General features: G+C 37.3%; 2 protein-coding genes across 4 annotated transcripts; one reads left to right on the top strand and one right to left on the bottom strand.

Moving 5' to 3' along the window:
- The first annotated feature begins 49,708 nt into the window (after positions 1–49,708).
- On the top strand, positions 49,709–55,492 carry LOC132644487 (sister chromatid cohesion 1 protein 3). Of its 3 annotated transcripts, none has more exons than XM_060361079.1 (14): positions 49,709–50,015; positions 51,571–51,832; positions 51,905–51,951; positions 52,044–52,093; positions 52,186–52,253; positions 52,335–52,684; positions 52,776–52,887; positions 52,972–53,108; positions 53,183–53,637; positions 53,776–53,815; positions 53,908–53,983; positions 54,058–54,190; positions 54,476–54,604; positions 55,155–55,492. In XM_060361079.1, the coding sequence occupies exons 1-13, from the start codon at positions 49,892–49,894 to the stop codon at positions 54,575–54,577; spliced, it is 1,956 nt and encodes a 651-aa protein (XP_060217062.1). In that variant the 5' UTR covers positions 49,709–49,891; the 3' UTR covers positions 54,578–54,604; positions 55,155–55,492. The 3 variants fall into 3 exon arrangements, with proteins under 3 accessions (XP_060217062.1, XP_060217063.1, XP_060217064.1); XM_060361080.1 differs by having other exon boundaries at positions 49,712–50,015; positions 53,911–53,983; XM_060361081.1 differs by having other exon boundaries at positions 49,872–50,011.
- Positions 55,493–55,533: 41 nt separating this feature from the next.
- On the bottom strand, positions 55,534–57,731 carry LOC132644488 (probable glutathione S-transferase). The gene is made up of 2 exons (XM_060361083.1): positions 57,326–57,731; positions 55,534–56,024 (listed from the first exon to the last, which is right to left on the bottom strand). The coding sequence occupies exons 1-2, from the start codon at positions 57,698–57,700 to the stop codon at positions 55,656–55,658; spliced, it is 744 nt and encodes a 247-aa protein (XP_060217066.1). The 5' UTR covers positions 57,701–57,731; the 3' UTR covers positions 55,534–55,655.
- Positions 57,732–72,089: the final 14,358 nt, after the last annotated feature.

Raw genomic sequence — 72,089 nt, 5'->3', positions numbered from 1 at the left:
TTAGTCACCCCCCAACGAAAATAAGTCAAGTTTATAAATAAATGCACAAATGCAATTAAAGGCCTTTATTTTAGAATTCTAGCTCCTTAAGTTATCACTAGACTCGCTCCTAGTCTCGAAAAGGAACTAGCAAGGCTAAAATGGTCAAAATGCCCATAACGACGAAACGGGTTGTTACAAGCTGTTTGTTATTAGTATCCCCCATCTCCTACCTTCATCGTTGTGTGATGTCCATTTCTCTTTTTCGAATTTATTCAACCACTGGTAGGGCTTCCTCATCCACTTGCCTAATCAACTCCATCCGCATATGAAACTTCATTTCCTAATGCTCTGTTGTAGCTGCCCACATCTAATTGTTTAATTCTGGGCTTCGATATTTCTGCGGAATATTTTCCTTCAAATGCCTTAAATAATAACGATGGTAGGCAAAGGGCGGCAGCCACCCATGCAAATCAAACATACTGCTCAATATGCTAGCATGTCTTTCTGATAAAACACAGATACCTATTCGATCCATGATAACGTGTTGCCTCAAGTAGGTAAAAAACAGACCTCATGTCTCTATGCTCTCATTAGCTGTAATTGCAAAAGCCAGAGGGAATATAGATCCATTTGTATCCATTCTAACTGCAATTAGTAGCTTGATATCATATTTGCCGTTGACATGTGTACCATTTATTAATATTACTGGCCGACAATGAGCAAAAACTTCAATGCATGGTTTGAATGCCCAAATAACAAACTGAAAAATATTACTGGCCACACCAGGTTTCGACTTGAGTTGCCATTCAACAACAGTACCAACATTGAACCGTTGAAGAGCTACCAAATATTTTGGCAACGTCTTGAAAGAGTTATCCCAATTGCCATAAATAATCTCATGTGCACGCCTACATCCAAGATATGCCTTTCGCCTACTTATGGTTTTGCGATATATTTCTTAACGGCTATAATGCATTCTTTAATTTTGAACTCGAAAAAGTTGAAATACCAGCATATAGAAACGAGGAACCTCGTATTAACATCAAAATTAAAATAATATTAGGCGAAGGGAATACCGTGGGCTTTGTGCAATGTCTCAAACTAACACAGCAACAATCATACATATCACAAGTGTGCTTTGCGTAAAACTTTAAAATAGTCCACATCTTATCAACAGTCTCCTTGCCACGGAGCATCCATTGACAACCTTAATTTTTTTTCCTGCAAACCAATCACCAATATGTTCGAGCGGAATCATTAACTTTGAACTCCCTCATCCCCTAGATACAATAAATCTTTAGCCCTTTGCAATAACTTTTCGAGTTGAAAAACATGTCTTTTTCAATATGAGCATCTTGTTTCAAAAGATTGACTGGCTCTTTCCACAATCTTTGATTATTATGATCGTGATCCCTAGTAATGACAAAGGCATCAGGGCGATCTTGAAGATGATCAAGATAGGGAATCTCATTAGAATGCCACTGGACCGGGGTCGGTTCTTGCCGCTGAAATTCGCTTTGCGGCATCGAAATGCTGGTGAAATTTGCTTTGCGGCATCGACTCTTGCTGGTAAAATTTGCTCTATGGCATCGACTTTTGCTGGTGAAATGGGTGTTGTGAATTCAGTTCCTCATGGTGTGACAGACTATTCATCATCGCTTCTAACATTTCTACTTGATTTTCAGGATTAATATTCCTCAACCTCCCTTTCATCCTCATCCTCATCCTCACTTTCCTCCACATTAGGTATTTCATCACTATCACTCGATGATGTCTCTATATGATTCGGATAATCAACACCATCCATACCAAGTCTTTTCCTATAGAAAATAAATAAAATATATTAACTACTAAACTTCAAATATAATATTATTGTTGTTAAAAAAGTGGATGTACCGATAGTAACCAACTGCACTGAAACTAGAGGAAGAAGCATCATTTTCAATAGCTGGATAGACTGAGGATGTTCCATCCTGATTGAGAGGACTGGCCGATATGATTCATATCAGGTGTATAACCTCTAAATATTATAATCAACATCATTGTTATCGTCTACGATATGCCACTGTCCATAACTAACTAAACCTTGCAGTGTAAAAGAAAATAGATATATCCTAATTATAGTTAAATGAAATTCTCGCCTACTAACATTTAGTCTACTATACAAGGCTTGGAGTAGTTTTGAGTATTTTAAGTTAAGTGGAAACTGAACATGGTATTTTAGGGGAGAGTCATAACGCAAACTATTAGACTCGAATATCATTTCTCCGTCCCAACACAAAGCAACCCTAACAGTTGGAACATCCCCCATTTTTGACTAATTTAGAAGTACAAAATGCAGAAGTTGGATGAAACTTAGAAATTGAATAAAATGTAGATGTTGGATAAAATTTTGTGTTTTCCTTTCATCCAAAATCGTTATTATATAGGGTTTGAATGCGTTTGTATCAGATGACACACGAAATTAGTGTGTCATGCAACTTTACGTCAAATCAAGTACGGTTGAGCAGTAGAATCTACTGATTTTAGCTCAAATGAAACTTTACTTCAAATCAACTATACTTGCATATGCTTGCATAACGCATGAAATTGCTACGTTATACTTGCATAACGCAGTAATTTACTGCGTTAAGGGTGCACTAAAGTGGTCAAACACATGCATTGTGTTGTCAGTTAGTGCATTGTGTTGTTAATCAGAGTTGTCATTTAGAAACGTGTTAGGGAGTGTTATATTGACAACACAATGCACTGATTGACAACACAATGCTAGCGAGTGTTATATAATGTAATTGATACAAACTACCAACCACACAAAATCGAGCTATTATGTCATTTTTTTAACCAATTTGAAATTATTAATCATCTTACATCGTTCTCTCCAAGAGACATATTCGAAGCAATGGGTAGCACATGGGAATTGCGGAACAATTTGAATACTCGAATAACTCGAACGAGAGATACGATCAACTTTACAATAATACAATGAGAGATGAGTGGAATTGGCGTGTTAGGGAGGCTGCAACACTGGAACAAAACTTGAGGGAATTTGGGCTTAAACGGCCAAAAAGTGCTATGTCAATGCTTCGTGGCACTCCACAAAAGTTTAATTTTGCTCTTTATCGTTTTCGTGAAGAGAATAACCGAATGCAAATACGTTTCATTAGGGCTGGATATAGTCGAAATGGTTACATCACATCCACGTGGGACTCGAACTGTGAGTTGTCCGATGACAATGATTCCTCATGATATTATCAGTATTTGTCTTAAATAAAGTAGGTAGGTGGGGTCATAGTAATGATCCCACAACCTATTGAGTTTGATACCTATATAAGTAGCCTTTTGCTACTTAGAAAACTACTAAAAATTCAATGTCGTATAGCAGAAATGTAGATTGGTCGGTATTCTTTCCAAAGTAGCCGAATAGCAGCAGTGATGACAGCTCAAATCATAACAACTATTCCGGTGATTCCTCAACTGATAACAGTGAATTCGTGCTAGACGATTTGAAGCCCCACCTTTTAATAGAGCGTAATGACGATTTTCGCGAGCTGAAACATTCAGATCCATGTAAATATTGTATTGGTTTACATCATGAATGGGCATACCGGTACGCCGAATCACAACGTCTTGTTCCCCCACCCCCACAAGGTCAATGTTCATCATATTGGCACCAAGCATGCTTCCACATAGTACATAAATGAGATGCGGTGTTCTTCGGGTCATAGGTCGTCAGGACACAGGGTAGTCTTCCTTAATAAGCTTTGGGTAGGTCTGAGATATCCAAAGCTCGTCTAAGTATGAATTTCCTAGTTCAGCGGGGATTTGGCTTTGATTTATCCTAGTTTTGCTAGAGTGGGTTTTTACAAAGACCGGGAACCCGAGCGGACAACTGGGGCTGAACCGTTAAGGCTGTTGGATGACCACGAACCAACCCCGCCTCATAACGGTTTCAAAAGAAGTGTTTTGATTTTTTAGTGAAGGTGCGACCACGTGCTCCGCGAAGTCTCCTTTGGAACAAAGTGTAAAATAAATGTCAGGAGTGGCAGAGTTATGATATGCATGTAATGACAAATCATTATTTTTCATTCCTTCAAACCGTAGAACGACCTCCTACCCTCTTCCATCATCAAGAACACCAAGGTAAGCATACTCTAATTATTCCAAGTCAATTCTAATACATATCATTATAATCTAAAAAATAAATCATCATTCCAAAACTAGGGTTTTCAAGAAAACCCACCTCAAGGTTCAAGAATCAAGATTTAGGAAATCTTCTCCAAAACTCAAGTCTCTAATTCAAGTTTTGGAGCATTACCAGGTATGTAGAGTTATGTGATTAAGTATTTATCCCCGATATGTATAGTGTAATATAATTTTTAACTTGTATAGGGAGTTTGGTATTAGTTGTTCCAATTTCTCATTTGAGAATTTGAGACAGATAAAATTTCCTTAGGTGTGATCCGTGTCTATAGTTTTGAAAAATAGTATACAACCCTAGAATAGAGTCAGATAAGGAGGAAAAGTTAGAAATAACCTTATGCTTCACTTTAGTACTCAGAGAAGAATTAGATAATGTGATGCTAGCAAGTGGTTAACAGAAGCATAGTAAGTAAGTTTGAATAGATACAGTGAATTAGAAATTTTCAGCAGAGTTAGTAGAAGTACGATTTGAGTACTTAGTCAAGTCAGCACTACTAAGTGGGTAACTGTCTGAATACACCGAAGGCGTGTTAGAACCCAAAGATTTTAAGTTAAATTTGAGCTGTAGAAATTGGTGAAAGAAGAAAACCATCTAAGCAGTAAGAGAGCAAGCTACAGAAGAAGAGCCTTTAAGAGTTATCAGAAAAGAGTTTTCCTCAGGACTAACAAAGCTAGTATGCCAGTTATGTACATTAGAAACCCGTTCATTTAAGTAATCTAGTTTTCCCAGTAAGTAAGACTTGCTTGAAGTAATTCGAAGAAATGAGTCGTCGCTATTTTAGAGGAAATTAGTGAAATCACTAGATGACCACTTATCTCTAACTCAAGGGATCCACAGGCTTTAAACGTCAGATTTTGAACTAACGGGGAGATCGTGCGATAAGGTGTCGATATAGACTATGTGTTTCGTAAGTTGATAGGTGTTAATGAGATTATGTCAGAGGATTACAGTTTCATGTAGCCAAGATAAGGTGCATAGAATGTGATTTTTGTCATGCTGTTGAGATCAAGTACTAGGTAATTATGTTATGAGATAAAGTTCTAGATCGAATAGCGGGTTTTAAGGGTAGAACGGTTCCAATTCCAGAGTAATTCATGTACTATGTGGTACTAATGCCCAGAGGTACTCTACTCGTGCCTTTCGTACCCATATCATGCCCATGTTAGAGATTGATACTCCGCGTTTAAGATACAAGAATTAAGACTTCATACGATAGTAAGTTATGCAAGGGAATGTCCTTTCATGTCTGGCACTTCTGGTGTGCTCATGTCTAAAGTTAAAAACCGCATTCAGGTCTCACGTATCTATCATGCTTTTATACTCATGTCCATGTTCTAGCATCTAAGTGCTTTTCAAATCTGATGATCATCTTAACCCCTATGATTATGTTATGCATGTTACCACATACTTGTGCCCCAGTTCATTTCGCTATGCATTCCACTTATAGTGGTATCGTAACAATGATTTTGTGAGATAATAATGAAGGTGAACCAAGATGGATGTCCTACCCATGATTCTATGTAATTCGTGCTTATGTTCCTTTAGCTAATGTTTTACGATCATGATGACATGATTCCTTTTTCCTTTCGCTAAGTATCTAGGCCTCGTTATGTTCAAGGTGACTTTCTACCCATGTCTTAGATGCTCGAGGAACGAGTTATACATGCCTATAATCCATTCTTTCATGTGCCTTATTTATAACAAGGGCGTTTACTCACGGTGATAAGAGTAAGCTATGTTGAACCATGTCCTATTCTTTCGGTATATCTAAATCCTAAAGGTAATGTTTTATCCATGCCTTACGTCTCTGAGTACTCAAGAGTTAGCCTACAATTGTACTCCACGCAAGTCACACTTATGCCTTAGTCTTACTTCAATGCTCATGAACTCAAGTCTATACGCCATGGTATGCATATACTTATGTGAATGCCATGTTTTTCATGTACCCATGTCCCATGTCATGCTATTCATGCTATTCACATTTCATTCCATATGAATCACGTTCCCATGTACGCATGTTCCACGTTACGTCATCCATGGACAATGCACCATGTCATGTCTGTTCTCTAAAGCAAAGTATCTCATATGAATAGTACTAATAATTTCTTTTCTCTCAGTTCTTTATAATTCGCTCATGAGAATGAGCAAGATGAGCTAAGGTATTCATAATCATGATTAACAGCTAACAAGATAATCAGAAGTCAGGTGCATTCTTATATTCAAATAGATATATTTTCATGTGCCCTATGGTACTTATCTCGGGAGTATTCTACTCAGATTCGACGTATTCATGTTATGCCTATGCTAGAGATTTATGAACACCTATGTTAGGATCATATTCTTGTTATACGACTCAAGTCTGTCGCATTCACATCGAGTTGCGCTTACGTTCAAAGCCTAAGTCATACTCCTATCTCATATTACCATGGTGACATATGAACGTCTGTGATTAAGTCTCTAAGTATCCAAATCCTACACGCGCTTAGTATTCAACCCACATGTTGTAACAATCATGTTTCGACATTCAGATCCCATGTTACGATATCCATTTTCACACGTATTCGTATCTCATGACAGTTTAGCACTCATGTATTCATGTCATCCAGTCTTCGTGTATTTATGTCCCACGTCATGCATCTCATGCCCGGGTAATCATGTCATGTTCGTTCCTACGCATTTCTTCCAAACCCCATGTATAGTAATCATGTAATCATTCAGCCAATATCCGTGTGTTCAAGCCAGCTCAGTATTTATGTTAGATACATTCAAGATTCAGTAATCACGTTATGTCACATCATGCGTATTAAGATGCTATGTGAGTTGTGTGTTGGTACTTTAGTTAGTTGGCAGACGTTTGAGAAATGTCGTGAGGGTTCGAATTATGAAGGAAGTCCTGCCATAAATTTTGTAGATTCCAGAGTTAGTAGCGATTCTTAACCACTAGTCATAAATCGAGGAAAAATGTTTCATGATTCTCATTCATGTAGGTGCTACTCAGTTTCATGTTGCCCATGTACATGTTTCCATGTAATCACGTATTCAGTTCTCATGATCCATGACCATGTTCCCATGTAACCATGTCAAGCTCTTATGTTTTACGTCATGTTTCTTTCATGTTCACCTATTCAAGCCATGTCCAGCCCAGCCATATTTTTAACCATGACCCATCATTCGAGGACGAATGATCCCAAGGGGGAGATATTGTAACACCCCGTACCTTTAACCTAAGCTTTGATCATGATCGCAGACTTAGAAAATCAGATAAAAAATGTGGGAATTGGAATTTCCCTGTTCAGTTGTAAGATGGGGGTTTACGCCCATGAACAGTGATCGTATTTCAGTATACGGGCCGTAATTCAAGTCGTAAACTGGTACCAAGGATTTCTGAGCATTCTGGAATTTGACATTTGGATGTCAAATGGTTAAATACGGACTGTATTTCAAAATACGGCCCGTATTTCAAACAATATTTGGAAGTAGGGAAAACTTCCTTGATGAAAGTTGTAGAGCTTTGAAATACCTTTCCAACGGTATATTATGGGGGTCAAACAGACATCTGTGCAAAGAGCTATGACCATTTTATTGAAGAGACGCAGTGCAGTCCGTATTTTAAAATACGGACCGTATTTCAAAATACGGTCAGTATTTCAAAATACGGCCAGTATTTTGCTGGACGTAAAATCCAATTTTCCAGAACAGTATATATTCGTCCATATCAGTTCAAATCATTATTTTTCATTCCTTCAAACCCTAGAACGACCTCCTACTCTCTTCCATCATCAAGAACACCAAGGTAAGCCTACTCTAATTATTCCAAGTAAATTCTAATACATATCCTTGTAATCTAAAAAAGAAATCACCATTCCAAAACTAGGGTTTTCAAGAAAACCCACCTCAAGGTTCAAGAATCAAGATTTAGGAAATCTTTTCCAAAACTCAAGTCTCTAATTCAAGTTTTGGAGCATTACCAGGTATGTAGAGTTACTATCTACGTGTGGGAACATCATTGTTCTTCCCCACGCCTCCTAATCCATAAAGTATGAAACTTTACAAAACTAGGGTTTCTATTCTATACTATGCTCATGATAACCCTAGGTCCATGTCCATGATTATATTATTATATGAATTGCTATGATTCTATCATTGTGTTTTTAATAACTCCATATGATTATTGAGAATCAGTCCGTAATCCATGAAAACCCATATCTCGTATTCCATGGGTTCTTGCATGCATGTTTTTAAATAAAAATGATTATTTCATGAATATCCTACATGTCTACAAGTTTTCATGCAACTATATTATATAATTACATTCATGCTATGATACAAGATACATACATACTAAATACAAGTTATTTCATGAAACCATATTTACAAGTTATTTCATGAAACCATGTTTACAAGTTATTTCATGAGACCATGTTTACAAGTTTTTTCATGAAATCATGATTACAAGACAAGTACAAGTTAGTTCAAGAAAATCATGGGCGTCTTAGCCAACTACATTATGTTCATGTTTTTGGGAGTTGCACGAATTACCGAGAAGGCTCAGATAGCCTGAAACTATGTAGCCACCATAGGACAAGGATCGCTCCGCCCAGTTAGGACGATACCTTAATTTTACACTGAATGGATCCATCAGGCACGTTACCACCTTATACCCTGGCAAGGTATGAGGGCTCTGCTGGTCCGGCGAGGTACCAGACTCCACGTACCCACGTGGTGATATCACATGTCGGTTTATGAAATGCTCTCCCTACTTATCATGTTTTACTTATGTTATATATATATGTACTCATGCTCATGTCCAGGTTTTCAGTTCCACTTCTTATCATGTTATTCCATGTCCCATGTTATTTCTTTCAGTTGCTTTACATACCAGTACATTCAATGTGCTGACGTCCTCTTTTATTGCCCGGGGGCCTGCATTTCACGATGCAGGTATTGATTTACAGGACAACAGATTTGCTCGTTAGGACATTGCTCGTATCAGCTTTTGGTGAGCCCCATCTCATTCGGGGTTGTGCCTTTACTTCTATTTATGTCAGTTATGCATTTAAGGTATGCCGAGGGCCTTGTCCCGGTGAACAGTTTAGCAGACGGATTCGTGTCAGAGGTTTCATAGACTAGTCAGTTGTCATGTTCAGTTGAGTTGGCCTTAATGGCTACATTACCATAATTCCGCATTCATGATATAATAATAATAATAATAATAATAATAATAATAATATTTTCAGACTTATGATTATTGAACTCTATGTTTTCACAATTCATGCATGTTTACTTTATATTCCGCATCAGTTCATGTCCCATGTAGACTCAGCAAGTCATGTGGTTCGCTCGGTCACATGCAGCAAGGCACCGGTGCCGTGTTATGCCCAAGCCATGGTTCGGGGCGTGACAGAAGGATAATAATTTTTTGGTGAAAGTATTAATGGATTCTGGCCCCAAATTTATCTCTGTTAGTCTTACAAACGAGGCCCAAGACCAAACTTTTGAAATTTAAATCTGGTCTCGTAGCAATTTGGTGGGCCGTGGCGCAAAACTTATTTTTTTGTTGGTTTAGATTTTATCAAAATCATGCCAGTTTTAAAAGCAAGACATAATATACATTTTTTTATTTGATTTTCAGTTTGCCATGATACCAAAAAACCTTTTTTTATTATTATCCACAAATTGGTTTTATTAAAAGAATCGTGTCCCCTTTAATGCTAAGTGAAAACATTGATGAATAATTTTGATAAAAATCGATTAGGTGCTAACACTTACTCGAGTTTCTAAATCCAATTTGTTTCTTTGTAGGAAAACATCTGTTTTTCTTTATTTTAGAAATTCTCTTTGAAAGTGAGAAAAATAAAACGGGTTTTGGAAATTCACAAAAGGGGCCTAAAGTCCAACTAAACGGCTTAAGTACCGTTTTCCTAAAGCGTTTAGTTCCAACCATTTGGTTTCCAATAATGTTGTGAGTTTTTACTAATACAAATATGAAGACAAACAAATCATATAACAGGAATAAAAACAAAACTTAGGGTGTACCAAGCCCCTTAACCATTTCTCCCATGGTTGGGCCTTCATGGATATATATTAGCTTCCCCTTTTCTCGTACTTGGCAGAATTTTGAAAGAATTGTCCTATTGGGACTTAGGCCCAATATGGAGGTTGTATCCCTGGCCCAAGTGGCCATGCGAAGAGTGAGATGGCGGGGGGGGGGGGGGGGGGGGGGGGGAGGAAATCGGTAAGACTAAATCATATGGAAATTCACATAATATACATGGAAGATATACACATATGATAATAACATTGAGATAGAAGTAGCCAAGCTACCCTAGCATGATATTTTTTCCATAATGCATTAGTGATGTATGGGCTGAGTATGTTGGAGTGGTATTAGGGTGGTTGCCACCCTCCTTGTTCCTAATGTCGCACAAGATCCAAGGGGTTTCATCGAACCCCAGGCATGGCAGGCACTGGGGGAAGGTTTGGCCCACCCCAAGTGGTCCTCAACCTTACCACAATCAATCACAAGTGCATAGATAAGGTCCAGTATCACTGAACAGCTTTGGCTTTCATCCCAAGATGGAGTACAGATATAACTCTCTTAATAAACAAGACATTACTTCATTCCTACATTCAATCACTATCCTTTAATCATCACGAAAACAGGGGCAGGTTCATCACATCATGCATTGTATTTAGGCTAGGGATGGTTCATACCAAGTAAACTTATCAGCTTCCATACATATAAAATCTACCGCCATAGAAAATATCAATATGGAGTTCAATTACAAACTGCACATATATAATGAACCAAACAGACCCTAGTAGGTAAAGAAATGCATCCCAAGTCACAGTTTACAAAGGTCAAGTATAGACTGAGCAGGCAGGTATCATCATAGAGAGAGGCTAATCTTTAGTTCAAACTTAAAATACAAGAACCATGGCAGATAGGTAGGTGAAGTCCAGGTCCCAGTTGGATCAAACAAGAGGAGGGCACCAAGCAAGAATGTGCAAGCTACACTTATAATACAAAGGGGTGTGCCTAAAATCATTTATGTCTCTTTGGGTGGGATTCCTTTTAGAAAAGAAACTACATGATCTTTAACAATCTTAATGACTCTGTTTCAGTTTCAATCCTTGATTATTCAAGTTTCTTGCCTTCTTTTAAAGTCCTTCTCTTGGTATTCAATGAGATCATCGCAATAGATGCTCTTAGGTTCATTAGTAAGCTTTCACTAAGCCACCTATCAATGCATGTTGATTTTATCCAAGTCCTTTTGGGTCCTAGTAACAAGATCCACATGATTTTGAAAGATTTATGCAATCAGCATACACCACCATGGGCATATGAAAGTGCCATGGTGCCTTTTATACAGAGGGCAAGAGGGGTTAATCCAACAGTGCCATGATTACGCCCTTTTTAGATCCCTTCTCAAGGTACCTTTTGAAAAAAGACTCTTCCGAGCCATGTGGTTTTAGCTTATACTCAATCTTTTATAATCACAAAGAACAGTTGCTACCAGGGATTTATTTACAAAAACAAATGTCTTAACCAGTTCAAATGCATAGACCTATGAATGGACAGGATCATTTAGGCCAGGATTAGGATCATTTTAACTACTAGAAGCCAACAAAATCCATATAGAATCATAACATGAGTCAAGGTGCCATCAACAAGTTCATTAGATTATTTCATAAAATTGACTTAGATCAACCTAGGAATCCAACAGATTGTCATATTACAAACTTCACTTGGCCAAATCATAGAAAATGAGTATGAGGCAGTCAAGAAGACAAGGATAACTAGAACATCTAGGCAGAGTATTAGAGGTCCAGCCCAAACACAAATTATTGAAATAATGGACAGCAGGCCAATTTCCAACTTTTGTCTTAAGCTAGTTACATTTCAACAGAACTCATGTGAGGAATCTCATGACTAAACAGCACAGGCTAGACTGGCAGTTTGATCTTAGGTATGGCATGGTTACTTTCTTTTTGAAACATTCAGAAACTTCAAAATAAAACACAAAAGGGGATTCAAATAAGCAAACTGCCAAATGACCATGAACCAACTCTCATTTTAATAGAAGTACTTTACTACCTAAACAAGACGAAACTTTTAAGTTTTTGGCATAACAAGATTCACAGGAAAGGAAAAAGAAGAGGAAAGAGGAAAGGTAGACATCAACTGGCAAATGAAACAAGTCCCTAAGCTGTTACACCCCGTATCTTAGAACTAAGGTTAGACTCGTATCATTAGAGTTTTAGTGGAAAAACTGAAGGTTTGAACGTTTTGCGAATATTTGATAGGCCTATTTTGGGTAGCCAGAACTTCTAGATTAGTTGGGAATTTGGGAAATTACCCTCAATGAAAGTTGTAGTACGTAAAAATACCTTTCTAACGATATAAGGACCAGGCCAATCAAAGATCGGAGAAAGGATATATGACCGTCTTAATATGGCTAATAGTAAGGCGCTTAAAATTCTATAGAATCAACTAAGTTTTCGATACGTCTGCCTTCCAGTCCAATTTCGTGAAAATACGTTGCGAATTTGAGGAACCTTAAGACATGAAAGTTGTAGCCCTTTGAAATATATTTCCAACGGTATATTATGGATCCTGAACAGAGCTATGTACAAGAAGTTATGCCTATTTAACAGAACACTGTACAGAACCGACACAGGTCGCTTGTGAGGGCGCGTGCGATGGCCTTGCGTCGCAGGCAGATAGAGTATGTCGGTTATGAATACAGTAGCAACACGTTCATGCAAGTAATTTAGTTTTTCCCAGGTATTTCATTCACCAGATTCCACGAAGATGTATCATGATCCTAAGGAGAATTATTGGTCGAACGATATGAAAAAGAATGTGGCGGGGTTTGTGTTTAAGTGCCTCAAATTGACTGCAAGTGAAAGCCAAACACTAGAGGCTTAGTAGCTTAGCTCAGAATATAGATATCCCAGTTTGGAAATGGGAGATGATAAATATAGACTTTATAAGAGGTCTACCTCATTCAGTTAGAAGGCACGACCCGATTTGGGTGATTATGGACAGACTTACGAAGTCGGCACACTTCTTGCCTGTTAAGACGATAGATTCAGCACCAGACTATGCCAAGTTGTTATTCGAGAAATCCTTCGACTTCATGGGACCCAGCGTCTACTTCAGATCATGGTGCCCAGTTCATAGCAAGCTTCTGGAGATCATTTCAGAAATGATTGGGTACCAGGGTTAACCTCAGCACAACGTTTCATCCGCAGCCCGATGATCAGACAAATACGCTATTCAGATCTCATGTTATAATAGTCATGCCAGTCCAGTATTCAGTTAATCCAGTATTCAGTCAGCTTAGTATTCATTTAGTTCAGTAGACATTCAGTTCAGTATCTCAGCAATACAGTAATCATGTATTCATTCAGTTTAGTAAGCATGTGTCCTTGATTTCAATGGTAATTGGGATGACCACCTGCCTCTTATTGAGTCTACTTACAAAACTAATTACCATGCTAGTATTGGGATGGCACTGTACGAAGCTTTGTATGGGCACAGATGTAGGTCACCGATTGGTTAGTTCGAAGTTGGTGAAGCAGAGTTGTTAGGACAACACTTGGTCTATCAGGTTATGGAAAGGAGAAATTAAGTTAATTCAAAAGCGTTTGAAAACAGCTCAGAGTCGCCAGAAGTCTTACACAGATGTGAGGCGGAGGGACTTAGAGTTTCAAGCTGATGATTAGGCGTTTCTTAAAGTTTTGCTTATGAAGGGAGTTATGGGGTTTGGTAAGAAGGGGAAGCATAGTCCCGCTATGTTGGACCATACATAATCCAATGAAAGGTTGGTCAATTGGCTTATGAGCTTGAGTTGCCACAAGACTTGACTATTGTGCATCCAGCGTTTCATATATCCATGTTGAGAGAGTGTGTGGGAGACCCGTCATTGGTTGTCCCGACTGATAGCATAACAATCGATGATAGTTTGACTTATGAAGAAGTCCCAGGGAAAATTCTTGATCGCCAGGTTCGCAAATTGAGGAATGAGGAGGTAGCCTCAGTAAAGGTTTTGTGGCGAAGTCAGAAAGTTGAAGAGGCTACAAGGAAGCCGAGAAAGACATGAAGCCCAGATATCGCTATCTCTTCGTAGAATCAGCAGGAAACGGTAAAGGTATTGTACTTCCCCTCTCAGATCTTTCCTTCTACAGTTTCCACATTATCAGTATTCAGCCAGTTAGATAGTCAGCTTAGTAGTTATTCAGTTCAACAGATAATTAAGTCCAGCCCCTTTTAAGTTCAGTTTTCATGTGCCCATGTCAGTTGGTGTGCACATGTCTCATCAGTCTCTTTTAACCAAGACCGTCATTCGAGGACAAAAGATCCCAACGGGAAGATAATGTTACACCCCGTATCTTAGAGCTAAGGTTAGACTCGTATCATTAGAGTTTTAGTGAAAAAATTGAAGGTTTGAACGTTTTGCGAAAATGGTTAATAGGTCTATTTCGGGCAGCCAGAACTTCTTGATTAGTTGGGAATTTGGGAAATTACCCTCAATGAAAGTTGTAGCACGTAGAAATACCTTTCTAATGATATAAGGAACAGGCCAATCAGAGATCATAGTAAGGATATATGACCATCTCAATATGGCTAATTGTAAGGCGCTTAAAATTCTATAGAATCGGCTACGTTTTCGATACGTCTGCCTTGCAGTCCAATTTCGTGAAACTCCGTTGCGAATTTGAGGCAACGTAAAACATAAAAGTTGTAGCCCTTTGAAATATCTTTCCAATGGTATATTATGGATCCTGAACAGAGCTATGTACAAGAAGTTATACCCAGTTTACTGAACACTGTGCAGAACCGACACATGTCGCGCGTGCGGGCGCGAGCGATGGCCCCGCGTCGCTGGCCGATCGCACAAAAACACCCTCTCTAAATATTGACCTACAGGGGGTCGTGCGCTACATGTGCGTCGCTGCCCCATCGCATAACAGGTCGGGTTTTGGGTCAAAAGTCGGGGTTTCGCGTTTTAAGTTATATTTAAGCTTGGGGTTTATTTCCCTAACACCCCCAGTCACAAAAAATCACCCTAAAGTCAGAGGAAAAAAGTTCCAAGCCTCAAGAACCCTCCAAGTTTATCATGATTCTAGGTTGAATTCAATCCCTAGTCCCTTTCTAACTTGAGTAAACCCTTCTAATCGATAGAGTTGTGAGTGGGACATTATTGTTGGGCGTGGAAACCCTAGAAATCGAATTCAAGAGGATTGAACTTCAAAAAGGTAATACTTCTACTCTATAATCATTTATAGTTATGAATTGATGAGTTCTTGGGAGAATCGTAAATGGGTTTGATAGAGAATATCATATGAACTATGCTAGGGTTTTGGATTATTAACTTAGAATTGTTGTAGTCACATGGGTGATGAAGAATGGTGTTACTTTCATCAAATTGAGATTGTAGAATAACCTAGAAGTAATAGAATGGAAATTAGGTGAAGAAACACCATTAATGGAGATTGTGGAGCTTTATGCCCACCAAGTGTTTGATAAAGTGCATAGATGACCCAAGCATGGATATTATTGCTAATATAGTGTCCCTTTGACTTGTATTGATATAGGGTTGACGAACGTTGTATTACGCTCAAAGGCTGGAATTAAGGTATGTGAGGCTAACTATCTACGTTAGGGAATGTTCATGATTCTCCCTACGCCTCATTCTTCATACTTGTCAGTAATTTGACTCAAAATAAGTTTTGCCCTAGTTTCATAATATGTTGTAGAACTGTTATCTTCTAGGTTGTAGTTACAGAATTCGTTCATGGTTGTCAATTTGAATATCATGAACTCAGCGCGTAATCTTTATAGACTTATGTATTGTTACCACATGAGTCTCAGTCTAGAAATTCAGTATGCTGAGAAACAGGTAGTGTTTTCAATTCAGTCCAGCAAGTCTATTTCAGTTCAGCATTGTTCATTGTTATTACGGTCTCAGTCCTTATTAATTAACCATAATTAACCATATGTTATTTTTCCCAAGGGCACAGCACAGTCTTGTGTATACGTATACATGGCCGAGGCCATTAACTGACACACTACTAGGTCGAGGCCATAGCGTGCATTTATTATTGGGACGAGGCCCCACATATACAAACACAGATAATACAAATGATTCAGATACAGAGAAGGGAGTATTCATATCTCTAATTCGTTGCTATTACAGTTACAGTTATCAGTTTCAGTTTCAATATTTTATTGCTTGAGTTGCTTAACATACCAGTACAATTCAAATGTGCTGATGTCCCTTTTTTTTATTGCTTGGGGGCCTGCATCTCGCGATGCAGGAAATGATATACAGGTTGACGACTCAGCTATTTAGGAGTGCACGTATCAGCTATTGGTGAGCCCCTAATTCCTTCGAGGCATTGTCAGATATCTAGCTATTTCAGTTTATAGACAGCTCTATTATTCAGTATTCTAAGAGGCTTGATAGACACAGTCCAGACAGTCAGATATTTATTATGTTAGCCATATTGGCAGTTGTTCAGTTATTTTGGTTTAGTCATGTTGGCTATGTTAAGATATTTCAGATTGTCTAAGTATTTCCGCATTATGATCTCAGTCAGACTTCTAGTATATCAGCATGTTTCGTTGCTTTTCGCATTCAGTTATGTTTTGATATCACATGTTGATTCAGGCAGCCAGTTAATTCGCTCGGTCACATGAAGTCAGGCACCGAGTGTCGTGTTACGTCCAGGCCTAGGTTCGGGGCGTGACAAAGTTTGGTATCAGAGCCCTAGGTTCAAGTGTCTTAGGGAGTCTATGAAGTCGTGTCCAGCGGGGTCTTTTTTATATGTGTGAGGGCACCACACATATAAATAGTTGACCACCAAGACATTCAGGATTGTCTCATTTCTTTTTACTCTAGATCATGCCATGTCTTAGAGCAATAAGCAACCTTCTCTTCCAATCAAATTACCTGTGTTTCGAATGCGCAGGCGACGAACAGATAATTCAAGGTCCAAGTAAGGATGTTTACCCATAGGGGGTACAATTGTGAAGTACTTACTGGTAACAAATGAGACTTGAGGTGTTATTGAAAGGTGAATAAAGTGTAAGTTGCCCGAAAGCGGGTGTTGTATAATGAATGGGAAGTTGAATAATAATGATGTTCTTGAGAAAGCAGAATGAGAGACAGCAGGAAGAGGATAGCAGAGAAATTAGAAAAGGAGCTAAGTCTACGGGAAACGTAAATCATGGAGAATCTCAGGGAGGTGGAGGTAGATAGTTTTCTACAGTTGCTCATCAAGACCCACTCCATCTGCAGCCAGTGCACTAGTCTCGAGGTCTAGATATGATCAAAAGGGTCAGTTCAACTAGAAACAGATTTTAAGAGAACGCCTCTCAGTGACATACCAGTGTGAGCCACAGAAGTTTTCAGAATCTTATGTGCAACAAGTGTTATAGGAGACACCAAGGGGTGTATCGTTTGGGCCTTGATATGTGTTTTGGTGGCTCCTCTTAATTATCAAGCCCAGTCAGGTTGTAATACAACTAAGCCTGGTATTTCAGTTCTCAGTGAAGACTGCTTGGTTGCTTCAACAGGTCGTCAGGACAAAGGGGCATCCCAGTTATCACCACAGATGAAATTTTGTACTATGCCTGTTAATAAAAGAGATGTGTATGAAATAAGAACCATGAGCAAACGATATTAAATTTTCGGGAATGGTTTTAGTTTGTTTAAGTTTAGTCAGATCAGAATTAGAGAGTAGGATGGTTGTAAGTTGCTATAAGAAGTAATTATTATTATGAGATAGGGATATGTGACAGTTCTCTCTTAAGCTATGTGAGTAAGTGTTTATCCCAGATGTGTATAGTCTGATATGATTTTGAAGTGTATAGAGAGGTTGGGTTTAGTTGTTCTAATCTTTCATATAATATAGATGAAAGTTTCTTAAGTGTGATTCATCGTTCAGAAAAGATAGTATACGATCATAGAATAGTGTCAGATGATGAGGGAGAGGTAGAAATAACTTAGGTTGTTCAGAGCAGAATAAGAAAATATGAAGCTAGCAGGTGATTAACAGAAAAATAGTAAGTAAGTTTTGAGTAGATACAATGCATTAGCAATTTCAGCAGAACTAGTAGAAGTATGATTTGATTTCCTTAGTCAGATGAACAATGATTTAATTTTCTTAGTCAGATGAACACCTTAAGTGGGTGACAGTTCGGATACATCCAAATGTGTGTTAGAAACCAAGGGCTTAAATTAAATTCGGAGTAGAGTGATTAGTGGAAAAAGAAATCAGCTAGGACGTAAGAGAGCAAACTACAGAAGAATAGCCTTTAAGAGTTGTCAAAAAGGGGGTTCCCTAAGATTTATAGTGTGAGCAGAGTTAATTCGTTAAGATAGAGTATGCCGGTTATGAATACAGTAGCAACCCGTTCATGCAAGTAATTTAGTTTTTCCCAGGTATTTCATTCACCAGATTTCACGAAGATGTATCATGATCCTAAGGAGAATTATTGGTCGAACGATATGAAAAAGAATGTGGCAGGGTTTGTGGCTAAGTGCCTCAAATTGTCTGCAAGTGAAAGCCAAACACTAGAGGCTTAGTAGCTTAGCTCAGAATATAGATATCCTAGTTTGGAAATGGGAGATGATAAATATAGACTTTATAAGAGGTCTACCTCATTTAGTTAGAAGGCACGACCCGATTTGGGTGATTATGGACAGACTTACGAAGTCGGCACACTTCTTGCCTGTTAAGACGATAGATTCAGCACCAGACTATGCCAAGTTGTTATTCGAGAAATCCTTCGACTTCATGGGACCCAGCGTCTACTTCAGATCATGGTGCCCAGTTCATAGCAAGCTTCTGGAGATCATTTCAGAAATGATTGGGTACCAGGGTTAACCTCAGCACAACGTTTCATCCGCAGCCCGATGATCAGACAAATACGCTATTCAGATCTCATGTTATTATAGTTATGCCAGTCCAGTATTCAGTCAGCTTAGTATTCATTTAGTTCAGTAGACATTCAGTTCAGTATCTCAGCAATACAGTAATCATGTATTCATTCAGTTTAGTAAGCATGTGTCCTTGATTTCAATGGTAATTGGGATGACCACCTGCCTCTTATTGAGTCTACTTACAAAACTAATTACCATGCTAGTATTGGGATGGCACTGTACGAAGCTTTGTATGGGCACAGATGTAGGTCACCGATTGGTTAGTTCGAAGTTGGTGAAGCAGAGTTGTTAGGACAATACTTGGTCTATCAGGTTATGGAAAAGAGAAATTAAGTTAATTCAAAAGCGTTTGAAAACAGCTCAGAGTCGCCAGAAGTCTTACACAGATGTGAGGCGGAGGGACTTAGAGTTTCAAGCTGATGATTAGGCGTTTCTTAAAGTTTTTCTTATGAAGGGAGTTATGGGGTTTGGTAAGAAGGGGAAGCATAGTCCCGCTATGTTGGACCATACAGAATCTAATGAAAGGTTGGTCAATTGGCTTATGAGCTTGAGTTGCCACAAGACTTGACTATTGTGCATCCAGCGTTTCATATGTTCATGTTGAGAAAGTGTGTGGGAGACCCGTCATTGGTTGTCCCGACTGATAGCATAACAATCGATGATAGTTTGACTTATGAAGAAGTCCCAGGGAAAATTCTTGATCACCAGGTTCGTAAATTGAGGAATGAGGAGGTAGCCTCAGTAAAGGTTTTGTGGCGAAGTCAGAAAGTTGAAGAGGCTACATGGAAGCCGAGAAAGACATGAAGCCCAGATATCGCTATCTCTTCGAAGAATCAGCAGGAAACGGTAAAGGTATTGTACTTCCCCTCTCAGATCTTTCCTTCTACAGTTTCCACATTATCAGTATTCAACCAGTTAGATAGTCAGCTTAGTAGTTATTCAGTTCAACAGATAATTAAGTCCAGCCCCTTTTAAGTTCAGTTTTCATGTGCCCATGTCAGTTGGTGTGCACATGTCTCATCAGTCTCTTTTAACCAAGACCGTCATTCGAGGACGAAAGATCCCAAGGGGAAGATAATGTTACACCCCGTATCTTAGAGCTAAGGTTAGACTCGTATCATTAGAGTTTTAGTGGAAAAATTGAAGGTTTGAACGTTTTGCGAATATGGTTAATAGGTCTATTTCGGGCAGCCAGAACTTCTTGATTAGTTGGGAATTTGGGAAATTACCCTCAATGAAAGTTGTAGCACGTAGAAATACCTTTCTAATGATATAAGGAACAGGCCAATCAGAGATCATAGTAAGGATATATGACCATCTCAATATGGCTAATTGTAAGGCGCTTAAAATTCTATAGAATCGGCTACGTTTTCGATACGTCTGCCTTGCAGTCCAATTTCGTGAAACTCCGTTGCGAATTTGAGGCAACGTAAAACATAAAAGTTGTAGCCCTTTGAAATATCTTTCCAATGGTATATTATGGATCCTGAACAGAGCTATGTACAAGAAGTTATACCCAGTTTACTGAACACTGTGCAGAACCGACACATGTCGCGCGTGCGGGCGCGAGCGATGGCCCCGCGTCGCTGGCCGATCGCACAAAAACACCCTCTCTAAATATTGACCTACAGGGGGTCGTGCGCTACATGTGCGTCGCTGCCCCATCGCATAACAGGTCGGGTTTTGGGTCAAAAGTCGGGGTTTCGCGTTTTAAGTTATATTTAAGCTTGGGGTTTATTTCCCTAACACCCCCAGTCACAAAAAATCACCCTAAAGTCAGAGGAAAAAAGTTCCAAGCCTCAAGAACCCTCCAAGTTTATCATGATTCTAGGTTGAATTCAATCCCTAGTCCCTTTCTAACTTGAGTAAACCCTTCTAATCGATAGAGTTGTGAGTGGGACATTATTGTTGGGCGTGGAAACCCTAGAAATCGAATTCAAGAGGATTGAACTTCAAAAAGGTAATACTTCTACTCTATAATCATTTATAGTTATGAATTGATGAGTTCTTGGGAGAATCGTAAATGGGTTTGATAGAGAATATCATATGAACTATGCTAGGGTTTTGGATTATTAACTTAGAATTGTTGTAGTCACATGGGTGATGAAGAATGGTGTTACTTTCATCAAATTGAGATTGTAGAATAACCTAGAAGTAATAGAATGGAAATTAGGTGAAGAAACACCATTAATGGAGATTGTGGAGCTTTATGCCCACCAAGTGTTTGATAAAGTGCATAGATGACCCAAGCATGGATATTATTGCTAATATAGTGTCCCTTTGACTTGTATTGATATAGGGTTGACGAACGTTGTATTACGCTCAAAGGCTGGAATTAAGGTATGTGAGGCTAACTATCTACGTTAGGGAATGTTCATGATTCTCCCTACGCCTCATTCTTCATACTTGTCAGTAATTTGACTCAAAATAAGTTTTGCCCTAGTTTCATAATATGTTGTAGAACTGTTATCTTCTAGGTTGTAGTTACAGAATTCGTTCATGGTTGTCAATTTGAATATCATGAACTCAGCGCGTAATCTTTATAGACTTATGTATTGTTACCACATGAGTCTCAGTCTAGAAATTCAGTATGCTGAGAAACAGGTAGTGTTTTCAATTCAGTCCAGCAAGTCTATTTCAGTTCAGCATTGTTCATTGTTATTACGGTCTCAGTCCTTATTAATTAACCATAATTAACCATATGTTATTTTTCCCAAGGGCACAGCACAGTCTTGTGTATACGTATACATGGCCGAGGCCATTAACTGACACACTACTAGGTCGAGGCCATAGCGTGCATTTATTATTGGGACGAGGCCCCACATATACAAACACAGATAATACAAATGATTCAGATACAGAGAAGGGAGTATTCATATCTCTAATTCGTTGCTATTACAGTTACAGTTATCAGTTTCAGTTTCAATATTTTATTGCTTGAGTTGCTTAACATACCAGTACAATTCAAATGTGCTGATGTCCCTTTTTTTATTGCTTGGGGGCCTGCATCTCGCGATGCAGGCAATGATATACAGGTTGACGACTCAGCTATTTTAGAGTGCACGTATCAGCTATTGGTGAGCCCCTAATTCCTTCGAGGCATTGTCAGCTATCCAGCTATTTCAGTTTATAGAGAGCTCTATTATTCAGTATTCTAAGAGGCTTGATAGACACAGTCCAGACAGTCAGATATTTATTATGTTAGCCATATTGGCAGTTGTTCAGTTATTTTGGTTTAGTCATGTTGGCTACGTTAAGATATTTCAGATTGTCTAAGTATTTCCGCATTATGATCTCAGTCAGACTTCTAGTATATCAGCATGTTTCGTTGCTTTTCGCATTCAGTTATGTTTTGATATCACATGTTGATTCAGGCAGCCAGTTGGTTCACTCGGTCACATGAAGTCAGGCACCGAGTGTCGTGTTACGTCCAGGCCTAGTTTCGGGGTGTGACATATGCTGTCATGCAGGTGCAAAGAGACAATATGGAATCTTCATAAACAAGTCACACGGCAAGCATTTTGGATTTTTCTATTCCAATTCTGAAAAAAATAATTACTTAGCAAAAGATTTACTCAAATCCCCTACTCCTCTAGTCTCTAGAAAGAGATCTTCTCATGAATATGCATAAAGTTTAAGGTAGTTCAGGCAGTTTCACCCTCCCCCCTTTCCTATTCAAATTCTGATAGACTGAATTAGCAGAGTAATGTCATTTTAACAACTAATGATCCATCATTCTGACTTCTTTACCCTCTAACAATCTTGTTTCAATACCTTCCTAGGCTCATTCTCATTATGGTTCCATCCATGATTTGCCTATTCAAAACCTCTAACAGCCTTAATGATTAGTCATTAAGGCTAAGTCCACTCAGTACCTCTTAACTCTGAACTTACATTATCAACAAACAGCTGGTTATTCTCATTACTCAAGTTTGATCAAGAGGTCATAGTCAAGTAAAACTCCAAGTATATTAATCTCCCAACAAAGAAAACATATCTTAGGCTGTTAATCTTGTTTTAGTCTAACTTGTTTACAGAAGTGAAACAATAAGCCAGCCAAATTCTCAGAAAGAGCAAGATGATTCATTATTTTGTGAAACATTGAATTCTTAATTTGCCTGTGTCTCTAGTCTTTTTCATCATATTTACCAAAGTCAAAAACAGTAACTGTGTCACGACCCAACCCCGTGGGCTGTGACTAGTGCCCGAGCTGGACACCCGTACACACTCACTTACCAGAATCGGCATACAAATGGCTTATCCAGATACGAAGGTCAGACGTCATCTCAAACGGTCGCATATAAACAAATGTATCACACAGAAGCCGGCAAGGCGGTCGTAAAACATATCGCCCCAAAAATATATATGGATATACATACAAGCCGATAAGGCTGTCACAGCAAATGGAACCGCTTAAGACATAAACCATATTAACATAACTGGACATCAACGACCCATGACCCACATACATGTCTACAGGCCTCTAAGAGTAACAAAGTATCATATGGCGGGACAGGGCCTCGCCGTACCCTGGAATATACATACATATATACAACGGAAGAGTCTATACCAGAATGTAGGCTCCAGAACAAGGGGAGCACTCCAAAACACTAGAATAGATGTACTAAGCTGGCGGGTCACCAGAACGAGCGTCTGTACCTGCGGCCATGAAACGCAGCCCCCGAAGAAAGGGGGTCAGTACGAAATAGGTACTGAGTATATAAAGCGTGAAATACAATAATCAGGATCATAACTGAAATAAGAAGTATGGAAAACGAGTTCAAGAATCAATATACCAAAATGCTTGTTTTTGAAACACAAATAATGCATATCAAAATCATGTATAGGGCTCGGGAACGTGGTCGCCACCCCCGTCACCGGCGCCACAGCACATCATACTCCAGAAGATTTCATATCCCCGTAACATCTCCGTAACACATCATAGCAACATAACACATCATAACACCATAACATACATAAACGGTACCCGGCCCGCTAGTGGGGGACTTGGGTAACCGTAACACATCATACTGCCGAATATAACATAGTGCGCACGATGACAAAACCGGCCCGGGACTCGGCGAAGGATATAATACCAGTATGCACGGGCAGAGTAGTGAGAAACTATATGCACATAAATCAATTTTTAAGACTCGATGGACAAGTACACTTACCGACACCTGAAGGATCACACGTTTCGAGTCAATCCGATTTAGTATAAGAAAGTTATGGGAAATTTACTATAGGAACCTTTATGAACAATTCAAAGCAATCCGAGACCGCCTACGAAAGTTACAGACATTATTCGCTTTAAAACTCTCTAAGAACGTATCGGAGCGATCCGAGCTCGTCTAAGAAAGTTAGAGACATTATTCGACATAAGACCTTTAAAAAAAACAAAGTTTTGTATACACGTTCATTATCCAATTATACAAAAGACCTAAGGACCATAGTTCGACTATATTAGGAGTGTAACATCAAGAAGTGAATAAGAATCGTCGACATGCTCAGATCTTATGAAAGGAGTTGGCCCGAGGTTTGTATCACATCTTAGTTACATCTAAGGCATGCCAAAAGAAAGAAAGGGTAAGCTTTACATACCTTGCCCGCTTCCTAAGCTAATCCCAACTCAAGTCTCGGGCTCCCCAAGATCTACAATAACGTCATTAAATACCAAACGTTAGCTACAAGTAGTTAGGAATTCAATCCTAAGCTAGCACTTGTCTACAGAAATTTGGGCAGCATTTCCCCTGTAAATTCAACAACCCCGAGAATTCAACTCGGCCAAATCATCAACAACAATACCAACAACCCTATTAACAACATCAACGATTAATTCAAAACACATTCTAACATTAGCAACTCCCTTTTACAAAATTCGACGGCATTCCATTTACATTCACCTCAACTACATACAATCAAGCTAACACCAATGCTCGCACACTCAATTACTAATCCGAAACCATTCAAACAAAACTCAAGAACACTTCAAACAATCCGCACAATATTCAAAATAATCTAACCAATATGCCACTCCACCCGAAACCTCCAAAATGCAACAATAGCAATAACAACACATTTCCTTCTTTCAAATTAATGAACTACACCAATAATTCACACACTAACAACATTATTTTCCATAAATACAAGAAGTGGTATTAATGTCGCATTAGCTTCTAAAACAACTCTCCGACAATTACAACTTCAACTAGAATTATTGAACTTTCATTTTCATCATAGAATCCATGACGACAACAACCAAAATACTAGATAAAATTAGTTCATTCCTTGCCATGCAAAGCAGCCCATATTCGGCCACCACCCCAACACACAAATTTCATGGTTTTCATCCATTTCCACACACTACAACATGTACAAAACATTCATAACATATGAAAAAGATGATTAAACCTTACCTTTCTTCACTACACTTCTCAACTTGGCTAGGGTGGTAAAGTGCACAAATAAGTGTTTTGCTTGCTCCAACAACTACTTCACATTAAAGAGGACCTTCCAATTGGTTGAATTGCTAGAAGAAAATAATTTTTGTGATCAAATTTTCCCAAGGCCTTGTTCGGCTATGCCATGGCCGAATGGCTTCTCTTTATTTTTCTCCAAGGTTCTTGAATTTTCCAAGGGATGAAGATGAAGAATATGATTAATTAGTCATCTTTTATTTACTTATATTAAGCATCCATGTGGGCCATAGCCCACACCATATTACACGGTCACTTGGCCCTTTTGTTCAAGAATTATAAGTTTTCCATAAATCACTTTTAACCCCAAATTTTCCTTAATATTTCCATGAGACACCTTGTGAATTTCCCTTTTTACCCCTAGCCTTTCTTAATATTTCCACATCAACAATTTTCATAAACAACTTGTGTGTTAAACAAGATAAAAAATTTAGCCTTGCCCTTAACTTATCGCAATTATCTTGAAATATCCGAATGTACAAAATACGGGATATAACAAACTGCACACTTATAAAGTTTAACAAGCTAATAGAGAAGATGAACAAATCACATAGAGGGTCAAACTTAAAGCATTGGTACAACAATGTAGCATCAACCATGGAACACATGATACATTTGCGCACACACTCTTTAGGCACTGCTATAAAATGATTCTCACTTAAGCATGGTAAGGTAGGAATAGGGTAGTCTTACTTTAAAAGGAGAATATCACAAATCAACAAATAGCAGTCTCAGATATGTTCAATAAGGCAAGTCAAGGAGTCTTCAAGCAGAACCAGAGATACTTAAGTCATGAATTCCCTTTTTGAGAATGGGTATTATCATGCCATGATACAAACACTACACTATTAATCCCACAAATGTGTCATAATGGTTTTCTAGTCCTAAGCAATGTCTATTGAATAGTCATGCAAACCAATTAGTACCCTAAACAGCCTTATAACAATCTAGATGTTTCCTAATTAAACTAGACCCTCTTGTTTCAATAAACACAGATTGATAGTATACTGAGATCCTTATCAAAATTCAAGACCACACAAGCCATTTTGGATTCTAAACAACCTAAAATACCTTTGCCAAGTTGCAGTACTGATTTGAGGCATCCACCCTTAAACCAAATAATCATATACCAGATTAAACATATAAACATAGCACCATGCTACAAAAGTCATCAACCAAGGACATTCTAACAATACAAATTAACTACTGACTTAACTACTAATTCATAAAATGACAAAGAATGTAAAAGGGAGCAGGGTATTATCTTTTTCCTGTGCAGCCCTTGTCAAGAATGGATTCACAAGCCTTTTGTGCTTCCAACTCAAACTCAACCACAACAAAAGAGAGAAAGTAAATAATTTTTCGACTAAGAGACTCAAACCATACCAAGAGGTCTTCGTTTGAGTCTAAAAATAATACTTTGCATATATTTCAAGTGTTTAACTTAAAATTCTAGCTTTCTTTGATTTTTTCTATTTTGAAAAACCTCTGCTTTGTTTGAAGGTTGGGGTTCTATTCTATGAATAGAACCCGGGGTTCTATTCTATGAATAGAACCCCAAGGCTGTGAAAACCTCGTAAAAAATCGATGTGGGATGAACTAGTTCTTGTTCTCACCTTTGCAAACGAAAATCTACTGTGGAAATTGTTAGATTCAAGAATGCATGGCCAAATCTGAGTATTGCTCTACTCGATCTGGCCCGCTTGTACTCAACCAATAAGAATCGAACAAAATAAAACAATATAATAGCGAAAAATAAAGAACAAATGCAGAAATCATGTAATAAATTTTAAAGCTAAAAGGAAAATCAAAGCTAAAAGCGACCTATACCGTGTTTGGGAATGATTTTGAGTGAGAAATCGTTGAATCATTAATGCTTATCACGCAAGAGGAGTGTACAAAGGTTGTGATGCCTTGTACTCTTTGCCACTTTGCCATTTCTGGCATGAGAGAGAAGGCACGAACCCTGGCGGCGCTAGGGTTAGGGTATGGGGACAGGGGAAGGGAAGGGAGAGAAGATAAGGGGTCGTTTGGTCGTGGAAATATGACGAGTGAAGGGGTTTTGCCCCTAACATCCGTGGCTTGGGCCGGGTCAGCCCCCATTAGGCTTAGACTCGGTCCGGCTGAAAAAATTGAAAAGAAAATGGCCCCTTTTCTTGTGTATACACCAAGTGTATACACATATATCTCATATATGTGTGTATACACCAATATAACTCATATATGTGTGTGTATACTTGGTCTGTATGCAAGGTATATCTAATTTTTAATTAATTATAATTAAAGAAGATTAAAACCGTGGAAAAAAAAAGTTGCCACGCATACTACAATAATAAAGAAAAGACAGAGATAAATTCAAAGGTTGGTTTAATTAATTGATGGGCCTGAAACTTTAATAAATTGGCCCACCATATTTATTTTAATTACGACCTTTTAATCTAATTTTGAACATATTATTTTAAATTAAATGCCAACAGGCTAATTTTTTATTTTTTTTTCGAAATATAAGATAATTCTTTTAAATGAAATAATAATTAAACTAATTGTGATCCGGGCAAAACCAAGAAAGAAAAAGGAAAGTATATATAATAAGGGACTCAGTTTTTTTTTTTTTTTTGCAATAATTAAATTAATTATCTAGCCTAATAAAATTATTAAAGGGCGATTATACTTATTTTTATAAAAAAAAAAAGAAAGGAGTAGTAAATAAAAGGTAAATAATCAATTACCTAAACTATTTAAATTATCCAAATTTTAGAGTTGGAAAAGAAAAGGGAAATGTCAAACAAAATAGTTTTAAATAATTCAACCATATATCTTGAAAAATCATTTATCATTCTCTAAACAAAACATGATGCACATAAAATCTTTTACTCATTTAAAAGGAAGAAATATTTATCTGGGCATTTTTTTTAGAAATCATTTAAGGCTATTAGAGATATTCAGCTTATTTACTCATTTCCCAGGGACCTCGAGTGGTTAAAATGACTTACGGGAGGTCAAAAATTAGGTGTCAACAACTATTACATAATACATTAGAAAAAAACATAGAAAATACATAATAGATAAAAAGTTAAACTACTAAAAATAAAAACAAACTACACAGGAAATAATAAACCTAGCCGACAATGCAACACTTCTAAATTACAAATAACAACAAGAGACCACAAATCATCCTCCAAAATTTCACTTTCTCTTTCAAAGGATTTGTCTAGCGTTGAGAGTCTAAGATTATCCTTAAAAAAAAAAAAACATCCGATTCTTTTAGCAACACCTCCAAAAGTTTGATTTTTTCTGGAGATTCCCTAAGTTGACACTGCAAATCAAACTTCACAGTATCTACATTGCTTCGTGAAGTCGCGGTATCTATATCAATTGGAGGCATTTTATACTTTGTCGCCACCGTTTTATCCGCGGGAACTTTATCTTCCCACCGAAAATATTTGCACCCACCATCTGCCTAACAAATAACAAATAACATTAGTTTTGTAAGGTATAAAATATAGACAATGTGACAAAAAATTTATAAAAAGTCGCAAAATAAACTTACTTCGGACACTTTACAACGCCAAAAACGACGGCCCGAATTTTCTGGAGTCTTGATATTTTAAGCCGACAGTATACACCGCAATAACATACGTTGGGTTCTATAGCATAAAAAGATGATTCCGAATTTGAGACATGATTTATGAGTGGGTAAAATATGGCAAAAAAGTGAAAATGGAGGAGAATGGAGGTTCTGCCCTAGTTTTATGGGGTTTAATTTCCTACGTTATTAAACCCTTGACGGCCTTCCTGTAGTGCAGTAAATTACTGAGCTATTGGACTTAACCGTGCCGTTATGTTTAAGTCTTTTAACGCAGTAATTTACTACGCTAAAGGTGCTTTAGTACCGCTTTTTTTTGTTAGAGTATTTTGGTTCATTTCATATTTTTTTGGGTCACTTAGTTTCCGGACTCCGTACGTATATCCTCATGTAAATCTCCATGAAATAATCCCCAAGAATATCCCTAACTATGTTTTCATGCGAATTTTCCTTCAAATACTCAGAGGGTTTTTTTTTTCAATTTTCTTATCGTATACCTAGGGATTTACATGCGGAAATATTACCTACGACTATCTTCCCCAAGAAATTTGTGGATAACTTTTTCGTGCATAATCCCGCCAAATTTACCTGTGGAATTTCTTGGAGAAAACTAATCCATAGGTAAATATTGCCAAACTCTGAAATTTTAATGTTTTCGCATGAAAATCCACAAGTATTATCTGCAAAAAAGTTCCTAGGTAAAATCCCAAGGTAATTAGCAACTTTCTAGTAGTGATATATTGATGGTGGTATCAATAATAGTAGTGATTAACTGAAGTGGCAATTGTAATGGTAAAGGTGGTTGATGATAATGGCTGACAGTGGTGGTGCGGTTATAGTTCTGTGATGATGGAGGTGGTTGGTGTGATAGTGAATGGCAGTGGTGGTTAGTGGCGGTGACCATGATCCGGAGTGATAGCGATAGTGGTGGATGGTGGTAATGGCAGTGGTAGCTGACAATGATAGTTGTGTAGTAATGATTGATGGTGATAATTGTGTAGTAATGGTTGGTGGCGATGAAAGTGAAATTCGCAATTTTTTTTGGATAACCTCTTAATATATATTTTTTGGAACCCTAGGAAAACCCGTTGCGCTACCTTTCGGATGTGCATTGAGTAAACATAGCTCGCAAACCACACAAGAGATGTAAATCACACTAGAAAAATCTTAATATATTAAGTGTATATATTTAAGATTTAAATAATTTAGCTTTATTCAGATGGATTAAATGATCAGATCTTAATAAAAATAAACATACTTAATAGTTTGAGGTCCGATTATTCAAATTAAGGCTTATATTAAGTACAAACAAATGAAGCTATCATTTTTATGAACCACCCATGATATAAAACAGATCACAATAATACATAAACCACTAAGGAAAGTAACTAATTTAAAATCCATAATAAAGAACATAATAAACACCCACTTCTTTTACATTTTCCTCTTTGGAAAAGGGTCAAATATACCCCTATACTCTTGAAAAAAGGCCAAATATACCCCTCATTATATTTTGGGTCCAAATATACCCCTGACATTATACTATTGGATGAAATATACCCTTCTTTGTTAAAGTTGTCCAAGGTGGACATACACTCCTACGTGGCATTACCATTTGATGAGGTGGATGCCACATGGCATGCCACCTCAACACCCTTAACCCATTTTACCTATTTTTTCTTCCACCACTAAAATTTCCTTCCCCCCACCATCATTACCACCTTAACCACCACCTTCTACCCTAATGAATTAGCATAAACGTACCATAAAATTCCAGTTATTTAAGCATATACAATTGGATACTCAACTGGCAATTGTCTAATATGCAGAAATTGATAAAGACAAAAGAAAGAAGGGAGGTTACTCACTAGTGATAAAACTGATGAATTCAGAAACAGAATCCTTAGCGATCTTTCCATTAGCTAGTAGGCAATGCCTTCTTCATAATGTGTCCAATATTGGTGATGGGTAAGCATTTGTCCTGTTCTCTCAAGTTCGACTGAGCACTCCCACCGATGTCGTGTCCACCTCCTGGACTCGCCGATTACGCCATCCCAAACTCTACCTAACCTTAACTTTAGTGGCAATGAGGGTAGAGGGGAAGGAAATTTTAGTGGTGGCAGAACAAAGAGAGGGAAGGGTAAAATGGGTTAGGGGTGTTGAGATGGTATGCTACGTGGCATCCACCTCATCAAATGTCAATGCCACATAAGAGTGAATGTCCACGCCTTGGACAACTTTAACGGAGGAGGGGTATATTTGATCCAATAGTATGACGCCAGGGGTATATTTGGACTCAAAATATAATGAGGGGTATATTTGGCCCTTTTCCAATAATACATGGGTATATTTGTCCCTTTTTCGTTTCCTCTTCTATAGCAAACCGCAATAGTACATTCTTTATGGGAAAAGGGCCTGAATTACCTCTCTACTTTGCGAAAGAGTTTATATTTAGCCCCCGTTATACAATCAGCCTATATTAGGGCCTACCGTTATAATAGTTGAATTATTTGCCCCTATTTTTTACACCTGTCCACCGTGGTAAATTGGCTTTTAAAATAAATGCCATGGTGGAAATTTATGACCCAACCCCAATTCATTTAACCTGTAACCCTACCCATTTCTCCACTAAATATAAACCCTCCAACCCGTTTAGTGACCTAATTGGGTCATTTGTTTTCATTCATTTGAGAGAGTTAAATGACCGCGACTTAGGTCAAAAAATTCTTCAAAGGTACAATATTTCTCCTTTGTTTGAACTTTGATTTCATTTACTTTTAATATTTTTCCGTCTTTATTCGACGTAATGGCTTCTATGTTGTATTTTCTATTGAAGTTGTGTTAGGGTTTATGTTTTAGGTCTTTATGAAGAAGTATATGTTAGTATATGTGTGTTATGTCGTGTTATTACTATACGATTTTGGTGGTTAATGCTTTTTGGGTGTATTGTTGTATCCAGTTTAGGGTTTCATTTGATTTCCAAAGGGTTTAGGATTTTTTGCTCAGTTAGTTTTGGGTGAATGGGGTTTAGGGTTTCACTACATCTTTGTTTTGGGAAAAAGGTGTTTAGGATGTTTTGGTATTTATTGACTCAGTTTTGGGGAAAAGGATTTTAGGGTTTCGGTGGGTGTTTGTTGTATATGTTTTGGGCAAAAGGGATAGGGTTTCTGTCAGCATTAAGGGTACATGGACCCTAATTTGACAATTTGTGCCTTTAAGATGGTGGACAAGAAACACTTTGTTGGATTCTTATTGTTCATTTTTAATGTGGTCTCCCCTATCCTCTATTGTTTTATTCTTTTACTTATTTTTTTTACATTTCTGCTCCATGTGCTTGCCTTTATTGCTTTTTACTTGTTTTGCCGCTTAGGAGGGGTTAGTAGGTGGTTTTATGTTGTTATTAAATTATGTGGTACCATATAATGTCACTTTTCAACTTCTTAATATTATATTACTTGTTTTTATATTTTAGGGGTGGTTAATGTGGACTTGTTATTCCATCATGGAGGTAAATGGATTACTCGCCCAGAAATTAAGTACTCAAAAAAGTTGGTGCACACCTGGAAAGAGTATGATTCTGATCTTCAATCTTACCTAGACATAGAAGAAATATTTATTTCTAAGTTAGGATACATTGGCGTTGAACAGTTCGTAATGTGTGGTCCTTTTGGTAGATATTATGAAGTAGAAGGTGATGTTGATATTAGAATTTTGGTGGCATTGGTTTCTCACCAATTTAATGTTATTAATGGCTTTGATGTGGATTAAATGAAATAGAATTAAATTTATCCTAATATTCTTGACCACCTTCAGTCAGAAACAACCAGGTTGTTGAGGTTGTTTCTGATTGTAGTTCAAATGAAAATGATGAAACTGAAGATGGATATTATTCTGGTTATGATTCTAAGGAGTAAGAGTCACTTATTTTACAGAAAAATAGGGAAATTTCTGATAAGTTGACTGATTATAAGGAACCGTATAAGGGTATGACCTTCAAAGATATTCCTGAAGCTAGAAAAGTCATAAACTTGTATTGCTTAGGCAACTGTAGGGTTTTAAGGCAAAAAAAAAAAAGTGACAATAAGAGTCTTAGATATGTTTGTGAACTTGGGTATCCTTTTGTTTGTGTAATTTCAAAGGATAAGTGTGGTCAAGGGGTTAGGATCAAAACAATGAATCCAAATCATAAGTGTAACCCTGCTTATGATAGCATAAGGGTTTACTATCATACATTAGCACATTATTTTAAGAACAAACTCCTGGAGAATCCAAAAACGGATGAAAGATACATTCAACATTAATGTTAGTCATTCAAAATGTAAGAGGGTCAAGAGGATGATTCCGTAGAGTCGTGATGGTAGTTTTATTGATGAGTATAATAACAAACTAGAGGCATATGCAAATGAATTAAGGCTGAGCAATTCGGAAGTGATGTGGTCATTAACATTATCAAAGGATGCACTTGAGAAAGGGAAGAGAAGATTCTCAAGAATGTATGTTTGTTTTGATGCTTTGAAGAAAGGATTTAAGAGTGGCTTGAGGCCCTTTATTGGCCTTGATGGAACATTCTTAAATGGAAAAGTAAAAGGCCAACTCTTAGTTGCTGCTGCTTTAGATACATCATGACATTTTTATCCCATAGCTTGGGCTATTATGGATAAAGAAACAAAAGCCACTTGGAGCTGGTTTTGACATTGTTGCAAAGGTCTTTAGACCTCAAGCAAGGGGAAGGTTTCGCATTCATGTTAGACATGCAAAAGTTAATTTCAGTTAATTTTTTGTAGTCACGGTAATTTCTGTCAATTTTAAGTCTAACTTTAATCTTTAATCTTTAATTTTTTCTAACTCATATGCATCGCTTGATTGAGGCACTGTTGAATATCCTGCTAGAAGCACACCACAAATATTGTATGAGGCGCATAAAGGCTAACTGGTGGAAGAGATGGGTGTTGCAGAGTTAGGGTGTGTTCGGTATGGAGGAAAATGTTTTCCAAGGAAAAAATTTCCTAGAAAATACGTGAATTTCCACTTATTTTCTCATGTTCGTTTGGATAGTGGAAAATAAGTGAATTTCTTACTTATTTTCTCATGTTCGTTTGGTTGATAGAAAACGTTTTTCGGAAAATACTCAGTCAAGCCTCACCGACTCCAACCCAACCCCATACCCCTAACCCTACCCACACCCCACTCCCACCCACCCACCCACCCCCCACCCCCCTCCAAAAGAAAAATTCTTTTGAATTTTTTTTTGTTTTTTGTTTTTTGCACCCCCACCCCAACCCTCACCAACTCCAACCCAACCCCATACCCCTCACCCCACCCACACCCCACTCCCACTCACCCACCCCTACGCCCCCACCCCCTCCATTTTTTATTTTTTGCACCCCCACCCCCAATCACTCCCTTAACCCATACACCACCCCTCCCCCCGCACCCTACCCCCTACCTCCCACCCACTCACCCCCTCCCACAATATTTTTTTTGAAGTTTTTAATTTTTTTTCTAAATTTTCTACACAATCACATCCCCCATCACCCCCCTCCTCCCTTGTGTGGAACCCATACCACACCAACACCTTCCCTCCCCAACCTCAACCCCAACATTTATTTTTTGAATTTTGTTTTCCAAAAGTTTTAATTTTTAACCACGCAAACATTCAATTTTTATAATTGTCAACTTTTTTTCATTTGGGGGGGGGGGTGCAAAAAACCGAAATAAATGTCAAAAAATAATTTTCAAAAAAATATTTTTTGTGGTGGGGGGAGGGGGTAGGGTGCAGGGTGGGGGAGGGGTGACGGGGGTAGGGTGCAGGTGTGGGGAGGGGTAGGGTGCGGGTTGGGGTGGGGGTGGAAAAAAATATTTTTTTTTCAAAAAAAAATATTAAAAATATTTTTTTTGCGAGCGCGGAGGGGGAGGGTAGGGGTGAGTGGGGTGGGGTGCGGGGGTGGGGGAGGGGTAATGTACGGGGTGCAAAAAATATAATTTTTTTGTCGGGGGGTAGGGGGTGAGAGGGTAGGGGTGGGGTGCAAAAAAAAAATTTTGGGGGTGGGGGGGAGGGTACAGGTTTTGCGTGGGAGGTTACAAAAAATCAAAAATAATGTCAACTTGTTGGGGATGGGGGGGTTGGTAGGTGGGGTTAGGGTAGGGTGGTGGGGTGGGTGGGGGGTTGGGAGTGGTTGGGGTTTGGTGGTTGGGATTGGGTTGGGTGGTGGTAGGGTGGTTGGTGGAATGAACTTGTGAACTTGTTTTCCCTACTTTTATTAGGGAAGTCATTTTCTCCAATTTTGAGGAAAATGTTTTCCAAATTTTTTGATCAAACGAACATGAGAAAATTGGGAAAATGTTTTCCTCCATACCGAACACACCCTTAAAGAAGCATCATTGTTGGTGTTCATGATGCACTTATCAAGAAGAGTTCCGGGACCATTTGAATATGATGGGGGGGGGGGGGGGGAGAATAAAGAAGTTGGTGAGGACTTGTTTAATAGGTACCATCTCAGTCATGGGTCAGGGCATACGTTGTGTCACGCCTCAAATTTGGAGAGGCGTGGATGACACCCGGTGTCGTACTCGGCTGTTACACTTTGTAGTTTATGCATTAATATTCGTCGTACATTAGCTATCTTAATTTTGGACATTGGGATTTGCCGTCGAGGTTATACGAGGTTGGACATGTTTAGCCAATGCTTAAAGGTGTTTAAGTTCGTGTTTGGTAAGTTACAGAAGAATTAGAGAATAAGTGAATTAAAGCGGAAAGGTTCGTTAAAAGTTTTTTCTGGAAAATATAGAATATAGACCGTATAATTGAGATATGTCCGTATTTTGAGAATGGACCGTATTTAAGGATTTTAAAAATTTCCAGAGAAGACAGTTTTGGAGGTGGTATTGAATGGCCAACTATACACATCGTATAATTTTATACTACCAGGATGTTGGCCGTAAGGATACAGACCTTGTGTATGTCTATATATATATATATATATATATATATACACGATGTTACACCTCGCAAATTTTCGCGTTAGTTGTGTTAGAGGTACACTAGCGTAAGCCAGAGAGACCATTTGTCAAGACCCGATTAGGGGGGTCATGACGAGTACTCGGAGCTGACTACTGAGCAGCGCATATCATTCTAGCCTTCATACTCATCTCAAACAAACTAATCTCTTAAGGTAAACTTACTATGAAATGATAACCAACATCTCCCAAAGTTTACATATAAATACGCATAGGCCCATAAGGCTGCAAAAATGATATACAGAATATACACTAATAAGATCACATAGCACCTACTACCCACACATATGTATCTACGAGCCTCTACTAGAATACTGAGATCATAAGGACGGGACAGGACCCCGCCATGCCCCAAATGTGTACACAAAAGAAGATACCAATGAGCAGCGACCCGGAGTAGTGGAGTGCTCCTGTACAGCTGCTGGTAAGGCTCCTAGGTGTTCGGGCCGTCTCCCTGTCTCCCTGTGGGTATGAACACAGCGTCCGTAAAAGAAAAGACGTCAGTACAAACAATGTACTGAGTATGTAAGGCATATATCATAACATAATAAGGAAGTATAGAAAGCATGAGAAGAAAGGGTAACTGTAACTGCATAAGAAGAAAGGATAACTATAATTGCTTGCCTCTTGAGGCGGAATCATGCATGCTCACTTTTACCTTTATAACAAATCCCACATACATACATAACTGTCTGAATCAATAATCATCATTAGCCCACATCCGGGCCTCCCACGTCTGGGGTAATCATCTCACGCCACCCACTAGTGGTGCTGTCATCATTAATTAGCCGCCCGCCTTAGCGGTGTCATGTCCGGCCAAGTAGGCCCGGTGTTATCATACATAACATAAGCATGCATAAGAGCCCAATCAACGCAACAACTCTATCGGAGTGACGTAAGGTCGGTAACCTCCGATTATATTATGAAACATTCATAATCATCATGTCTCACCTCGAAGGAACTAGCATTATGAGGTGAAACTATCAATGATGAATAACAACCAAGGAAATCATACATCAAGATCATTAGTCTCATAATAGCATCTTTTCATAAGTTTTAGAATCTCGGGACATAGAATCATCATTATCATTGACATTATCATAACATATCTCTTATCCATAACTCATGAGAAGTTTTTAATGATCATAGACTTGTAACTTTCGGAATGTAAGAAAGTCATGAAAAGATAAAGGAAATCAAGTTATAAGAGTCATGACTTAGAAAAGAAGAGACTAGCCTTACATACCTTCACGTCTCCTCAACAACTAGTGTTCTGCTTCCCAGCTGACGATTCTATATTCAAGAGAATTCGTACGAAAATTAGATAACCGGAAACATACTTAGGTCTCAACTAAAACAACTAAGGGCTAACGAAAATTGGGCAGCGTTTCCTTTGTTTCAACAAACTTTTCTATATAATAACAACTCCCAAACGTCAATAATAACACCCACGATATTACAATCGATAAACTTCATCAAGTTAAACATTATCCAATTCCCAACATTCCCTTTCAAGATAATCCATAATCATAATTGCAACACAATTTCATATTCATTCTCATATAACACTCCTTTAACATCATTTGAATCATTCACAACAAGATTACGCTCATGGTATGTCAAGAACTATGACTCATGTCAAGTTACCATTCAAGAATTTCACTATTTCCATATTTGAAATTCATACTCTACTTTCTTCCATAATCCAAGTCTTTCGACTACTCAATATTCTTACTAACATGAATTTAAATGTGAAGCTCACCTTTGATCACATAGGAATGGTCTTTGGATGAAAATACTCCACTTGAGAAAAGTCCAACTTCACCACCCAAGAGGTTCTTGGCTTCTAGCAACCCTAGTGAACATTCTTTCACTTGATTTCCCTTGATTATTGGTGTTTAATCCTTGATTTCTCTTGGATATGCACTAATATGATATGGGGAATAGTCTAGAGGTTTCAAGAGTTGAAGAGGAAGTGAAATCTAAAAATTATGAACAAGGGCCGTCTATTTATAGCTGGGACTGGAATATTCCAGAGAGGCGGTTCGACGAGCGGGTCGACGATCCGTTGACGTGTCGACGATCCATCGACTTGCTTCGCCGACTTGCGCCTGCAGATCTCCGATTGCAGAAACATACTGACGGTGCACAGTGACGGCTCGTCAACACACGTCGACGGTCCATCGACTTGCTCCGTCGACTTGCGCTTGCAAATCACCGATTGCAGAACCATATTGACGGTGCACAGTGACGGCCCGTCGACATGTCGATAGCCCGTCAACACTGACTGGTGTCTGCAGAATTTCCTGAATCAGTTCAGATTGTGTCGATTCAATTCGTTCAACTTTTAACCCCGTAAATTACTGGGAATACCCGCTGGTACATTTGTACATGGGGTAAGGTACTTTCTACCTTAAATTCTCCAACGAGCTTTCTTCTCTCGCCTCAAATGTCTTTGGAATCTTAATTAGAATCATTAAGTATCCCTTCTCACTTGTAGGGGCATCATATACACCTAAACTTGCATTAGTCTATTCACTGCACAGCACCCGGAATTCCGAGGTGTAACACCATGGAACCCTTATAAGGTTAAGGAAGACTTTTAATAAGTGTTAAGAAAGTATCTAAAGGTTCCGAGATTAAGAGAATCGAAGAAATTAAGTTTGTGAAGAAATTAAGTTTGTCGAAACTTTGGCAAAACTTGGCAGAATTCTGGACTAGATTTTTGGTCTAACTTGAGGGAGGTATATCTCTTAGCATATGAGGAGTAACAGAATTCTTAAACTATGTAAATTCAAGTTTAGAGAGTCTTCTTTCCAATTCAACTGACAGATTACAAATCTGAGAAATACGACCAAAGTTATGACCCGTATAAATTATACGACCGGAGATACGGACCATCTAATTTATACGGCCAATATAATACAATGTCGATGGTTTTTAATGACCCCTCATCATTTTAATCATTTTAGACATAACCCCAAGTCCTAGAAAACTCTACAGACCTCTCCAAATACATTCATACACCTCTCTAAGCATAAATCAAAGATCAAAGTGAATATCAAAGTGCCTAGGGTTTGAAAGTGTGGTTGGAACTTGTCTCTTTTTCTTGTAAAAGCTTTGGAGGATATTTCAGAGTGAAGTGATCGTGGAATGGGAGTTTTTGAGGTAAGATTTCATTTTATTCATGTTTATGAATTCATGGGGTAAATATATTAAGATATGAGGAGAAGAAATTGAAGGAAAAGTTCAAATATGAATTTGATGATATTTTGAGTTGTAAATTAACTTGAGCTATAATTATTAGCATGTTTTGATCATAATCTTGTTATGAGGGATAATAATGATGTTACGGAAGTGTTGTATACAAGTGTAGAAGGGGCTGTGTTGAAGTTGTTGTAATGGATTGATTATGAAAAGAAGTTTTGGGATTGAATTGAGTATAATTTGAATGTAATATTTTGATCATGGAATTGTTGATGCTTTATTGTGTTTTTGGGAGTTTTTTTGAAGTCGGAGGAAGTGGAAGATATAAAGGAAACGCTGTCCGATTTTCGTTGGCTCATTTATTAGTCTAGTTTGATCTTATGAGAGTTTCAATGGCTTGACCTTGGTATGAATTATCTTGAATGTAGATTTGCAAGTTCGGGAGGATAAGCATTAAGTAAGTTAAGGAGACGACAAAGTATGTTAAGGTTGTCCCTTTCTTTCTTATGGCATGATTCCATTGCCATAAGCTTACACGAAGGATATCTACAATGACTACACTCATAGAAATGCTATAAGCTTATATTCTTGATTCTCTTATGATATTATTGATCCTTGTCTCATGATTATTGATTATTGATCTTGTCTTACAATTATTGAACTTGTTTATTGACATTGATCTCATCTTATGATTATTGATTCCTTCAAGATGAGATACGCTGACGATGTATCCATAATGATAATCGGAGGTTACCGACCTTACGTCACTCCGATAGAGTCATCGCTTTTCTTTGGGCTCTTATGCATGCTTTATATATATGTGTGTATTTTCTTATACCGAGTCGCGCTATAGTAGGTCGGGCAGGCACGTAGATGTGGACACCACTGCAGTGGGCAGGTTATGATGTTACCCCGGATGCTGGATGCCTCGGACGCAGGATGATGATGATAACACCGAGTCTATATGACCGGGTACGGTACTATATATATGTATGTATGAAAATGTTTTTTTTAAAGCTACGCATTCATGACATCCGCCTTAAAAGGCATTCAGAAATACAGTTGGGCTCTCTTATCTTATGTTATCTTCATATTTTCATTATGTTGTTATTCATGCCTTACATACTCGGTATATTATTCGTACTTATATCCTTTTTGCTGTGGACACTGCGTTTATGCCCGCAGGTAGACAGGGAGACAATTCAGACTCATAAGTTGTCTTCTCAGCGGTTGTAAAGGAGCACTTCATTTCTTCCGGAGCTACAGTCCAGTTGGTATGATCCCTTTTGTGTACACATGGGTACTGCAGGGTCTTGTCCCGTCCTTATTATGTTATGCACTCCAGTAGAGGCTCGTGGACAGATACGCATAGTCAGATATTCCATGACCTTCTCAGCCTATGTTTTATTGTATCATCGTTTTGATAGCCTTGTCGGCATGTATACTTGGATCAGCTTGATGGTGTATATATATTATCTTTGGGCTTGTGTTCCGCACAATTTATGATAATTATGAGTTAGCATGATAGCCCACTCAGGTATAGATATGAGATGCAAGTACGTGTGTGGTTCTCAGTAGGTTAGCTCCGGGTGCCCTTCATGGGACTCCCATTGGGTCGTGACATTGGCCTGAGCGAACCATTCTGTAACTGTAACTCTGGAGGGTTAACCCTCAACCTAGACCAATAAGGCCGACCTACAAACAGACAATACCAATCAAGGCTAACAAGGTCGTATCCTGAATCATATATAAGTAACAACTATCATACCTTAAGCGTACACACCCAAAACATATATATATATACACATAACTACGCAAAAAGACGAGGCCACCATAAACGTCTACGACCAATAGTACCAAAAGAAACATATACAAGGGCCGGCAAGGCCGCTATTCTGACATACATATCATACAAGAATACGTCTACAAGCCTCTAAAGAGTAACGACTGTATTATGGTCGAGATGGGGCTCCGACCTACCCATCATCTATATATAAACAAAACTCTAGACTAGGTAATTCCAGATGACATGGAGCTTACCACACTAGCTGGTACTCGGCAATCTACTGAGGCAGTCTCTCCAGATGCCTGACTGAACTTGCGGGTATGAACACAGCGTCCCCATGCAATGGGACGTCAGTACTAAATAATATACCGAGCATGTAAAGCGACTGAAACTGATACAGAAATGAAGTATACGATAATTGAACATCACTAAAGGATCAATAAAGAAACTAGTTCTACTCACCAGCCTCTGATGTCTAATAATTAATAATACGACATTAAACTACTAGCCTCATATAAGATATGCATGATTAGCCCCTGAAGGCACTCAATATAGCCCCGAAGTCAGTCTATATATATAATCATAACCCCGAAGGCAACATCATAGCCTCGAGGGAAAACATAAATAGCCCCGAAGGCAAGTGTATACTTCTATAAATTCTAGAGTCTCAATTCTATTTACTAGCTACATAAGCAACCAAGCTACTGTAAGTAGACTCCCGATGAGGGAAACTAATACACGAATATCATAAATCGACATAGACATGGAATCTTCATGAGTGGCACCTCTTTGTGCACTTGGTTAGGACTCTTTCGATAAGGAATCATGCCAATTAAAAAAAGAAGGGTAGCCTTCACATACCTCTTGTCTTCTATCTAACTCATACTGACGAACTCAAGTCGCAATCCCTTAATCTACAATAACAAACAATAGAACTCTTATCAACATAAGAAAGCTTAGGATACGACATATCGGCAACAAGCTCGGATTACATCAACAACCAAAATTTCTATATAGCTTCCTTTTCTTACAAAACTTGCAAGAAAACAACCACAACATACTCAAGCTATACCTTAAGAATTCTAATCATAAACAACTCAAGAACATGAATTCTCCTCCTTAAAAAACATATAGAACTCCAACAACAACAACTATTCATACACAAAGAATCACATCCACAACACTCAGGTTCATACTCCAAATCAGTCCACAAATACAATAAAAGTTCTAGCACAACTTCTCACTTTCTTTCCACAAATTCTTTATCCAACTAGTTGATTATAGCCAAAACAAACTCAAAAGCATGTAGAGGAGATGGAACCCGACCTCAAACAGAAAGAACAACCTCAATTCTCAGATTACATTTACTTAAATGATGCCCCAACTTAGCCACAAGAAGGCCAACAACACTTCAACAAGTATCACCAACTTCCTAAGATATGATTTACCTTGATTACCCTTGAATTTGCTCTAGTTTGATAGGAGAACTTACAGAGAGGTTTTAGGAGTGTTTAGGGTATGATGGAGATGGAAAATGAATCCCAAATGAGCTTCACAACATAAATAAAACAAGAATGAAATTGACATCGCCTCAATGTACGGCCTCATGTACGAGCCATACATTTCTTGTACGGTTCGTACATTGGACCGTAATTGGTAAGGGAAAATTTTAAGGTTCTGGTTTAGACATACAGTGGGGGTCTCAAGAAGTACGGACCGTACAAAGTGGTGCAAAACCTGGTTTTCATTGGAACGTAATCTCTTCAATTCGTTTAGCCTCTAAACCTTCCAATACCTACTAAGCATGGTTTTAAACTCCCGTATACTTAAGGTCAACATGAATCCTTTCTCATAATTGAAAAAATAATCACTCTCTAGTCTACGTCAATTATCCTACGGCGAACTCAACATATAAAAGTACGAGGTGTAACATGTTGACACAGTGTGCAAATATTGGCAAGTGAAGAAAAATCTTGTTGAGTCATTCAATGCATGGTTATTGCATGCTAGGAACAAGACCATTAAAAATATGCAGGAGAACATAAGATTTTAGGTGATGACTATGTTGAGAGAATATGAATCTGATGTGATCAATTGGATAGGAGAATTCAATCCTCAAACCATGCTCTTGTATAACCAATTTCTGTAGATTGTACAAAAGTGTACTGTTTACTTCAATGGGGATGATGGATATGAGGTGGATCATGGTATTGATAGGCATATGGTGAATATACAACTGAAAAGATGCATTTGCAGGACATAGGACCTTACTAGGATCCCATGCCTTCATGCTATCAGGGCCTTACTGTACAGGATGATCAACCCTTTGACTCAGATTCACCGGTGGTACTCAAAGGAATTTTCTTTCATAGCTTATTCACATAAGTTACAACCAGCAAGAGGATAAAAATGTTGGAAGATAGAACCAGCCCATGCAATTGAGCCTCCACAGTTAGTTAAGTTGGTTGGAAGGCCAAAAATGAAGAGAGCTAGAGAAAAAAAAAATGAGTGTAAGAATAGACAAGGGATGTGGTATGAATCTATAAAGGGTAGGGTGATGATTTGGTCTACATGTGGAGAGCTTGGACACAATGCAACGGGGTGTCAAAAGGTAAAATATTTAACTTAATTCTGCTACTTCAATAACTTAATTAATTATTAACTTTTAACTTGCAATTCCATTAATTTGAGAGGTAACTAAAGCAAAAGAAATCAAAGGGTAGACGGAAGACAAAGAAAAGGGAAAAATCCTTAATTGATGAAGATGATGAAAGTCTGGCCAGAAGTCCACCTGCTGTAGGGCTCACAATTGAAGAAGAACTTGAATTGACAGCCCCCAACCCACTCAAACAAGTCAAGATAACAGTAGTGCAGTACGACTGCCCAGTCAGGCCTGTAGCGGTACAAGTCAGTACATATTTATGCCAACACCATCAGTGCTAAGGCAGCGGCCCATCAACAATACATTTACTATTGAACCAGATTTTTTTTTTCCATTAACCGATGAACTAGACCCAGCTTTGCCAATGTATTTCACTATTTCAGAGGCCAAGACAAGATTCCTAAGGCAGATGCGTATTAGAGAAGCAACTAGAACAAGGTGTATTGGTTTTGTTGGTGATGCTAGTAGTGTTAATAGGCAACAAACCTTCCATTCTCACTAAGGGGACTAACATAGCAAGGAAACACTGCTGTAATTAGAGACAACCTTCAGAAAATGGTCAAGTTGAAGACAAGGAGGGGGAATGGCAAGGAGCAGATTTGAAGTTGTGAACTTCTGAAATTATGATAGTTTTTTGGTTTGATATGATGTAATTACTACGTGTGACAGTACTCTTTAACTATTTAGATGTTTGGTTAATTGTTGAAACTTGCAAGTGGATGTCATGTTATCACTTTGGTGGTGACAGTTTTTGGGATTATGATGTGGCATCCCTTTTGTCAATGTAACTGCACTTTGACAGCTTTTGGCGTTTTATGTCCATTTAATGTTGGCTAAATATGCTATTGGAATTGTGTTGTTTATATATTATGCCGTGTTGTTGGTGATGTTTGGTAGTTTATGGTCTTTGAGTTAATGTTGGATTTTAGTGTAGTTGGAATGGTGTTTGATTTTAGTGTTGTTGGCTTTTAGTGTTGCTGAATTAGGTTGGAAGTGAGCTAATGTGCTGTTGGAAATGTGTAGTTGGAATAATGTCAGAATTAAGCTAATCTTAACTTTTAATGTGCTGTTGGAATTGTTTTAATGGAATCGTGTTGGTTTTTAAGTTAATGTTGGCTTGAATTGTGTTGTTGATATATTATGATATAGGTGGATAATGTCATTTGTGACTATACATTTAGGTAGTAATGTTACTAATCATCTACTTCATTATCCATAATCTTCATTAGTATGTTACTATACTTAATCACATTATTTTAAGCACTATACTACTTCATTGTCCATTCACATCACATTAGTTTAATAACTATGCTACCCAAAACACAATATACACAATACTTTACTGGAAAGGTAAGACATTTCTTCATTCAAAAGAAGGTTTTACACTGAACAAATTACGACAATAATTCATCCAAATGAAGGCATTACATTCATTCAAACGAAGGCATTCACAACCATGATAGGATTTTTCAAGTTACAACAAAAACTTAAATACTAGTCTCCTAAGGGCAATCACTTCATCATTGGAGCTGTAATGAGACCGAAGAAATGTGCCAATGAAACCATAATAATCATCCACATCTTTGTTGCTTTCTCTTCCAAAGTTGACACTTTAATAACCTCCAATTTAGCTACTTCTTCCCTCAATTTGTCCATTTCCACCTTAACAACATCCAATGCATCCACTAACTCTCTGATTGCATTCAATGGAGTATCCGAGAATACCTCATCTTCCAATTTCTAATAACCACAAGAATTAATTTTTCCAAATAATTAAAATTAAATTAAGACCTAAATGATGCACTTTACCAATCAAAATATGAATAACAACAATAACTGACCTTTGGCTTAGGACACTTAAAGAACTTCCTTCCAGGATGTGAAGGAGTTTTTGAAGTTAAGTGGCTGGCTATCAAACCACAATGACATTTCAACTACAACGAGGTGCTTCTTTCCGACATTTTTCAAGACATGACAAGAGGAGAGGAGAGATCAGATGTGCATCAATTGGACAAAAACCTTGCTTTCAATGTGAAGAAGAAGGCATCAATGTGATGAAAAATGAGTCCTTTAATTCTGTTGCTGACATGGCGTCAATGTGGAATTTTAATGTGACAAGGTGATCAAGCTGGCCCCAGGAATTTTCCACGGTAGACAGGCGTCAAAAATAGGGCAAATAATTCAACTATTATAACGGTAGGCCCTAATATGGGCTGATAGTATAACCGTGGGAGGGGGGGGGGGGGGATATAAAATATTTCGCAAAGTAGAGGAGTAAATCAGGCCCTTTTCCCTTTATTCATTTACTTGATTAAGGTGCACTTCCTAGGTCTGACAAAAGCATCCAATCTTTTGTTAATAAACCCATATATCCCCTGAATACTTTTTAAGTTAGCAACTCACAAATTTATGAACATAAGTAGTAGACATTATCAACTTGATCTATAAATTAGATTAATTTCTTGAAATACCATTTATTCCTATTTTATTAGAATTTGTTAATGAACTCAACTCTAATTTAGTCAACGGTAAAAGGTACTTCCTAATTCCTGAATCTTGAGAAAGTCAAATCATTTGTTGATAATCTAGCAAATTATTCAAATCTCCAATTGATATAATTGAAGGAGAAATAAGGATATCTGTTACATTATTTTATTTAAAATTTCATTTCGACATAAAAAGTTAGCAAAAGTTATCGCAAGTTACGTTCATAAGTTTACTTTGGGTCTGATGTCATTGTGCTTTTTTCCCAATATACTTGGAGTTACGGGGTCATCCACCCACAAAATTGAAGGTCTACGACTCTTGTTTCCAACGCATTAAATCGTTTATCAAGACGACGTTGGAGTAGAGATATATTCGCATTCTCGAGAGACTGCGCAGACAACCCCCTTTGGGACCCACATAGGCGGTGGAAGCTTGTCCACTTCATATAAAGCAGTGGCCTTATGTTTTTAGCTTATTTTTGACCTCCACAGCTCCTACATCATCCCGAAACACACTTTAAGGGTTTCTATAAGACCCAAGAGTAAATCAGAAAGGCAAACTACACGTTTCAAGTGTTGGATACCCGTGGTGCTAGTAAGATCGTAGTTCCTTCAGTTGTTGTTGATTTGAAGGTCACCTAAAGTTATGAGATATTCTAGCTGGTTAAGGTAAGATTATCTTTTCTCTCCATGTATTTGAGCTTTGTGGAGCTCTATGTGTGTTGGTTGTTGAAAAACTTGAGAAAACGTGGTCAGAAACCGTCATGAGCTATTTTGTTGTTCTTGTAGCATAGTAGAGTTGTTATTGCTGTATTATGAGGCTGGACATGTATTGAGGAACATGAGATGTGGGTTTTTGTTGTTGCTGATGTTGTTGTTGTTGTTACGAATTTGGGAAGTAAAGAAAACAGGGGAGATGCTGGCCGATTAATTATACGAGAAACTTGTCGTTTATTGTTGTAGTATGTTCTTGGGTATTGATAATAGTCTTGTAGTTAACCCTTGTAAATCAGCATGTTGATGAGCCGCTCAAGGCAAGTGTGAAGGACATCTACGGACGAGGTATGTAAGGTTTCCTTTCTTTCTTTTAGCATGATTCCGTAAGTTACATCGCCCTTATAAGAAGTTTAGGGGGACGAGTTAAAATATACGTCCCAGTCCAGCAGTTAAGGTCCGTCTACGAGATTATGATTAATAGTATGTTAGAAATGGGTTGTCCCTAATAGTAACCCCTCAGAGCAGTCCTTAATAGTAAATAGAGCCTTCGAGAAGTCTAGAATCCTGATCATATAAAGAAGCCGGATACTTAAGGGCTAATTATGTACAAATAGTTTAACTAGCTATAAGTAATATGCAGTTTGTAGAATGAGAGAAAAGTATGACCTTAAAGGAGCATCATGACATTTAGTAACTACAACATACGCTCACAAGATACTCATATGTTTACGAAGATAGCTATGTCACTTCTCAGCTACGTAAGAACGAATATAAATTAAGGAAGAGTTAAGAGACAGAATGCGTTGCCTAGCGAGTTATCATTTACAGATTATAGCAAGTCCCTTAATGAGGTTATAAGTAGATAAAATATGAGCCGTACCACTTATTGATTGATGGTTTCATATGAATAGTCTAACGAGCTAGGTGTATCACATAGTTTATAGAAAGATAGAATCATATAATTTCTAAAACAAATCGTAACGTTCAAATGAGGATAGTTATATGTTTCCTAAGGTAGTACGAGTAAGAAATGTAGCAAGTTTCTTAAAAAGATTGTAAGTTACTAAACATTGCAAGTTAGTTAACGAGTTTATAAGCTTACATATATGAGCTTTAACTTGTCGATCATTGTTTGTATGATTATTATGACAATGCATATGCATATGACACGAGCTCTATGGATGGTTTGTGAACGCATAGGTGCACAGTAAAGGTTGGTTATGGACGATATGAAGATGAAACACATAGCTCAACCTAAGTAAAAATTAGCCCTATGGACGGTCTATGAACGCATAAATGCATGATGAGGGTTGGTTATGGACGGTCTCAGTTGTGCGCATAGTCCAGCTTGGTTATTTTGAGTCGTACGAGCGGTCTACTTTGCTACGACTATGAGCCACCAGTTATTTATGTTTATAGATGAGCCTTACGGACGGGCTGTCCTGCAACGCGTAAGTGCCACTTTGATGTTTCAGTTTAGCCTTAGGGCATATGATCTAGTAGAGGTAAGTAATTAGATGCAATATGATAGTCAAAACAATATTACAAGATAAGAGTTCTACAGCATAATAGTTCCACAGATAGACAGAGTATTCAAGTGAGCTCAGATGTCTCGTGATACAGTAGACGAGCTAGAGTATTCCAGTGTGTTCATTCATATCCTCACAACAAATTTTTACTTATACATTATCTATATTCATGAGATTCAAGGTGATGTATAGCCATGTCATTTACAGTATTACATGCACTTTTCCTTCGGGGCTATATACACACTTGCCTTCGGGGTTATATAGGTGTGCACTTTGCCTTCGGAGTTATTCACTTACAGACCTAGCCCTATATGAGACTGGCTAGCTTACTTAAGTATGTCTCCAGATTTTCATTGACTCCCCATATATTATGTATACCAGTTCCAGTTCTAGTTTCAATTTTAGTTATTAAGTTATTATCTGCCTTACGTACTTGGTACATTTCCTTGTACTGACGTCCTATTGCTGGGGCGCTGCATTTCATACTTGCAGACTTAGGCATCCAGTTTGACGAGCCCTCACAGTAGACAGGGTTGATATTCAGCAGAGGATCGACAAGACTCCATTTCATTCGGGGTGCAGTCGAGTCTAGTTGTCAAGTTGACAAATCATGTTTATAGACTTCATGGGTAGGCCGGAGCCTTGTTCCGATCATGTTTTGATGTCAGATACTCTTAGAGGCTTTTGTAGACGTATATACACCTGCGGTCAGTAGTATTTGTACATGTTGAGGCCTTGTAGGCCCATGTGTGTATGTGTATATGTGTGTGTGTGCTGTTACAGACACAGTCAGTTATCGGTTTTGCAGAATGGGTCACTTGCGTAAGAAGATACTAGGTGCTGTGCGCCTCACCTAGGTTGGGTGTGACAATTTCCAAATTTGATTTTAGTTTTACGTCTTCTTTTAAAAAAAGATTTATATATTTACACATGTTTTTTTTTTTTTTGAAAATAATACAATAAACTTTGCCGGATTATATTAATTTTCTTTTCAAATTGTAAAGAGTTAATGTTCACACATTTTAAGTAGCAAATCACAATAACATTTGGCCTAACTCATATGATGCCAGTCCTTTTTAAGGAAACCCAAAGCGTGAGTGTTTTGTTTTTGGGCGTATTGGCGCCAGTTTCTCCCGCGGTTTCTGTCTAAAGCAGCTCAAAAATTTCGAAACCATAAAACCCCCCCATTAACTTATAGAATACGACAATCCCTCTTTCATACGGAGACAACCCAAGAGAATTAGGTCTAATTCATCGGAAAAACCTCTGAAGTGATTGAGGGAGAATGTTTTATTCGCACACATTCTTGGCCAGAAAGGGTCCATTAGGGACAGTATGGTGTGCTGCACACTTGCAACACAAGTTGAAGAAGCCTCATTATACTTCCACTAACATCCCCTCCACTGTTGGTATCCTCTCTTTCTCATGTCTTTTGATATTTCTTCAAAACTGCCAAGATTTTTCCTCAACTTTTTTTTTTTTAATCTCTTTTCTTAGTTTCACATTCAAGTAGTTTATTATTCAATTCTTGTTTTGCTCATGTGAATTAGAACTTAGGACCTTTTTTGAGATAAAGATATATTCTTTTACATTAAAGATTGACATTTTTGATTAAATATGGGGATTTGGTCTGATATGGAGGGTCTGTCATTTGCAAAGATGAATCGATATCTAATTCAGTGGAGACTTTGTCTTTCCGCTCTAGTCATGATAGTTGAACTCTCGGATTAATCTGTGTTTATGCACAATCTATTGTCAAAGAGGAGTCTGGACTACTGTAAGAGGAACTCTATGTATAAAAGCGTGAAATTTGAACTTAAGACATTATATCAACTCTTGAATTCTTAAGTAAGTAGGATAGAAACAAAAAAAAAAAAAAAAAGAGGTTCATTTGGAATCTTTTATCTAGTAAATCTGAATTCAGAATCTTTCTCCTGGAAGAGACTAAAGATTTGAACTTTACAGATGATTCTACCCGTGATTATTATAAGGGAAAAGGATCATTTTTGCCTCTAAACTATTTGAAATGTAATACTTGTGTTCTTCGTTTGCTTTGGTCACAAAAATGCCTTTATAATTAATCAAATAGCTCAAAAATCGGCCCTTTTCCATTTCACTATAAGTGACAAAATTTAGTTAAGATAAGTTGGCATTTATAGGCAAGCGGTAACGAAAAAGTAAAAGAAGTATGTTATCTTAGAATTTGGACATAATGCAAATAACAATACCAATCATAACAACAGTTTTTTGGGATGATTTTGAGTCTTTGACTGAACTATAGAGAACGAACGAACGACAAAATTGTCCAACCTCAAATAGTTTAGGAGTAAAGTAATTGTTAGTGGGATAATACTTTTAAGCTATTTGGCTAACTATGAGGGTAATTTGAGCTACTTGATTGACGATAAGGGCATATATGTGCCAAATTCTAATGGAGGGCAAAATCCCATGTCGAATATTTTAGGGGCACAATTAGATTTTTTTTTCCCTCCCATTTCTATTAAGTCAGATTATTTAAGAATTTGGTGGATTTATCTTTCGTGGGAAACTAAATCTTGCGCATGTGTATCCTTAAACTTTTAATGGTCCGATTGTTGCTAATTTTTCTGGTAAATGCCAAATGCACTTTTTTTTATTAGTTAGTCCTTGATGCTTTCTCAATAACTTGATTGCTATGCAATTATCATAATAAATAATGTCCTTTGCCTGGCTAGTAGGTACCCAGTGGAACAATAGGGGTGCGTATAAGTTGGCCTAGACATTGTCGTCATAAAAGTCTAGCTAAAGTACAGTTGATATTTTCCGAATTTATCATCACTTTATCTCACTGATACAGCCTAAAGCATATCATACAAAGCCAGAAAGGATGTATAGGTTGCTCTACACAAATATACAGCAGTAGCTTTGATATGCATAGTCTTTACTCATGATACTGTTGCTTATTTTTTTGAAATCTATTTCTAGAGCGTATCATGACTCCTGAAGTACCTATTGCGTTGCGAACGTCTGGCCACCTTCTACTTGGAGTTGTTCGGATATACTCAAAGCAAGTCGAATACTTTTCTGAGGACTGCAAAACATTTCTACATGTTGTTCTAAAGGCCTTTTCGGCCACAAATGTCAATCTACCAGAAGATGCCAGTCATGCACCATACCACTCCATCACTTTACCAGAAACATTTGAACTTGATGCCTTAGTTTTTGATGAAGAACTTGACCTGAATAGGTAATTTCCTATATTACCTTTTTAGTTTTCATCTAGATTCTGTATTAGTTACACGTGCATTTGGAATTCCAGGGTCGAGGATACTCATGTTAAAAGTTACGAAGAGATAACTTTGGAAGGTATGTATTGTGTTGTTTACTTTAGTTCTTTATATCTTGGTTCTGTTTCGCTTTCAATTCAACTTCCAGTTCTGAAACTCTCTTTTGCATAGATCAAATTATGTCGCATGAAGATCAGTATGTTGCTATTTTCATTGATGAGGTAGGTCTATCTTTTGCTTCATATTAGCAGGGAAGTCTAGATTTATTCACTTAAGTTGCAACACTAGTTTGACAAAGAGTTTGTTTTTACAGGACACAGTAAAGAGTTTGTCAAAATCAGGTGAAGTTTCTGGATTAGGTGCCATGCCTATGGAGACAGAGTACGGATCTTGTTGACCATATATGTAGATTATTTCTGCTTATTGCCATGTTTTGTAATAGATGTTTCTTTGATGATGCAGTTATGGAACTGCTGCTCAATCCCAACGTGCTTCCCCTAAGAATCAGGAAGGACTAAACAAAGGAACTGTTGGTGATGACATTCCTCAAGATATTCCAGAAATTGAAATCATGCGTGATGCTGTCCATGATCATAGTGAGGATGTACCCTTATGGTCAGACCGAGGGACTGATGTGATGGAACCAGATAAAATTCTGGAGGAACAGATCTTGAGAGATAGGGAAACTGCAAGCCCTGTTGTGGAAGAGATGGCCCCTGGAGGACATTCAATCCCATCTCAACAACGACAAGAACCGCCCTCGACTACTTCAGTGGAGGCTCACGAATTTGCTGATCCACAGATATCATTTGGTGGGTGCAGGGTTCTTTTTCTTAAACTGAAATTGCATATTTTTCATGTATATATTCTAATGCGGAACTCCTTGTTTTCCTGGATATTCAGGGCATCAGACTCCTGATTTAGCACTTCTATCAACACCTCGTCTTGAGGAGCCAAAAGCAAGAAGAAAGCGAAAGCTACTCATCTATGATAAGGACATAGTAGTGTCAAATCGGTATGTTAATATTTTATCATCATTAATTATATATTCTCTTCTTCCATTAGTCTTTTTGACAATGTATCATGTTCAACTCTACAGTGAGATGAAAAAGCAACTACAAGGCACCGGTATAAAATTACGCGAAAAAAAGAAGGGTCCTTGTTCTTCTTTGGACATCTGGAAACAAAACAAGAGACTGAGAAAAGATGGAATTTTTTTTGAGCCTTTAATAACTGGTGGGTGTCTCAGAGTCATTATCTTATGAGTCTGAATGTCCATCATCTGAAATTCAGCTTCTGTTAATTTGTAGGATTATGCGATGATCTCTGCAATATCTACAAGGAAGACTTCATTTCAGAAAAAGTCAATATGGCTGCAGAACCTGGCAATAACCAATCCCCTCCACCTGGGAATGATCTTCCGATGGAAATTGAAAGACTACGTGATAACCAAGACCTTGCACCTACCAATTTGTTGTCTGAAATTTTGCCTTCACCAGATAAGTTCATTTCCTCTCCACAGACGTCCATGCCTTCTCCAAGTAGAAGAGATGACTTCAGTCCAGCTACTACAACTTTTGGGACAGAATCAGGTCAGATAGGAAGAACCACGGAGAGTGGGGTGCGGCCCACACCCGACCCAGCAGCATCTACTGGGCATGTTGGTTCTGATATGGAGACCCCTTCAACATGGTTTGGTGGAGAAGAACTAGGTGTGGAGGATACTGTTCTGTCTGATATTCCTGAGTTTGATAATTCTGCTGGGGTATGTTCGATTATGCTCGCTTCTCATTCAAGGCTTGATTACCTAGTGCATTTCTATGGTCAAATTGTTAGCCCATATGACTATTCATTTTGGTTCTTCCCTGTTTTGCATCTGATAAATCTCTAAATACCAATGCAGGATCTAAGTTTTCTAGAACAAGATGACGACACTCCTATTGGTGAGAGCTAAGAACCTCTCTTTTTCCTTTTTTATTTTAAGGGTTTGCATTATGTAACATATGTCTGAAGCTTTTATATCCGTATGCTAAAGCAGGACTTCGAGGAACTCCTTCATCAAGTAAGCAAGGGGGAACGCCAGAGTTTGACACATTATCTGCTAGAACAAGGTAGCACTTAATGAATATTCTTCTCATAATATGGATTTACTTTTCAGGATAGTATTTTAACGCTATGATTGCAGGGCTGTGGCTCAATATTTGAAGGGGCAGTCACCAGTAACCCCCATCTCAGAAGAGACTGGAGATGTCAGCTTAAATGCAATTTTAGAAGGCAAAAAGAGAAGAGTATGTGCCCGGATGTTTTTTGAGACTCTGGTAAGTCCTCTACAATATTTCCATGATCAATTCTCAAATATTGGGTATCTAGAGGTCTTCTAATATCACCATCACTTGTACTAATATCATTTATTCATTTTTAACTCTCTATGGGTGTTTAACCTGAGTCAAGAAAAAGGTGTATATATAAGTTTCTCTTTCTAGTTGCATATATGGTTTGCTTTATTGCTTGATCAATCATATTTGGTATAACATGTATATATTGCTTGAGGAGTTAGTTCAGAAGATTTTACTTACGGTTTTCCTTGTGGAAATTGATTACAGGTGTTGGAGAATTGTGGACTTGTACATGCTTATCAACATGAACCTTATGGTGATATAACTCTGAAAGTGACCTCTAAACTGAAGGAGAAATTTTCAAGCTGAGGTCATTGTGTAGATCTACATTTAGAGGTAAAAATTGTCCTAGTTTTGACTGCACCCTTTCTACTGTTTAAACAAATTAAAGATGCAGTCTTCTTGTTAGCTTAGTCTTTGACCTGTCAATACAGGGAAGTTTAAGAGGTAATAGATTTATCGCAAGGCTTCAAATAATATGTTATCAATGAAACAGAAAGAAAAAAAAAAGTGTTTCGTATTGATCGAGGCTTGTAACTTGACTTTTTATTCATTCCATAATGGGAAGAATTGCAGAAAATTATTCAATGATATCTGACGATCAAGACTCATATAACCTTGCTGTGCCTCTAAAGTAGGTGTGTGCACATGCGCACACTATGCATATATAGGTATTATGCATGCATTATGTTTCTTTGCTGACATTTCTGGATGTGATTTTCCTAAGGTGAAATGCAGTTAAAATATACTGTGCAGCATTGCAGAAGTCTTAACCTTTTTGGATAGTATTTTTGAATAGGCTCTTCTATTTGGTGTCGTTAGCATAACCTTCTCTTAGGTTGTTTTCCTAGCAAATCTAATTGTGATCCTGTTCTTTGAAATGCAGTTAAAACATTGTACAGTGATGCAGCACTCAATAACTATATGAAGATGTATACCTTGGCAGCTATTTTGCCTAATTTATTAGGTATTAAGTGGCTTCATGTTTCCCCACACCCGCCGCTTGAAGGAAAATAGTATGTAGCATTTTGCAGGCCCTCTATGAAGTCTCTGCCTGCTGATTTTATTTTTTTTCTATCCTTTTAGCTATAGTTTCTTTTTTTGAACTTATATGTTCCATCAAATCATAGAGGGTTTCCTTTGTATGATATGTAAATTTTAACATCTGATGTGACCTTTTTTTAATAATTTAATTTTAATCATTATTTTCATCATTGAACAAAATATCCTAATCATTGTACATTTGAGCTGCTCGAACAGTCTGCTTTGCTTATGTAATGTTCAACATTCTTTATTGTTAATGACAAATTACAGGGAAACGAAGTATTAAATATTCTTATTCAAAAATTGAAAATATAGTAATAAGCAGATTTTAAACCCCTATATGTCACCCTTGTTTCAGCTGGATGCCTTGAGTTGCTGCTTCAAATTGAGCTTTGTATAAGGGCACTAATGTTTCTCTAGAAGGGAGATTTTCCATGATAATTCTACAGCCCAAGAACTCATCAATCCATTTGCTTAACTTGGGAAATTTTTGTTTGGTCAATAGTTCCACTCCTATTGCTTCTTGAATTGCTCCACACCAGAGAGCTACATAACTGGCAACGATGTCGACCAATCCAATGTTGTCTCCTCCAAAGAATATCTCATCTTGGAGTTCATTGTCAAGATATTTTAGGACCTCACAAGTTTCACCCCGACCTTTTTCCTTTTCTTCTCCTTTGCCATAACAAACTTTGTACATTGCACCCAATAACTGATAAAACATTTTGTTAGTTGACACAAAAAAATATATATATAAAAAACTTGTACCTTTTTAAATTAAAATCAAGTTCTTCTAAATCCAAACTATAGTTAGGGGTGTTCATGGTTCGGTTTGGGCTGGTTTTTGGTTAAAACCAAAATTAAACTAAAGTAGTTGATTTTTCAATTACTAAAACCAAATATAATACATATCCATCTATTTGGTTGTTGTCGGTTTAGTTCGGTTTGGTTCGATTTTTCGGTTTGTAAGAATCTTGAGGGTATTTCCCTCTTTCATTTATTTCCCATGATTAGGAAAGATTTTTTCATCATTTTTCAACTTATAATCCATTATTAACCTTTTATTGTGGGAGCTATAATTTTTTTGGATTATGGAAAAAATGTCTTAAGATTCATAAGCTAATAAAGTTTATAAGAAATTCAACTTTTTTATAGGTAAATCTCATAGTAGTTGTTTCTTTGAATAAATGAATTTGAATTCCTGGATTTCTTTTAAGAAATGGGCTTAAGGTGTAAAGTTTATTAGCCTAATCGAGATAAAGAAAAAAATTGATGGAAAAGTAAACAAAGTATTTAAAATTATTCATAAAAATTAATATATTGTATACATATAATTTGTGTATATTATTTTGTCGGTTCGGTTCGGTTTATTTTTAATCAAACCAAACCAAACCAAATATTATCGGGTTTTTAAATTTTAAAACCAAACCAAACAACTATCGATTTTTATTTAATAGGTTTGATTTGGTTTGCAGTTCGGATCGGTTTTTAATCAAACCGTGAACACCCGTAACTATAGTTATAGTTTCTCGGATTAAGGTGTGTTTGGTATGAATGAATTTTTTTTTTGAAAAATAACATTAAGTAAGCAAAAATAGTATTACCCAAAGAGCATTATATGTAATCTAGGAAAATATTATGGGGGAGGGAGTGGTGGCGAGTGGGAGGTCGGGGGTGGCCAGGGGTTGGGGGAGTTGGAACGTAAGGAGGAGACATGAGTTTTGGTATGTTACTTATGAAATTTATTTTTCCTACTCTCACTAGAAAACTCATTTGACTGATTCTAAGAAACTTGTTTTTCTAGAAAAGGTGTTTTTCAAAATATTTTGACCAATCAAACATGAAAAAATTAGAAAATATTTTCCTCCATATCCTAAAGTTAACTATTTACCTCTAAGTAATTGTGGACCTGCTCGTTTCAAATTCAGATTAGTTGGTCACTAAATTTCAGGTATCAAATGATTAAACGAAACAAAAAACTAATTACAATTAAGGGGAAACATATATATGTACCTTTTCATCAATGAGCCTAGCCAAGAAACGAGCCATGGCTCTCTGATATGGATCTTTAGGCAAGAGAGGAGCAGTGCCTTGCCAAGTCTCATCAATATATTCAAGAATTATTAGTGACTCACATATTGGCTTCCCATTTTGCACAAGCACAGGAACTTGTTTATAAATAGGATTGTACATAACAAGTTCAGCACTCTTATTGGACCTATCTTCTTCAATGTATTCATATTCGACCCCTTTGAGTTTCAAGGCTAATTCAACTCTTCGATTAAAGGGCCCTGCAAAAATACCATAAACTTTCACCTCTGCCATATTTGTTTCATAGATTAATTTTTTTTTTTTTTTTACTTGGAGAATTTTTGGGGAAGAATACATTATAAAGGTAGCAATTATTTCACTGTTCTGTTCTTTAAGGTCAGATTAGCTACCTGTTTGGATGAACTTATTTTAAGCAGCTTATAAGCTGAAAAAAATAAATTGGTCAGCTTATTTTTTTTGACAGCTGAAAATAACTTATAAGCTGCTTTAAATAAATTAAGTTAAATAGACCCAATTATTTTTTTAAACTTATTTTAAGCATAAAATAACTTTAAGCTGACCAATCAAATACTCAAAAAAATTAAAAATAACTTATAAGTCAATCCAAATGGGCTCTGGGACTTCTTTTAGTGGAGAAGTTTCAAAATTATGGACTTTTCTTTAAGATGACTTGTTTACTTATGTCATGTCCCACTAATTAAAGGGCATAATTCAGTCACAATGTTAAGAGAATTTTGAACTTGGTCTTCAATACAACTTCAAAAAGCGCATGATATGAATTGAGCTTAAATAAGGAGCTGTTTGGACATAATTTGAAATCACGAGATGAAATCATGTTTGGATATGTAATTTAAATTTCTTAAGTCGTATTTTTTCTTGTAGACATAAAAACCCCACAAGTTGTGAAAACCATCAAAACTTTCCCAATTCTTATACAATCTTACTAAATGAGCAAGTTATAGTTCATAACAAAATTAATACGCTACTGGAAGGCCTTTATAAGAAATACAACATCAATTGATCAAACTTTAGTTCAATAAAAAGAAAAATTTAACATGAATAGTAATGTAACTGTTCTTTGATATAATTCTCCTACATGGTACGAACAATCTCCTCACGTCGAGCATGCATTTCCCAATCAAATGACCGAGAAGACGAACCAACATTGTTACATTTAAAAATTTTATGAGTTTTTTTTTATAAAATATAAATTTATGGGTTAAGTTTTATATTTAAAAATATTGAAATCATGATTTGAAATTTCAAATCACGCATTTTTGGATAATTTGAGATTTCATGTCCAAACGCCTATTAAGAACTGCAGATTCAAACAGCCAGCTGATCCCAATTTGTTATAATTACTTCAGAAGCACATGTAAATTTTTGCGAATAATCCTTTTGAGGTTATTCTAGAATGTCCTTAATTGTGATATAGTAATATGGCTGCTACAAAAGTATTACAATCATTTTTTTTTTAAAATGGTCATGGCCTCATAGTATCAATTAAAAAGTATTTTAATGTATTCATTACTTTCAGGAAAGAAAAAGCTTAGGGGTAGAGCAGTTGATTGGACTTAAATTACTACAAGGATGCTGCACTGAGTTTTTCTTGCCGTCTTAAAGAGGAAATTAAGTCCTTAAGATCATCACGCGTGTAAAGTCAAAGAGGAATATATGTAATATCGGTTATTTATAGACCTTTTGATTGTCCATTACTAGTGACTAGGGATATATTGGGCGATATTGAAAGCATTATTTTTACAGCAAGTTGAAGATAATCTATATATAATATAAAGTTAGTTATAGATAAAGTGATATGACATCTTTCTATGATCACTATTGCTATTCATCTTTTTTGACATTTTTTTCTTATATTTTCATTAAAATATTTGCTGGAAGTTAGAATCACTCTATCAATAAGTCTATAATTGTACACATTCATTGCTCAATTAAATGGAAAAGGCATTTAAGGACAAATTAAGAACAACACATTAATTTGTATGATGTTAGAAACCTAAATCACCTGCCAACTTACTCATGGACGTGGATGATTATGGTATCCATTCAAAGTGGACAAATGCGGCATTCATTTAATTTGATAACTTGTAACCTCTTATGCTATAACAGTTGCTTTACCCTCTCCATTTTTGGGCAAAAATTTCTTTATCAAGTTCATTTTATTTCCCCGTGTGTTTGACAATCTCCAGTTCCTTTATCCTTTTTTTTTTTTTTTTGGGTAGGGATCCTTTCATACATCTATTCATGTTTATCTACGCATCATTGTTTATGAATTTTTGTTACTCATTATTTTCTCTTTTCCGTGAAAGCAATGATGAGGTAAATTCTCCGTTTCCCCCCTTTTTTTGCTCGAACTTTGAGAATATTTTTGTGATCATTGTATGATGGCTTAATACCTAGATGGACCCTTAAACTTGACATGTTTTGTAAGATAGACATATAAACTTATAAGGTGACCAGATAGACACTTAAACTTACTCAAAGTGTATTTTTCAAGTTTTTCAGTTGTTTTGAAAACAAAAACTATATTTTTCAAACACTCACAATTTTCATGGCCAAACAAGCCCTAAATATATCACAAAATATTTTTTTTTAAAATGCAAAAATAAGGCAAACGCATATACATGAGACTATAAATGTGCACTTAAACCAATAAATACTCGCTAATCGCAATTTTGCAGCTTTCAATTAACTCGGTTTTTTTTACACTTGAATAATTAAAAAACAATAACTTTAACCAATAAAAATCCTTAAAAAAAGAAATTTCAAATTAAGAAATTTCTTTTTTTTTAAGGATTTTCTTCTCGGCCTTACAGTTTTCTTAATTTGAAATTTCTTTTACACTTGAAATACTGAACTTAGAAATTTCTTTTTTTTAAGGATTTTTATTGGTTAAAGTTATTGTTTTTTAATTATTCAAGTGTAAAAAAAAACCCGAGTTAATTGAAAGCTGCAAAATTGCAATTAGCGAGTATTTATTGGTTTAAGTGCACATTTATAGTCTCATGTATATGCGTTTTCCTTATTTTTGCATTTAAAAAAAAAAAAAATTTTGTGATATATTTAGGGCTTGTTTGGCCATGAAAATTGTGAGTGTTTGAAAAATATAATTTTTGTTTTCAAAACAACTGAAAAACTTGAAAAATACACTTTGAGTAAGTTTAAGTGTCTATCTGGTCACCTTATAAGTTTATATGCCTATCTTACAAAACATGCTAAGTTTAAGGGTCCATCTAGGTATTAAGCCTTGTATGATATATTTTAAATATTTTGTTTTTGCAGGTTCAGTTCAGTTTCATAGTTTTCAGGAATTACCCAGTCAAGCTAAGAGGATTCTGAATATGGAGAAGAGAGGAATTCCAAACTTGAGAATAAGAACCCTTCAAGACAAAGCACCAGATTGACATCAATGCTGCAACTATTACTGAGTACATTCTGCCAACTGTTTGTGAGTACTTGCAGCAGTTGTATTAGGGTGGTATTAGTATGCTTGGCATGCTCATTCCTTGGTATAAATGGTGTGATACTCAACACATAAGTAGCAGAATGTATTAATTATGGTTCATGTACCATACATACCTGATTCATGCAAAAGTTTATGCTATGGATAGTTGTAACATTGAAAGGAAAAGTACAATAGTTGAAAGAAGATTCAAATGCTGTATGAACTACCATGTTCAGATACAGAAAACATATTAAGATGTCCAGATATATTTGCTACACATATCCAAGATAGGATTCATGCACTTGGACAATGGTACAAAGGTGAGAGTGGTGCTGGCTCCATGCAGATTCTGGTTTGAATGAGAAGATCACAGCTACATTTAAGTGGTCTGAAGAATGATTCAACTGATTTGAAACATGCCACCTGTGAGACTTTGAAGGTGTGATAGATATTATCAAGTCAAGGCCCTTGGATTAATAGCTGTTTAGTCTGGTTTAAAACCAAAATCTATATTTCCATTTCCACTTGGTCATTTTCTTTCTTTTGCTGTTTTTAGTTATTTGATCAATCACTTTTGGATTGATATGTACATATTTTCTTTATCAGTAAATTTCCACCTTTCTGGTGGCTTTGCCAAAAAAAAAAAAAAAAGATTAAAGATAAATGAATAAACAATACGAATAGAATAACTTTTTTTTTTCCATTTTAAAGGGTGAAACAATTTCAAAATAACCTAAAATGAAAATAAGAGTAATCAGCTAATATTCTGCTTCTTGAATCTAGTATAATCCATAACATAGCCAAAAGTCAAAAAATCTGGGAAAGCAGGTAGGAACCAGCAGAGAGGGATGATAGTGACTGATAAAAAAATGGACCTCATGATATTCTTTAATTTACTTGGTCACCACGAAAAGCAAAGCCACAACTTGTAGATCTTTCCCTTTATATAGTTTTTGTGTGGTTTTACTAGCTCTTAGTAGAAAAGAACAACAATTGTACCTTCTCTTTTATATTAACCAAATTAGCAAAAAACACTCATAAGACATGGCTTTGTTTTCATGGCTGTTCAGCTGTTTTAGTAGTGTTCCTTCTTCATCTTCAAGAGTTTCTGATGATGTCAACAATAAGGCAAAATCATCAGAGAAATTAGCTTCAAAGAGCAAAAAGAAATCAGCAAGTGCTCCAATTATTGTTTCTTACTTCCCTATCAACTCACAATTTTCGCGCTTGTAGTAATATTTCCAAGGGTTATTAAGGGTCGAGTTGCTTAAAAGAATGGCGATTAATTAGTGCTGGCAAATGGACGGATCGGATCGGATATGGGCAAGTTGAAAATTGGTTTGATAAAAATGGGAGCAGTAGAGGATCGAGCTATATTAATATATACCAAGAAGAAAACCATAGTTTCCCTTGGGAATGAGGGTGGGATAAACAATTTTTCTGTATTTGCATGATTTTTGTATATATATATAAGAGCTGAATTTTAAAACTTTGTTTCCTTTCTCTACATCTAGAGCGTGTAGAAATTCAACCTAGGAAAGGGAAATAGAAAAGTAAAACAAATTCTATTTGGTGGATAAACATAGACCATGATCCAATTTTTAGTTTATTCCACGAAAAATGAATCTTTTTAGCAAAAAAGTAACTCAACTATGCTTATATAATACAAAAAAATGATACATTTATTCACGAAAACTAACACACTGCCACATATATAGAATTGTTAGGTAGGTTGTATATCCACATCAACTCAAAACCTTATGCGTAATAACACATTTCACCACTTAAAAAAACAAGAAAAAAAAAACTCGCTATACAATTGAACCTAATGCTTAAAGTCTCTCACCATATGAAGCATCATGAGTTTTTTGCCTTTAGTTTTTCCCCCTACTTTTTTGGTGGGTAAGAGAATGAGTTCTTTAAATTAATTATTCAAGTGGTGTCACGCGTGTTAGATATTTATTTCTGACGAGTCGCCCATGTGAACTGACCTGACCCGGTTAAGAGAAAAAGATAAGAAGTGTCTAAGTGTTTAGTTACCACACTTCTTAGGATAACTTACAGGTTATTAATGTGGAATGTGTGGGAAGTTAATTAACTTCTTCTCCTCTTTAAAAGAGAAAACAAACGTTTTCTTCCTGAAGAGAAACAAAAAAAAATCTTCTTTCCTCCTATTATTCTCCAACAAAACACACCGGAGCCTAAAGGGTATAAAAATACACGGTATAAACCAAAAGGGGATATCAAAAAATTTACATACCAAAACGGGTATAACGTGGACTGATCCACGTTATACCCCAATTTTTTTTTTTCGGCTGTCAGAGCAAATCACCGAAAAATTAAAATAAAATAAAATTTGAAAGGTATAACGTGGACTGATCCACGTTATACCTTTCATTAATTTTTTCCCCAGCGTTTGAAAAAACTTAGTGTTTTTTTCATACTTTGACCAACGATTAGTCGTGTGTCAAGACTCCTAAACGTCAATATTTTATCTAGAACCTGATATTTTTTTCTGCGTACAATAATGTAGGCCCAATACATCAAGGATACGTAGACGTTCGGATAGTCATTTTAGGGGTTGAAAAGGTGCCCGAAGTAAGTTTTGTTTGAAAAAACTTAGCGTTTTTTCCATACTTTGACCAATGATTAGTCGTGCGTCAAGACTCCGAAACGTCAATATTTTATATAGAACCTAATATTTTTTTCTGCGTACAATAATGTAGGCTCAATACATCAAGGATACGTAGACGTTCGGATCGTCATTTTAGGGGTTGAAAAGGTGCCCGAAGTAAGTTTTGTTTGAAAACTAGTTGTAAAGTGGTCAAACTTTAGATGGTCATAACTTTGCGGTCGGACGTCCGTTTTACGCGTTTTTTTTTAACCTGCGTATTTTTTCGAGATCTACGCGAACAAACTGCCATAAGGCGGTTTGGCCGAGCCGATTTTTAAAAAACCACCTTTTATCCCATTCAATTTCAAATTTTCCCCAAATTGGCGTGAAATTTTCAGTTTTATTTACCTATTAGATGATGATACGCAATAGATTTCAACGAAAAAATCCCGGGGTAATGTAGCTGTGAATGTCAATTTCACTTCTGCGGTTTCAATTTTTGAAAATAAAGTTGACTAATTTTCTCGACATACAAAGTTGACTAAAATAACCTTACAGTCAAACACTAAGTTTTTTCAAACAAAACTTACTTCGGGTTCAGGAGCGCGGACTACAACTAGAAGGAGGAATGAAATGGATATAGCTCCTGCTCGCATGGCTAGAAAGTGTAGTACGTGCAAACAAACAGGTCATAAAAAGAATCGCTGCCCCGACAGAAATCAGTAGTTGTCATTGCTTGTTGGTTTTTATGTTTTTTCTTAAGTTGTACGATCGTTGTTTCCTTATGTAATCTTCCAAGAATATATAACATGTCTTGTGCCGTTTAATAGTTAGTATGTAATTTAACATTTACTACTCAGTTAATGTGTGACGTTTATTTAACTTATATTTTATTTTTATTTCTGTTCGCATATATAACACATATTTAATTATTGCATGTGTTAAAATATTTATTTGAGTTAATCACTGAAATTAACTATATGCTTTAAAAATTAAAAAAATCAATAAAATATTTTTTATTAAAAACACAGCCGAATGTGATTTAAATAGAGGCAACGTCTTACAAAGTACTTGTAAAACGCTGCCGGAAAAAAATATAAATTGTATAACGTGGGCTGATCCACGTTATACCTTTCAATTTTTTTTTTTTTAATTTTTCGGTGATTTGCTCTGACAACCGATTTTTTTTTTTTGGGTATAACGTGGATCAGTCCACGTTATACCCGTTTTGGTATGTAAATTTTTTGATATCCCCTTTTGGTTTATACCGTGTATTTTTATACCCTTTAGGTTCCGGACTCAGTCATCTAGTTTGTGATATTAACTTTGTTTCCTAGTGATTCAAAGTGGACTTGCAGATTTCTTTGGTGGTAAGATCAGAAAACTTCCGCTGCAATTAAAAGGTACACAATTCGTTATTCTTGTCCCGTTATTGATTTCTAACAATGGCATCAGAGCCTAGGGCTTTATCTTTTTCTAGTATGTGTTTCTTCGCTGTCAGAAGCATGGTTCAATAGAAACAGATTTTCGAGACCTAACTGTTATAATATGATGTTAAAAGTTTCATGCATCGTGGTAGTATGTGACTTTGTATATTTAGTGCCTAAAATTGGCTTAATTGAATACTCTGACTTTTTGTTTCTGGTCATGTTTTTAACCTAGCATAGTTACCGTAAGATGGACATGATAACTTGGTTGGATCCATTGGTACTTGAGAATTGTTTTAGTTATCTATTACCACTAGAAGGCATCTAATTTGACTTCGTGTCCATGATTCAAAACCGTGTTAAACATTTGAATATTTGTTACTGTTGAAATCATGTTGGATATTTTTTTTGTTCTCATTTTTTAAGAAAAAACGACGTACTGGAAACTAAATTATGTGTATCAAACCTTTAAAATTTCGGCATGAACCTTATATTTTGCATAATCTACTCGTTACAAGCTTTCTATTGATATATTAGAAATTAAAAAGGGATTAAAAAAGAGTAAGATATGATTTTTTGAAGTTAACGCTGAAATTGTGACAGTTTCTTCTAAAAAACCTGTGCTCTGTAAATTGATTTCTGGAAATTACTTGTTAAGAACTACAATGTGTGATATATAATTTCAAGAATCTACTCGTTACAAGCTTTCCGTTGATATATTACCCATTAAAAATGAATTTAAAACAAGATATGATTTTTTGAAGTTGTGAAAATTGTGACAGTTTTCTGAAAAACTGCGTTCTGTAAATTGATTTTTGGAAATTACTTGTTAAGAATTGCATTGTGTGGTATTTTTTTCCAGAATCTACTTGTTACAAGCTTTCTGTTGATATATGACCCATTAAAAACGGGATTAAAAATGAGTGAGTTATGAAGTGTTAAAATTCTGTTCAATATATTTTTTTATTAACCTCCTAATGGCCACACCACTACAATGGTATATGATCCTTAAACATAATTTTGTCTTCTATGAGGATTATGGCATATGTTGTCATATTGAATGGTATGTCCATTCATATTGTTTCATTGTTACTATTTCAGACATGGCTAGACAGGGACAAGCTCGAGTACTCCAAGCGGGAGTTCCCGAAATCGAGCAAGGGAACAATGTAGAAGAGTACATCATCGTAGGACATATTCCCGTGGATGTGAAGTCATAAGGAATAATGTCCTGAGGACGATGCAAAATCTACTAAGGGATCAAAAGGCTATACAAAGGGAAGGAGAGAAGAAATTCAAAGAGTTTAAAGCTTTTAAGATGTCTCCTAATGCTTCAGTGCCTGAACATATTGAACTTTTTTGGTTGAAATGAGATAAACTTGCTAATTTTATTGTAATCACGGATTGATATGCTTTTGAAATTTTAGTAGATTCCCTCCTAGAACCGTAGGGTAGTATTTTAATTGATATTTATCACTAGGTTTGGCCAAGTCAACCTTTTGAGTTGTATGTTCGAATACTTGAAGCCGAGCGGGAGAGTCATGTACTTATGAACTTGTAATTTGCATTGTGAATTTCTTTTCAATATATGAAATTATGTTGTTTAACTTTCTTTTATATCCCTTTTTTTTTGAATGGGTTGTGATTTAATTGAAAGTCATTAAAATAATATTCAAATTAGGATTTGTTTTTCATTTTTGATTAACGTTTAGACTGTAGATGATGATCGAAAACTTTGTGACCTTTTGATTTTACTCTAAATGTGAAGTCATTTATGGGAATTAATCTACTTGAGTGTGAATATCACACGCATAAATTTGTTAAAGTAAATATTGATGAGTAAAACTTGCTTAAATGTCTCATTTAACAGATATGGCATCTAAGAGCATCATTGCTGATTTAAACAAGGGTGAGAAGCTAAACGGTGAGAATTGTGACATATGGAGTCGTAAGATGTGGTATGCACTGGAAGAGCAACATGCTCTGGAAGGTATTAATCATGTTTTGGTTCACCCAGAAGAGGGTAGCACTGCTCAACACAGAAGAGATCTCGAAGCTTACAATGCGTGGAAAAAGTAAGACTCTATTGCACGTGGAATTATTGTGAGTTCTGTTGTTGATGATCTCATTCACGAATATGAGGAATACCCTATTGCTTATGTTATGTGGGCACACTTACGAGAGACATATAGGGGGTACTACTGTGACCCGCCTTAGACAGCTGACTATCAAATTTGACACTTAAAAGATGCGCCATGATCACAATGTCAAACAACACCTTAGGGTGATGTCTAACATGATTGCTCCACTCAAAAGTGCTGGTCATGTTCTCTCTGATGCGCAACAGGTTTAGGCAGCGAGCTGGTCTCTTCTCAATAGTTGAGAACATTTGAAGGTTAACTTAACCCATAATGATATCATCAACATTTTTTATGATGTTGCCCATCATGCCGAGCTTGAAGACGAGGGACTTGGTGCTGCTAAAACTGTATCTAGTGCCTATATGGCAGAATCAAGTGGTACAAAATCTTCAGGCTTCAAACACAAGAAGAATTCAAAAAAATGACGGAACGGTAAGGAGACCGGAGAAGGACCCTCCAAGAAAAGGAACAAGCCAAATCCCAAGAAGGGAAAACGGGTTTTCAAGAAGAAAGACAGGAGTATGATTAAATGATACAACTGCCATGTTCCGGGGCATTGTTGTTACCTAGTTTTACTTATATTTGATGAGTGATTATTGACTAATTCCTGATGTGGGATGTTATGCTGATATGTCTATTTGTCAATTTACGAGTTTGTCAGATTATGAGGGTTGATGTCTATTCTTTATTAATTGTTGTGGGTTAGCTGGTCTGGGAGTCTGTCTTGAATGTAACTATTTGTTGTCTATTAGTCCTTACTTCCTGCTGTTACGTTGACATGGTAATGGTAAAAGGTATATGAGCATGTTTATGTCGGAACTATTTAAGTATGGGTAGGATTTGAAAAGGTGTTACAACTGTACTTATCTATTTGATATGATTGATTTTGTATTGTATTGCGTGAACTAATCTTAGTCGGCCTATGATGGTTACCAGTACGTGTCTTGTACTGATACTGCTCATGCTATATCCTTTTTAGGGTATAGATGTGTTTTAGGTTATAGCTTGAAGGTTTCGATAGCAGAAGTGACATACATCTCCCTACAGCTTCTGTGTATCTTATTCCAAGGCAGAAGTTGTGTCATCTTAGTTTGAGTTTACTTCTTTGTATTGTAGAAGCTCTTGTACGTGTCTAGATTAGGTACCGAGAAGTTGTAATTTTAAAATTTGTAAAGAGCATCATTTATGTTGTCATGCTTTTTGTTCATTTTCACCAATTATTAAGTTGTTGAATGATTTTAATAACGGGTTGGTTGGTAAGGGTTCACCTGTCAGGTGGGATAAGGTAGGTGCCTGCATGAACCGTAAATTGGGTTGTGACAATTAGTATCAAAGCCTAGGTTACCGGTCTCATAAGTGCAAGAGTAATATCTAGTAAAGCCACATGGAATGGTACGTTGACGTCCGTACCCATCCATGAGAGGTTATAGGGCATCTAGGAAATTTTACCTTTTTTCTTTCCTATTCTATCATGCTATCTTGTTCACTTGATCTCCTAGTTGAATTCAATTGGTATCTAGGTGATTCCAATTGGTATCTTGACGAGTCTAATTGGTATCTGGACGGTTCCAATTGGTATCTAGCGTTAGCGTCCTGCTGATGGTATGTGGTTCGTGTGTGTATGTGGTGAGTAAACCGATAAGTTCCCTTTGTTGTACAATTCTGATAGGCATCAGAAAAAGCCTACTGGTTCAGTCACTTTGCTGCAGCGGTGCACCATCCGCCGTAGCGGGTCCTTCATAGCGAAATTCCATCCGATATAGCGGACCCTCGATGTCCCTTTACTCCGCCATCGGGGAGCCCTTCTTTGCCATAGAGCATCCGCTACAGCGGAAAGACAACCGCTGCAGTGATCGCCATTTTCGAGTGACTTGGTTCCCCGCCGAAATATTTTCTCAACCTGAGCAATTCAGAAAAACCCAAGGAAACTAGCAATTCCAAAACAATAATTCCATAAAATCACCTAGCCCAACGAGGGAAAAAGTCATTCAAGTATCAACAAAACATCCACACCGAAATACGGAAAACAAAAAGCAAATTGTTCAAACATGCCAACCAAATAAACCAAAACAAATAAAACCATTGTCTGAAATAAAAGCCTTACAAGGCAAGGAAAACCATGCTTAAAGGAGGAACCACTATGCCACTACCCTGTTGGTCGCCTCATTACCTCCGCCAGTTGAACTGTTGGAAGCATCACTGTCAAGCCTGGACTCGCTCAAGAAGGAGACCTGCTGGGCGTCACCCTTGGTCACCTTTGGAAGCTTCGTCTTGGGGTTCGTCTTTATCAGGATTTTGATGCCTTTCCATATCCCCGCGAACAGCTTGTCTCTAGACCGACTCTTTTTCTTCTCCTTATCAAAGTCCTTCTGGAGCTCCCCATGGGCCTCAGCCCTGTAGACACCCTGCAAGGTGTCCACGGATTCCTGCATCCTCGTCTGAGACTCCATATACTTCCTCACCTTGTCCGGGGTGAGACCATCTATACCAGCAGCAGTACTAAATGAACCACTCTCCATAGAAGGCCGAGCTAAGCTCATCATCAGGCTCTTCATTGACGCCATCTCGGTCTCTATCCGCTCAAAAGGGCCCTGAGGCTGTGAAGTCCAGTCCCCGTCCTTTCCCTGCTCCTGACCATCACTGCCCTCATCATCGGAGTCAACCTTCAGTTTTTTGCCGTGGCTCTCCTAACCCTTCACCTTCAACGGGTCAAAGTCAATGCCAGAATTGACCATAGTATCAGCGTACTCCCTACGCACCCCAGCTCGTATGCACAATGAGGTAATAAGCGAGGGGAACATCAAACTCAGACCACTCTTTTCAAGGTAACTCCTCCAGTCCAGGATAACTTGCCTACCTACATTCACTGGCACGCTATCCAACACACAACCCACCATGAGTGCCCGAGGATAGGTAACATCAGTAATGTTACTCAAAGGATGAATTTTACGGGACACAATGTTAAACCACTTATGGGCTTTAGCGGAAAAGTAATGACTCTTAATCCCGGTCCGGCTGTGGACCTAAGTAATCTTACCTCTCGTTTTCTCATCTCATCATCCGGATGATTTTCCAGCCCATAAATCTCGTTTGTACCTCAACCCCAATCTTCACCTTGACACCCCTAATTTGAATATCCGGGTCCGGAGAGGACAAATACACAGTGTGGAGCATAGCATAAAATTCTCTGACCCAATTCGCGTTGCACAGACAAGGGTTTCGACCAATTTGTTCCACCTAATAGTTTGTAGGCGGTTGTAAAATTTAGGGTGAGTTCATCCACTTGATGCATAATGAACCCTCTCTCCGCGAGTAACACCTTACTTTTTTGCTCCAAGAAACGTCTTTTGCATTGTGGGGTGACGAACCATTTGTAACCGAAAACTCCTTGGTCCTGGGCCATGCTGCAGTGAAAATGTGTACCTATGAAAAAAATAGTGTTAGCTCAATATTACACAGAGTTCAGTCAGCGATAAGACGTTTACAGATCGAGGAACCCCAACAAAAACTAACCCGGGTGTGAAGTTATGAGTATTCTGATTCTGCCTCTGTGCAACCTCCATTGCAACGGTTGGGTGACCGCTGTAGCGAGGTCGCCATGGCGAAAGGGTAGCTGGTAGGGACAGACCAAGTCCGTTGTAGCAGCATTAGTACTACGGTACTGAGCCTGCTACGGCGAGCCCAAGACCGCTGCCATAAAATTTCTCGACCATTGTGTTTCTGTGCCGGCGCTTAAATGAGCGATATGGAGGGTCCACACCAGCGGAAGAATTTCCGCTGCAGCGAACCCGTCTTCTTCAGCGAAAAATCCTTATTTTCTCAAAAATGCTGCCTCAAAATTTTGGCCAAATTTCAATAGATTTCGACACAGATCGGGTAGTATGTTAACATGCATGTCATTTACACCCCCATAGAAAGCCATTATAACAACAAATAGGCCTCTAATTTCAAGCAAATACCGAAACCCTTCCACCAAATATACCCACTATCCCCACAAGGTTCTACCCTCAATTTTCAAGGAAATCTTTGGTAACAAACGATGCTAAGACTTTGTGAACTTTAAATAACATACTACAATTCGGATTCTTCCTTCCCCAATGAGTCATAAACCCTTGTCTCAAAGATCCCAAAATTCTTGCAATGTCCAACGTCTTGGACATGAACAAATTTGAAATAAAGGCTTAGAGTAATTGTGATAGGATGTGTCACATACCTTGAATGAGCCAAAGAATTGTGAAGATTGCCCGAAAATTGACCCTTGCTGTTGCACCACAGTTTTGCCCTTTCTTTTATGTTGGATGTGTAGTTGGTAAGTATGGAGTGTGAGGGGGGGGGGGGGGGGGTTAAAATGGGATAAGGAGGGAATACTAGAGGACTAGGGGAGTGACTGGGAGGAGTAAATCATGGGATGTGGGGGGAGAAATTCGGGCAAGGGAGGGGAAAGGAAATGGGGAGATGAAAGGATTACCCCCTCGTTTTTAAGTCTGCCTGGGTAGTTCCGCTGCAGCGGCCCTCAAACCACCGCAGCGCTACTACTATAGCGTGAATACCATCCACTGTAGCTACCTACGATTCCCTCGTAGTCCTCACACTATGGTCTAGAGTCGCGGCAGCAGCTCGTGGTCCCACATGTTTAGCCGTATTGATTATATCTGCTTTATGCACTTCAAGTTCCTTTCCTGATCGTGTGAGCAGCCTTAAGGGGCCTAATGATGTTATAAAGAGTCTAGAACCTCGTCCCTTCTTTAGTTCGGCCGGTCTCATAAAGTGGCCTCTTATGTAGTAGAACGTATTAGTGTCCGTTAGCGGGTGATTTTCTATTCGAACCCAAATAAGACCCGACTCGTGGGCAGGGACCTTGATCAAGGATTTTAATTATTGTGAATTTAGTATGAGCTCCATTAAAATTTTAACCTTTGGTGTGATAAGACTGTTTAACCCTGTACCACCCTAAGTCATTCGGGGATGAACAATTGTTTAATTGGTATTTGATGTAATGACCCGTCTAGTCGTTATTAGACTTTTAACAGCACGCGTATAAAAACCAAGTTGATGTGTTGTACGATTAGTCCGCGGGGAA

Source organism: Lycium barbarum, chromosome 6 (assembly GCF_019175385.1).
Source record: "Lycium barbarum isolate Lr01 chromosome 6, ASM1917538v2, whole genome shotgun sequence".
NCBI lineage: Eukaryota > Viridiplantae > Streptophyta > Magnoliopsida > Solanales > Solanaceae > Lycium > Lycium barbarum.
Note: the sequence above shows the minus strand (reverse complement) of the source record. Positions and strands in the feature narration are given on the sequence as shown.

Bases quoted from the DNA above. Each gene is read 5' to 3' on its own strand.
- LOC132644487 (XM_060361079.1), top strand. From the start codon at position 49,892: ATGTTTTATTCGCACACATTCTTGGCCAGAAAGGGTCCATTAGGGACA. The intron at 52,094-52,185 runs GTAGGTCTATCT...TTGTTTTTACAG, and splicing joins TTGCTATTTTCATTGATGAG to GACACAGTAAAGAGTTTGTC. The intron at 52,888-52,971 runs GTATGTTAATAT...TCAACTCTACAG, and splicing joins GACATAGTAGTGTCAAATCG to TGAGATGAAAAAGCAACTAC.
- LOC132644488 (XM_060361083.1), bottom strand. From the start codon at position 57,700: ATGTATTCTTCCCCAAAAATTCTCCAAGTAAAAAAAAAAAAAAAATTA. The intron at 56,025-57,325 runs GTACATATATAT...ATGTTTTATCAG, and splicing joins CTAGGCTCATTGATGAAAAG to TTATTGGGTGCAATGTACAA.